The 64,575-nt window shown below is 33.1% G+C and overlaps 4 protein-coding genes and 1 pseudogene across 18 annotated transcripts; 2 read left to right on the top strand and 3 right to left on the bottom strand.

The window, feature by feature from the left end:
- The first annotated feature begins 1,189 nt into the window (after nucleotides 1-1,189).
- Nucleotides 1,190-5,937, top strand: LOC107631418 (glutamate decarboxylase). The gene is made up of 5 exons (XM_016334853.3): nucleotides 1,190-1,391; nucleotides 1,467-1,671; nucleotides 4,366-5,035; nucleotides 5,101-5,153; nucleotides 5,225-5,937. The coding sequence occupies exons 1-5, from the start codon at nucleotides 1,306-1,308 to the stop codon at nucleotides 5,711-5,713; spliced, it is 1,503 nt and encodes a 500-aa protein (XP_016190339.1). The 5' UTR covers nucleotides 1,190-1,305; the 3' UTR covers nucleotides 5,714-5,937.
- Nucleotides 5,938-6,039: 102 nt separating this feature from the next.
- On the bottom strand, nucleotides 6,040-8,465 carry LOC107631417 (L-type lectin-domain containing receptor kinase VIII.1 pseudogene; annotated as a pseudogene). The gene has a single exon (XR_015907337.1). The product of XR_015907337.1 is annotated as an L-type lectin-domain containing receptor kinase VIII.1 pseudogene (transcript).
- Nucleotides 8,466-33,573: 25,108 nt separating this feature from the next.
- On the top strand, nucleotides 33,574-34,895 carry LOC107631419 (uncharacterized). The gene is made up of 5 exons (XM_016334854.3): nucleotides 33,574-33,753; nucleotides 33,841-33,959; nucleotides 34,033-34,111; nucleotides 34,179-34,319; nucleotides 34,435-34,895. Exons 1-5 carry the CDS (start codon nucleotides 33,711-33,713, stop codon nucleotides 34,704-34,706), a joined length of 654 nt encoding a protein of 217 aa, XP_016190340.1. The 5' UTR covers nucleotides 33,574-33,710; the 3' UTR covers nucleotides 34,707-34,895.
- Nucleotides 34,896-37,423: 2,528 nt separating this feature from the next.
- On the bottom strand, nucleotides 37,424-42,204 carry LOC107631420 (TPX2 (targeting protein for Xklp2) protein family). Of its 4 annotated transcripts, none has more exons than XM_016334856.3 (7): nucleotides 42,132-42,195; nucleotides 41,885-41,953; nucleotides 38,779-38,823; nucleotides 38,591-38,704; nucleotides 38,438-38,497; nucleotides 38,129-38,223; nucleotides 37,424-37,858 (listed from the first exon to the last, which is right to left on the bottom strand). In XM_016334856.3, exons 1-7 carry the CDS (start codon nucleotides 42,162-42,164, stop codon nucleotides 37,726-37,728), a joined length of 549 nt encoding a protein of 182 aa, XP_016190342.1. In that variant the 5' UTR covers nucleotides 42,165-42,195; the 3' UTR covers nucleotides 37,424-37,725. The 4 variants fall into 4 exon arrangements, with proteins under 4 accessions (XP_016190342.1, XP_016190341.1, XP_016190343.1 ...); XM_016334855.3 differs by having other exon boundaries at nucleotides 37,424-37,861; nucleotides 42,132-42,187; XM_016334857.3 differs by lacking the exon at nucleotides 41,885-41,953 and having other exon boundaries at nucleotides 37,424-37,861; nucleotides 42,132-42,204.
- Nucleotides 42,205-54,534: 12,330 nt separating this feature from the next.
- On the bottom strand, nucleotides 54,535-60,967 carry LOC107631421 (cytochrome c oxidase assembly protein COX11, mitochondrial). Of its 11 annotated transcripts, none has more exons than XM_016334858.3 (12): nucleotides 60,712-60,967; nucleotides 59,446-59,604; nucleotides 59,162-59,214; nucleotides 58,695-58,761; nucleotides 57,978-58,122; nucleotides 57,289-57,416; nucleotides 56,600-56,960; nucleotides 56,454-56,506; nucleotides 55,937-56,009; nucleotides 55,503-55,607; nucleotides 55,174-55,254; nucleotides 54,535-55,093 (listed from the first exon to the last, which is right to left on the bottom strand). In XM_016334858.3, the coding sequence occupies exons 6-12, from the start codon at nucleotides 57,366-57,368 to the stop codon at nucleotides 54,992-54,994; spliced, it is 855 nt and encodes a 284-aa protein (XP_016190344.1). In that variant the 5' UTR covers nucleotides 57,369-57,416; nucleotides 57,978-58,122; nucleotides 58,695-58,761; nucleotides 59,162-59,214; nucleotides 59,446-59,604; nucleotides 60,712-60,967; the 3' UTR covers nucleotides 54,535-54,991. The 11 variants fall into 11 exon arrangements, with proteins under 11 accessions (XP_016190344.1, XP_088365133.1, XP_016190345.1 ...); XM_088509007.1 differs by having other exon boundaries at nucleotides 57,889-58,122; nucleotides 59,162-59,221; nucleotides 60,712-60,953; XM_016334859.3 differs by having other exon boundaries at nucleotides 59,162-59,221; nucleotides 60,712-60,953.
- Nucleotides 60,968-64,575: the final 3,608 nt, after the last annotated feature.

The raw sequence follows: 64,575 nt of genomic DNA, 5'->3' as shown, positions 1-64,575 counted from the left end.
TTTTCAATGTGTATTTATATTTCAACATATATTTTATACTGGTGGCTGACTTTGATAGCTGATTTTGGTATACACGTAGCATAACTTAAAAAAATAAATTAATAATCACGTTATAAAACAGGCCGTAAACTGAAAAAATATAAAACATATTGCAAATCCTTAATTATAAGCAGAAATTTATATAAAGAAATGTTAATAGTATTTTAGTTTTCCACAAATTTCCATATAGCGTGATTGTTTTGTTTAACGAAACGAAAACGACTCATAATCCATAGACAATAGTAGTCCAAAATGTAGTACAATTCAGGTTAACTCATGTTTTCAATAAAATGAAATACCCTTACGTTAAGAATTCATTACCGCTAAGGAATTTACATTTAAGTACATGTTCAAAATTTTTAAAATATTGCGTTGTATATACGAAAAACAAATCGCAAGGCATAAAAACTTGGTCTGTTAAAAAAAATAAACAAAAAAGATCATTTGAAGGGTGATTTTTTTTTTCTTTTTTTTTTTACTAAAGATAGGAGATTCGAACTCGTAACCTCTTAATTGAGTATGGGAAGACTATGCCATTTGAGCTATAACTCATTGGCTTGAAGGGTAATTGTTAACTCTCATCACCAATAAAGTGTTTTCAAAAGAAAATAATTGCAATATATGTAGTTATAAATTAAAAACTTCAACTAGACTAAAAAGTAAAAACCTTATTTAATACTATTATTAATGATATTAGTAAGAGAAATATAACTCATAAAGAGAGATGTGAATCGATTAATCATAAGGAATTTTGGAACACAACTTGAAAAAAAAAATGATTTAATTATTCTTAGTACTACAATTTTACTAAATTTAAAATTAAATTTTTATATATTTCTAATTGAATTTTTATACTATTTTTAATTTTATAATTAAATTTTTTATGTCAAAAATATTAAAATTAATAGAATATTTTTCTTAAAAAAGATGTAATTAAAAATTTAGTTAAAATTATAAATATCTTCAATTTATAAAAAAATATTTAAATAACTCTAATATTTTTTACATTAAAAAAGTTTAATTATAAAATTAAAAATAATATAAAAATATAATTAAAAATTTAACGACCAAGAGTAATTAAATAAAAAAAAATTATTGAATATTGATTAAAAAAATAAATTATAAAATTTTGAAGGAATTTGATTAAATTAAGAGAGCGGCCGCGGTATTTAAAAGGATGAGCGGTGTGTGTCTTGAGACACCACTCACCACTCTCAAAAACTCATCAGTCGTCACCGTTTCCTGCTCTCTCTGTCTCTCTCCACCATGGTTCTGTCGAAGACGGCATCTGAGAGCGACGTCTCCGTGCACTCAACGTTTGCGTCACGCTATGTGAGGACCTCACTTCCCAGGTACAGTAACAAGAATGAATCAAGCAGTGATCCTTATCGATGATGATTATGGATCTGATCTGATCGTACGTGCAGGTTCAAGATGCCGGAGGAGTCGATCCCCAAAGACGCCGCGTACCAGATAATAAATGACGAGCTGATGCTGGACGGAAATCCCAGACTGAACTTGGCGTCGTTCGTGACGACGTGGATGGAACCGGAGTGCGACAAGCTGATAATGGCTGCCATTAACAAGAACTACGTTGACATGGATGAATACCCTGTCACCACTGAGCTCCAGGCAAGTCAAATATTTTATTTTATTCATTTCATTTTTTGCAAACAGTGTCGTGCTTATTTTTTTTTCTAACAATTTTTAATTTCCATTGCTACTAACTACTAACTAAACGCGGGGGAGGCTTTACCTTCACCACTTCTAAGTTCTAATTAGACTAGGACTGTTGCAATTTTTTATTTTATTATATTTTATATAAATAGTAGAAATTCAAAAGTAATTTAACCATATTTATATAAATAGTTGAAAAAATATATAAGTTAATATTTATAAATAAATATAAATATATAATGATAAATTTAGTATGCATTGATTGCATTCATATAATATGTTTATTTAATTTATTTTTGAAGTATTATTATTACATTCTCTATCATCTAACAATCTAACTTAACGCATTAGCATTCACTCCAAATGAGACATAAACATTTAAATACGCAGTGGTTGAATTGGTACAGTCTTATCCAAAACAAAATTTAATTTGATATTTCTTTAAATTGACAAATAACATAATTTGAGACAAAATACTGAAAATAGTTGGGTTGCTTTGATTGCTTAAAATACGAGTGTAGATGATCAACAAAAACTACTACTCTGTCGTTCGATTATTGCAAGAATTTGTTATATGAGACATGAGAGTATATAATCTGTAGTTTTTAAATTAAAATTTTTGTTCATATAATGATATAGAAATATGATTGTGTTCTTATTGGACTACCACTGCACCACACTATAAAATAATAATGCATCGGAACTAGACTTTACTTTGTATCTAGTTATCTTTCTATATCTCCTTTGCGCAACTTGTTAATGCGACAGCGACCCCATCAATATGATACCAGATATTCCCTCTATTATACGCTACAACTACATCATATAGGGGTTCGTTAATTACTGGCCAGAGGATCCCATTATCTCAGCTAATAACTTTCTCTACTCATTCTACTCCTCACACACAAATAATTAACGTGTGTTATTAAGACGCTATTTTACTTTTCCTAATCCTACAGTTATTATTAATCTCACATTCTCACGGAACGGGCTAGCTCGTTAATCTGTTTATAAAAATATCGGTCAAACTCATGGATTGCATCGACAAGTTGGACTTTTGTATTCTTGGTAGAATCCTTCTCAGCTTGTTTTAAAATTCAACTACCAAATTATTGATAGTGGTCAAGGGTGTTAGAAAGAAAGATAACATAAAGCAAATAAAGAAATCATACGCTCTTAGTGGAAAATAAAATAAAATTCTATGATTGGTGGAAGATAGTAGTCCCGTAAGTATATTATATTTGTTTACTTTTCCTTTATGAATCCATCTTTGTTGTTTTTGAAATCTTCGAACACTCTTTCAACTTTCAAGCTGTCGGCAGAGTGGACGGAGTCCTCCAATCCAGCCACAAGTTATGCCGTAGAGGCATAGACCCATAAATTATGTTTATTTCTTTCAATTTCCATATTGATTTCCTGAGATGGGCCCATGTTTTTTTTATTAAAAGTATTATGTATTATTTTTAAAAATGTATATTTTTTCTCGCATAAAAACGAATGATGTTCGAATATTATTGTTATTAGTACTTATTATTATTACACACCGATTTGAAACCAATATGTAATGATTCAATTAGTTGAGAGGATAAATAATTTATAATTTAATTTAAAAATTTTAGATTTAAATTTTAAAATTAATATTTTTTGTAAAAAATATATAATGAAAGATATTTTAAAGAGGAAGTCAGATCCCAATTCTTTTAATGTTTAGTATATATATATATATAATATTAAAAATATTATTTACACACAAAAATTAGTTATCATATATTTATGTGTATATACATATATATATTATTTGTTTTATTTTTAATATATATTTTATATTTTAACATATATTTTATACTTAATATTAATTTTAGTAATTAATTTTAACATATATCTAGTATAATTGATATAATATAGATACAGATAAAATTTAAACTCGGGTATTCTCTTTTTTTAAAAGAAAGAAAATAATATATATTCATTTGCGTTGGATAGGTTCATTTAAATATTTCATTTTATCCAAATTAAAGTGTTGAATATTTGTTATGAGATATTTGAGAATCCTCAATTTACTAGTTGATTGGCTACTTCTATAGGGGCTCATGGAGAATGTGTGATTTGTAGGTAGAAACGTAGTTTATTCTCCAATTTTCCCTTCCTCAACCGAAACTGCGTTTTGGCCTGTATTTTTATTTTTTACAGTTTCTGTTTTTTAGATTTTATAAAAAAAATAATAAAAATAATAAAATTGTATTTTTATTTTTTTATAAAATTCTAAAAAATGAAAATATTAAAAAAAAAAACAAAAAATGAGAACATAAACCAAAGACACTTTAATGTTTTGGTACTATTGTGATATTGGTAACTAAGATTATAATCACATTCATTTTAAATATTTGTTTGAGTATCGTTAAGTTGATAATTTTTTTATTTTTTAGTGTATTTAGCAAATTTCTAATTTTAAAAGTATACAATGACTTTCCTAAATAATGTGAAGATAACTACGCTATTCACTAAACACATTGTCTGCTGTATACTTTCCCATAAAACAAATTCTAAATTGGTTCTCATATTTGTTTAGTCCTGAATCTTTGTTTATTAAGCCTTAGTCCCTTAATTTTCAAATGGGAGACATAGGAATAAATTTTAATATGGATGCAGAATCGGTGTGTAAACATGATAGCTCATCTATTCAATGCGCCACTTGGAGATTCAGAAACTGCCGTTGGTGTTGGGACGGTTGGATCATCGGAGGCCATAATGCTGGCTGGATTGGCATTCAAAAGAAAATGGCAGAACAAAAGGAAAGAAGAAGGTAAGCCTTATGACAAGCCCAACATTGTGACCGGTGCCAATGTCCAGGTTTGCTGGGAGAAATTCGCAAGGTACTTTGAGGTGGAGTTGAAGGAGGTGAAGCTCCGTGATGGATACTATGTTATGGACCCTGAAAAGGCTGTGGACTTGGTTGATGAGAACACCATTTGCGTTGCTGCTATTCTTGGTTCCACCCTCAACGGTGAGTTTGAAGATGTCAAGCGCTTAAATGATCTTCTCATTCAAAAGAACAATCAAACCGGCTGGGATACTCCTATTCATGTTGATGCTGCCAGTGGTGGATTCATTGCTCCGTTTCTATATCCCGAGCTTGAGTGGGACTTCCGGTTACCGCTGGTCAAGAGTATCAATGTCAGCGGCCACAAGTACGGTCTAGTTTACGCCGGAATTGGCTGGGTTATCTGGAGAAGCAAGGATGACCTGCCTGAGGAACTCATCTTCCACATCAACTATCTCGGAGCTGATCAACCCACATTCACTCTTAACTTCTCCAAAGGTAACATATCAATGCAGATTTTCACGTTAACATTTCTCATTCTTTGACAAAAATATGCAATGCAGGTTCCAGTCAAGTCATTGCTCAATACTACCAACTAATTCGCCTTGGTTATGAGGTACATTGGCTTACACACTAACACATACAATACCATACAATAGTCACCAATCTTGTCTGAAAATATTGCAGGGATATAAAAATGTGATGGAAAATTGTAGGGACAACATGTTAGTGCTCAAGGATGGACTTGAGAAAACAGGGCGCTTTGACATTGTTTCCAAGGACGATGGTGTTCCTTTGGTGGCCTTCACACTCAAAGACAGCAGCCGCTTCAATGAATTCCAAGTCTCTGACTTGCTCAGGCGCTTTGGCTGGATAGTGCCGGCATACACCATGCCCCCGGATGCACAGCATGTTACCGTTCTCCGCGTGGTCATCCGGGAGGACTTCTCCAGGACCCTCGCAGAGCGCCTTGTGGCTGATGTGGAGAAGGTGCTTCACGAGCTTGATATGCTTCCCCCCAAGGTAGTTGCGGTTAATGGAGAAGAGGCAGCAACAAGCTCTAATGGCAAGGTTAAGAAGACTGCTCTGGAGACACAGAGGGAGATCACTGCAGTTTGGAAGAAGTTTGTACTGGAAAGGAAGAAGCTGAATGACAAGATGAATGGGGTTTGTTGAGAGAGTGGAATCTGCCTCAAAAGATTCTTAATTTCTTAGATTATTGTTATTACTATCATAGTATCATTATGAATTGGGAAGTAATTATATTTGATTTTGGGTCAAATCATATTTCTCTTGTTCAGTTGCTAGTTGCTGATTGAAGAGAGGAAAGAAAAAGAACAAAGCATGTTTGCATCTATATAAACTGTAATCGTGCAATTGGAACTTCTAGTGTGATCAAATCTATTGTCTGATGAGTAAATTATTCTTATCTTCCCTGTAATTTTTCGAAAACTCCTCCATCATTCTTTCCATCAAGTTTACAAGATTATTGTACCAAAAAGTTTGCCAGAAATTCTTTGCTTTCTTATGGCCTATAATCGCAATGTTCATTGTGATTTACATACAAGAACAAATGAAATGAATACACACATCTCTCTATCTATCTACATTATGAACTTATGAATAAATAATTAAAACCAACCAACGTGATCCCATCCCCAATAATTTTTTTTTCTGCCATCAAACTATGTCATTGAAGCTTTCCTCTGATGAGGAGATAGATATGGTGGTGATCATGGCATTATAGTCAGAGTTACTACTATCTTGCAAGGTCTTCAAAAGGTGGGAAGTGCTATAACTAGTACATGGCTTCATTCTTGGGACAATGGGCACTTCAGCCTCACCCATTAGCATCTGAACTACACTCCTCATACTTGGCCTAGCCATCGCATCAGGGTGTGAACAAGCTAGCCCAACCAACATCACCCTCCTCATCTCCTCTTCTTCATACTCACCCTCGAGCCTTGGATCCGCTGCCGTCAGCAACTTTCCTTCTTGGTGCAAGCTCCAGACCCATTCCACCAGATTGCTGCTAACCCCAACTCTACCAACACCATTAGCATCTTTCTCTATAGGCCTTCTCCCACTAGCAACCTCAAGAACCACAGCACCGTAACTAAATACATCTGTTTTCTCAGTGGCTCTTCCCGTGAGGACATACTCCGGGGCGAGGTATCCCATTGTTCCAGCGGCCACGGTGGCATCCGGGGACTTGTCATGCTCCGTCTGCCTCGCCAATCCGAAGTCACCCAACCGGGCATTGAACCCTTCATCCAACATTATGTTGCTAGTCTTAATATCCCTGTGAATCACTTGATTCTCACATTCATGATGCAAATAGGCCAAAACAGATGCCACACCCAACAAGATTTTTTGCCGATGATCCCAAGGCAAAGGTGTTTTTGCCTCATACAAGGCCTTATCTAAACTCCCATTGGGCATCAAGTCATAAACTAACAAAATCTCCCCTTTCTCATGGCACCATCCCAGAAGGCGAACCAGGTTCCGGTGCCTCAGTGTCCCAATTATGGACAACTCAGAGAAGAACTCATCCTTGCCCTGATCACCACCATGGTTGCACCTCTTGACAGCAACAATGTCACCACTCGCAGGCAAAATTGCCTTATAGACAGTACCAAATGCACCATGGCCAATGACCCTATTAACACTGAAACAATTCGTTGCCAATTTAAGCTCCTTATAGGTAAACTCCTTAGGCATTCTGATAACCTCAGAACCAAGAGAATCGAGCTTCTTGAAAGGCTTCACCTTTTTAGAGTAAACCCAAATCAACACACCAGCAAATAGAGCAAGAACAAAAGCACCCGCAGTAACAACACCAGCAACAGCACCAACACCGACACCGTTCTTACACAACCCATTGTGGCAACCCGATTTACCGTCTTCCTTCCGTTCTTCAGCACCAGAAGGAGCCAATGAAGGTGGTGCCAGCGAGGCAGAACTACTACTGGCACTTGGGTTGGTTAAAGTAGCCGTTGGAGGAGGCGGCGCGGAATCCAACGGCCCAGAATCGAAGCTAGAAGTGAAGCTCCACCACTGGATACTGTGAACCTCGGTGCTACCTTGGGTAGACCCAGAAAACCCAACGTACATGAAATCGTTAACGTACTGAGCCATATCGAGATTCAGCTTCAAAATGGGATCTTTGGGCTTGACATTGGAGTAGGAGACCGAAACGGTGAAGTCATTGGTGGTTGCCTCGTATAGGATCCATGCGTTGACGGTGTCGCCGCTCTTGAGGTCGATATCGAGGGTTCCCAAATCGGCAGCCTGAGTTGAAACAACGCCATTGAGGTCGATGCCGACATGGTTGCCGTTAATGTCGTTGAGCTGGATATCCATGAGGGTGTCGAACTCAACGGCGACGAAGTTGGGGGCGGCGTCGGGACCGGAAAGGCCTAAGGAGGGGCCGGAATCGCCGAGGGAGTGGTCGTCGGGGGAGATGAGAAAGGCAAGGCCGGCACCAATAGAGGAAGGGTTGAGGTTGGTGATGGAGAAGGAGAAGAATGTGGAGAAGGAGGCGGGGGCGGATGTGGTGGGGTGGCGGAAAGGGAGAGGGTTGGAGTAGAGAGCTCTAGAGGCGGCGGAGTTGGGGACGGAAGGATGAGCGGTGAGGGTGATGGTGTCGTTGGTGATGTGGGCATCGCCGAGGAGGTTGAGAGTGGTGAGGGTGAGATTGTCGAAGTCGAAATGGGTGGGAGTGGCCAAAATAGTAATGAGGGTGGATAGGAAGATGGTGAAGGTGGGAAGCGGTGGTGCTGGCAGCATTGGCATTGAGGAATCAGTGTGAAGTTAGAAGTTACAAGTTAGAGCAGAGAAGAGATGAGATGAGTATGGAATGGGAACGAACAATGGCCAGAGTGGTTCCTTGGTGCCGTTCGTGTGTGGGGCCCGGGCCTCATCTCTCTCTCTCACAACGGTTATCTTTCACGAACCTAATTTCATATAATTAAACACCTCTTTTTACTTGTTATCTAACCATTTTTCTCTCTCTAATTAGTAATTAGATACACTAATATTTATAATAGAATTGTTTTCAACTGTATTAAATAAAGAAAATAGAAATGGATAAAGTTCAGAATAACTGTTTGTAAAAAGATTAGTTCATTGATGTACATTGAGAATGACACTTATTGATGGTAGGCAGTAGGCTCCTTCAAGCATTAATCATTGGCTACCCTGCACCTTGCCTTTGTCATTTACTAGCTACTTATCTACCCAACTGGAAATTCAGTTCAGTTACTTTTTTTTTTGGTCATTGCTATCCTACTTAAATAATATTCTCTAATTTGTTAAAACAATTCAAAATTAATATTTAATATTTATCTTAAAAAGTAATTTCGACAAATTTAACGCCAAATTAAAACGCACCAAATAAATTTTTTTTAACTCTACCCTTTTTAAGCTAATTAAACTCTGATTTTAAAATGAATGCTTATTTCATATTCATCACATGGCAAATAATTGCGCAACAACATTATAATCATCAGGTCAATTATGAAGAGGAGAATGAAATAATATCACAACAAAACCTAATAAACCTTGTGAATATTATTATATCATTGACATTACTAGCTAACTTCCACGTGAAGTTGATTCTACTCTATATATATATATACTCCCTTAAATACATGATTCTTCCATAAATTTACTTTCGTGATTCCTATATTAAATTAAAATAAACCAGCAATAAAAAGGAATAAAGGGCTTTACCAGGGAAAGAAAAGTTCCTCTTTTAGTTTACAAGGTTGCATCCACGAAAACGGAGTTATTCTTTTAGTTGATATTTTTCCCTTTACCTTTTTGCGGGGTGATTTTCCCGTTACCTTTTCTATTTTCCCATATATTCCCTTCGTAGGAGAATGACAATGATGTATTCTTGAGAAATAAGGATATGTTATTTTACGATAGTGCGGAAAGTTATTTAAGTGAAGCACATTGAGGAAAGCTTCAACAGTGCGTATATATGTGTTGACAAATTTTATGGAAACAAGTTGATGAGAACCAAAAACTCTACTGAAAAAGTTTATCGATCTAGCCAGAGAGACGTTAAAGATGGTTTAGTTGAACAAAAAAGTTGAGGATTGATGTGCAATACAAGCAACTTATTTTCCAAAACATATACAATGCAACATGATAATTATTGTAATTAATTATTAATTATACTAATGATCCATGATCATAGATTAAAAAAAACTCATATTGGAAGAGTCAAAACAAACAAACACAATTTTTCTAGCTGCCGATATCATTATTATGACATGTCCTATAGCCGAAGATTTTGGATCGCTATTCTTTACCAAATAGGGCATTGAAAATATTATATGGTTACGTTGCTTCTGAATCTGAAGTCTCATCGTGACTCACACCTACATCCATAAAACCTACCAATCCATAATTGACTCTGTCTTACTCGCATTCTCTGATCCACATACATAGATGTTTTGAAGCACCTTGGTTGGGAAGCACTTGCTTGCACCTTGAGAAGAGTGGAGAAAGTAATAAGGGATGTGTCCCACAGTTTGGTGATGGTTGCAGTAGTAAGTTTTGGCATTAGGCGTTGTTTTCACTTTTCAATGATCGTACATTGTAATGTTTGGATCCCACACTTCATGTAGGACCTCCTATGTGGCCAGCATCTATCATCTATAAGTGTTACAATTTTTGAAAAAAATTATAAATTCATCCCTGAAATTCGTAAAAAAATTATTTGATTTTTTTTAATTTATAAATTTATCGCAAATTTTTCTAAAGGAAAAGTTTAGGGCCAGCAACTTTATTAAATTTTGGCCAGCATGTAACCAATAAAAGAAAAATGAGTAATCTCATATCATAAGATAAAATCTCACACCATTAAAAACATCATTGATGACTACTTGATGACTATAAATCATAAAAATTGCTACCCCCTAACACTCCTCTTTCCTAAATACTGACATGATAGTTTTTTTTGACGTGTCCGGCTCGAAAAAACCGATCCAAACCAAACCCAAGTCCAGAAACAATGAGCCCGCAACCCACAACCTATTCTAACTCCAATTAAATCTCTCTTTCCTCTACTGTAGCAAAAAAATAAAGAGGTTGAAAAGAAGTAGAAACTTGTAGAGGTTATACCGCTGGAATGCCTTATCTGACTTATGAGTCGGATTGCGTCGGGTGCGGGTCGAAACCGACAAATGAGCTCATTATCTGCGATAGGAATAGACAGCATCATACTTGTTTGCGCATATTTGTTTGTAAGTGTGTTTCCTGTGATTGTGGATGTACTAAATGGCTATTTGAATTATGTGTTTTATAATTGTTGAATTGAATTGTCCCTTGTTGACTGTTATTACTGACCAAGTATATATAAAACGAACTTAACTTCTAATCCCGACCCTACTAAAAACTCCTCAGTTCTTACCCCCTATCTCCATCCCCTTTCAGGTACAGGTGCGAAGGCTTATTGCGAAGTTGCGGGAGCACAAAGGAATATGTTTACGAGTTGAGTTGTTAGAATTTATTTTTTTCCCTCGTTATTCAGAGGGGTAGGTTCTGTAACTGCTTTTGTATGTAATACTACAATGTATTATTAATATTAAGTATGTGAATATGTGTTGTTTGTTCTTGTTGGAAAAGTCATAAGGCATTCCAGCGGCATAACCTCTGCAAGTTTCTACTTCTTGCAGGCACTGATTCTCCAGCTGAAGTATGCCGAACATGACCTCTGCAAGTACTTACAGGCGCTGATTCTCCAGCTAAAGCATGTGCTCCTTTCTCCTGGAAGTCATTCCATACACATGGGTATCCCCGCACAGTCATTCACACATAAGGCCCACGGCCTTTAGTGAGCGTTACGTATCGCCGTCCTCACTGAGCCGTCTCTATTGTGTCAAGTGAGTGTTACGTATCGACGTCCTCACTAAACACTTGGCACTAAGGCCCAACAACACTCTATATCTTTTCAGTTTCTGCTCTCTGCTCTTCTGTGGCAGAGGTCCCTTTCATTGTTGTCAAACTCGCGAGTTAACTCGTAAACTCGTACGAGTTTACGAGTTTAAGTAGTGGAATCGAGTTAACTCGGACACAAACTCGTTTTTGGGTAGACTCGGATAAACTCGGTCAAACTCGTGAGTTTATTCACGAGTCAGCGAGTTTGATTTGGTTGGGCTTTTGCCAAAACAGTGCCATTATGGGCCAAAAAAAAAAGGCAGCAACGGAGCAACCCACTAACCCAGCTAACCCTAAATCCCCTTTGCTCGCAGGCACTCTCTTCTCTTCTCCAAGCTCTCTTCTTCGCGTTTCGTCGTCAACGGTCCATCCCTCGCCGCCGTCCGTCCCCGATCCCTCGCTGCCGTTCGTCGTTCCCTAAACCACCATTCTCTCACTCTTGCTCTCTCATTCAGCTCGACACACTCTCACTCTCTCGCTCCCTGTTCTGCATCGAAGAACGCAGATTCATGGAGTACAACAGTCAGCACAACACAGCAATGCCAGTGTCAGCCACGCTTTCGTCGGTCGTCGTGGAGCACAATTCCGTCGGTCGTCATGGAGCACAGCATAGCAACGCACCAACGCTAGTGTCAGCTACTCAGCTGAGCCTACTTCATTCTGCCATCTCAGCCTTCAGGTATGTTTAAAAATAAATTAGTTACTGAATTGAATCAATTGATGCATTTGGTAGTTGTTACTTGTTAATGTGAGTTTAATTTGTAATTTTGGTAGTTGAACAAAATTAAATAATTTTGATATAATGGTATGATTTCTGCCATTTTGATTCTGAAATTAACTTTTTAAATTTGTTTAAGTTTGAATTCTGGTGTGATGAATGACGAAATATGGATTAATGAGTCTGAATATTTGATAGTTACATATTTATTAATGAATGATTAAATATGGATTACTAAATAAGCTCTGGTGTTAGATACTTAGACAATTAGACTGTTAGTTACTTAGATGTCTTTTTGTTAATGAATCTGAATATCTGAAATACTGAAACTCTGAAATGTTAGTTTAGTTTATTGAAAACTGAAATCTAAATTTAGAAAATCTGAAATGTTAGTTTAGTTTAGTTTAGTTTATTGAAATCTGAAATCTGAAATCTGAAATCTGAAATCTGAATTTAGGAAATCTGAAATGTTAGTTTAGTTTAGTTTACTTTATTGAAAACTAAAATTTGAATTTAGGAAATCTGAAATGTTAGTTTAGTTTAGTTTAGTTTATTGAAATCTGAAATCTGAATTTAGGAAATCTGAAATGTTAGTTTAGTTTAGTTTATTGATTGCTGAAATATGAATTTAGGAAATCTGAAATGTTAGTTTAGTTTATTGAAATCTGAAATCTGAATTTAGAAAATCTGAAATGTCAGTTTAGTTTAGTTTATTGAAATCTGAAACTCTGGATAACTTTGCTAAATTAATTATTTGGTTTGTTGATTTGTTGATTTAGGGATAAAAATACAAAATGTCTGAAACAAATGATGTTTCTGATGAAGATGGTAAAGATGATGATGTTGATGCCATGGAAGATGAAGATATTGGATGATTTCAGTTTTAGACTTTTACTTTATTAGAACATTTAATTGTTGCTTTGTTATTTTCTTTTGTTTTTCGGTTGTGTTATATGAAGCTTTGATTGTGTGATTGTATGTTTTATGTTGAACTAGATGCATATTTGTGAAGGATTTGAATGTGTGGTCTAGAGTATTTGTTATAATTGTAGTATTATGTCAATTTATTATGTATTTTGATGTTAAAATTGTTAAGTTTGAATCCCTATATTTGAGTAAATATATATATTATACATGATATATATATATATATATATATAAATTATAACAGGTAAACTTGTACGAGTCTACGAGTCGAGTCTAGGTCAGCTCCACAAGTTTACCTAGACTCGCGAGTTTGACAACCTTGGTCCCTTTACTTAATAAACCGAATTCAAGACATAACTTGAAACAAAATCTATTCTCAGAAACTGAATGTAAAACCTTATACTTTCTTAATAAATCAAGCTAAAAATAAGACTTTCTGTAATAAATCAAAATCAAATAGTTTTCAGTAATTAAAATGTTTTCTTTGAAGCTCAGCCACTTTTTATTTTAATAAAATTTAGACCTTTCAAATCTTGTGTTATTAAGTCAGACCAATAATTATTAACAAATCAAATCAATAATTTCTCAAAATTAAGCTTATAAATCAGATTTTTAAAATGAAATCACTTTTCATATATTTTTACAAAAATTGGACAGCATTTCTCCTTAAAATTGGACTTTGTCACCCTTTTCGGGTCCTAACCGAATCATTTTCAACCTCTTTTCTGACCAAAAAAATCTCTCTTTCCTCCACTGTAGCTAGCAAAGCAATTGAAATTCCTTGTTCTTGATTCGTGAATATCATGCCCAACAAAAGACGCCAACACGGAAGACAACTTTGATGTTGGAGGAGCACAGCAGCGGTCAAAGCGGGGAAGCACGGCAAGACAGAATAGACGGTTTGAGCCTGAGCCAGTGGCAAAAAAACTAACATGCTTAGAAAAACACGACGTTGAATTCCTAAAGAAGAATTGGCTAAATTTGAGCAGCTTCAATGGCTTCTAACGATTCTTCAGCAATGGGTCGCTCCAGCAACCTGGTTCAGTGAAGTGACGATGTTATTCCCTTGCTAGGTGAGTCATATGCGACGGCTTTGAGGAAGAAAAGGTAAGCCCAACTTCTTCTTTCTGATTAATTCTACAATTTGCTTGGGTGGACAAGATGACCAGTGGTTGGCTAGTTGATCTTGTGATTTCAGAGATGCCAAGGTATTTGCTACCACATTTTCCTATCGAGGAATCCAGAAAAATCCACAGTTTGGGAGTCTTTTCTGGATAGCTTTTATGTCCCGGATTATTGATTCTGCTTCCCACAAGGTATCTCCATTTTTTGAGTGCTTGAATTAATTAGAGGCAATCATATTCAATAGTTACATTTTCGATGTTGAGATTTTCTATTAGGATGATTGCTTCTCTGATGGTTGTTGCTTCTGCTATAATGTTAAAGCTAGTTTTGATATTTGTTGTTGTCCCTCCCCTAAGATTTCCATTGTTATCTCTTATCACTACTGTCACTGTTCCTATTCTAGTTTCTTTGGAGAATGCTGCATCTGTATTCAGCTTGAGCCGATTTAGTGGGGAGCTCTCTAAATTACAGCTACTGTCTTCCTCCAGTTTGGTTCAATAGTGCTTTTATCTTTCTTTTCTATTGCATGGAAATAATCTAGTTCGAGCATTTTTGTATAATTGATAGTGGTATCCGGATTAGGATCTGTACTCTGAAAATTTTTTCGATTTCTTGCTTTTCAAATGGCCCACATAGTGATGCCAATCCGGCTCTAAGTCTGACTTACTTCTGTTTTGTTTCCTTGATTGCATTTTCTGAACATCTTTTGTAACCACACCCTGACCAAGCTGACACTTTCCTTTGATGGTGTACATTGCACTTGCGAGTCAAACCATACCGTCCTCGTCCAATTTCAAAGAAGTAAAGCATGTTCCATTGTCTATTCTTCCTGAAAACAAACAGGATATAGGTTACAGTTAGTTACCTTTTTAATTAACAATTTGGCTTTAACTGAGAGGATATTGTGGATTGTCTGCCAAAGGAACATTTTTATTTTTTGGGGAACTCTCATGTTCCAAATTTCTTGCCAAAGATCTTCTATAATTGTGCTTGTTGAAGGCCTATCTTTTGGGGATTTTTCTACTTCCTTTTTTTTTGCTATGTGATATCCTGTTTTAACAGTGTAGTCTCCATCTTATCTATACGATCAAACTAGGTTGTCCTGTTTTTCTATTTTGCTGATAGGAGTTCTGATGATTTTTTTTCGCAATAACTGGGGAAAAGGTATTATGAATCTTTGGTACGTCCCATTCTCTTGTATTTAAGATCAAATCCCTTACTCTTAGATCTTCATCGTTGTCCTTGTCAAGTGCTTTATTTGTGTCATGTATCTAGTTATCCCTCTATGCCTTTATTCTTCTTCCTTGTCCTATGCTCCATTTGGCTTTGCTCTTTAGCAATTCCCTCCCATGAAAAATGCCATTCCATATCCATGATCCTCTCTGATGGAGTTGGGCTTCCCAAAATTCATAGTTAGGATAGTACAAGGCTTTGCGAATTCTCACCCAAATGGCATCCGGATTTTTAAAAATTCTCCAAACTTGCTTGGCCAGCTGAGCTATGTTTTGGTGTTGAAAATTCTTGAAACTTAAGCCTCCCTATATTTTGCTCATGCATAGCTTTGTCCAAGCCTTCCAATGAACTCTTCTTTCTTTTCCTTGACTCCTCCACCAAAATTTAGCCACTTTCGCATTTAACTTGTTACAGAAGTCGTTAGGGAACTTTAATATACTCATGGCATACGATGGGATTGCTTGAATGACTGCCTTTATGAGCACCTCTTTTCTTGCCTGATTCAACGGCCTCTCCTTCCACCCTGCAATTTTTTCATCCACTTTTTTCATTATCTAGTCCAACACCTTATTTTTTTATCTTTTCCATGGTGCTGGTAGTCCCAAGTGCTTTTTCGGTTTGTCCCAAGCTGGAATATTAAGAATGTCCTCTATGTTGACTCTGATTTGAATCGGGATTTGATCCAAAGATGATCCCTGATTTCTCCAAGTTGATCATTTGCCTGGATGATGAGGTATATTCGTTGAGGACTTGGACTAGCTGGTACACTTCCTCCTCATTCGGTCCTGAAAATATGATGCAATCATCAGCAAATAATAAGTGGGTGATGACAGGAGCACCCGGGGCTAACTTTCCCCCGGATATTAGATTACTACTTTTCTCTTTATCCATAAGAATAGTAAACACTTCAGCAGCAATGATAAAGAGGTAAGATGAAGGATGATCTCCCTGTCTAAGTTCTCTCTGTGGGGTTATTTCATTGGATAAAATTTCATTAACTTTGAACTTATATGTCACACTTTTGATACACTCCATGGTGAGCTTGACCCAATCATGGTGGAAACCGAAGGCCTTGAGCACATCTTCAATAAAGTTTCATTCCATTCTTTCATACGCTTTATTCATATCCATCTTTATGGTTAAATCCTAAGATACTTCTTTTCCTGTACTGGTGATCCTATGAAGAGCTTCTTGTACAATGATAATTTTGTCCTGAATCATTCTTCCGCTAGCAAAGACACTCTGAATTGGAGGAACAATCTTGTCCATGATGACTTGGGGCCTAGCCACCATAACCTTTGAGATGATTTTGTACACATAGTTGCAGCAGCTTATAGGCCTCAGATGATTCAGTGTTTTCACTTGTTTAACTTTAGGAATACGCATTATTTGAGTTTCATTTATCTCCTTTGGGATATGACCCTCTTTGAAAAAAGTTTTCACCACTGCACCTACATCATTTTGGATAGTGTTCCAGTGCTTCTCGTAAAATTTGCTGCTTAGACCATCTAACCCGAGAGCTCTGGATCCATCCATACTGAAGGCTGTTTGCTTTATCTCTTCTTCCGTTACTTCCTTCAACAAATCATTGATCATCGTCTCGGTCAATCTTTTGGGAATACTTTTAAAACAATCAGGCCGACTGGTGCTTCCTTTAGATGTGAATAACCTCGAATAGTGTTGTTCTATAAGCCTCAAAATATCTTCTTTTTTGTGCACCCAATTTCCTTCATTGTTCCGCAGCTTGTCAATACGGTTCCTATCCCTTCTTTGTATAGTAGAAGCATGAAAAAGAATCCGTATTGCGATGACCTTACTTGAGCCATTTAACTCTAACCCTTTACGCCCAATATTTTTCTTCTTGCCTCCATAGCTCCTTGATTTTTTATTTTGCTTCCTTTAATTGTTCTTGCTGGTTATGAGAGTGAGAAAAGTTTTGTAGCTGCTGAATCTTGACTTGCCACTTTGCGATTTCCTTGTCTATCCTTCTAAAGCTTGTTCTATTCCACTCTTTAAGGGTCACTACAATAAAATGAAATATTTGTAACAAAAACTTTGTAACAAATTTAAAATTGTTACAAAAAATTATTTTTTTGTAACAAAAATTAGTAATTGTTACATAATAATAATATTTTGTAACAACAATATAATTTGTTACAAAATATTTTGTTATTTTGTAACGACTTAATTTTTTTTGTTATAAATTATATTAGCTTTTGTAATGAATCGGTATTTTGTTGCAAAATTTTATAATATTTTGTAACAAAAGATGAAGTTTTTGTAAAAGTTTAAAATATTTTGTAACAAAATATCCATTTGTTTCAAAAACTCTAATTATTTTGTAACAAAAAATCAGTTTGTCACAAAATACAAGAATTTTTGTCGCAAAGCAACTGTTTGGCTGATTTTTATATTAATCAAGATTCTTATGTAATTTTATTATAATTTAATATTTTGCATGATAGAGATTAAAATTCAGTAATGGAAGAATTATATAGTTTAATTTAGGGATAAGTACTTTTTTTGTCCCCAAGGTATGGGGTCAAAATCAAAATCAAAATCATCCCCGACCTTTTTTCGTTATTAAAATCATCCTCAACGTTCAAAAATGCTTTAAAATCATCCTTTCCCGAATTCTTGGACCAAAATACCCTCATCATCATCATTCTCCTCTTCACCTTCCTCACCCCACCACCTCCACTGCCACCAACATTACCACCACAACCACCACCAGCACCAACACTACCACCAACACCAACACCAACACCAACACCAACCAACACCAACACCAACACCAACCAACACCAACACCAAGAACACCAAACAACAGCAACAACACCAAACCAAGAAGCAGAAACAGAAAGTTAGAAAGCAGAAACAAAAAAGCAAAAAAGCAAGAAAGCAGAAGCAGAAAGCGAGCCGGTGAGGCGGCAAGGCGGAGGCGGCGACGCGGCGAGGCGGAGGCAGCGACACAGCGAGGCGGAGGCAGCGACGCAGCGAGGCGGAGGCAGCGACGCAGCGAGGCGGAGGCGGCGGTAGTGGCTCCCCTCCCCCTCCCCTTTCCCCTCCTCCTCCCCCACACCCCTTCCCCCCACCCCCGCGTCCTTTCCCCTTCCCCCCGCCCCCATACGCGTCCTTTTCCCTTTCCCCCTTCCCCACCGCCGTCCCCCTCCCCCTCCCCCCTTTCCCCTTCCCCCTCCTCCTCCCCCACACCCCTTCCCCCCACCCCCACCACGCGTCCTTTTTCCTTTCCCCCTTCGCCGGCGCCGTCCCCCCTGCCCCCTTCCCCTTCCCCCTTCTCCCCTGCCCCCTTCTCCTATCCATTTTCCCTTCTCCCCTGCCCCCTAGCCCTTTTCTTTTTTTTTTATGATGATGAGGGTATTTTGGTCCAAGAATTCGGGAAAGGATGACTTTAAAGCATTTTTGAACGTTGAGGATGATTTTAATAACGAAAAAAGGTCGGGGACGATTTTGATTTTGACCCCAGACCTTGGGGACAAAAAAAGTACTTATCCCTTTAATTTAAGTAATTTTTATTATGAATAAATTATGGTTTATTTTATTAATTTAAATTCTTTATTTTTATAAATTAATCTAAAGTAATTAAATTAGTTTTATGAATATTTAGAGTTAAATTAATTAATATTTTTGTAAATTTTATTATAATTAGTTATTTTATTTTTTATTTTATAATTTAAATTAAAAATAATTAATTAAACTTAGTAATATGTTGATAAATAATGTTCTTAAATATTTTTAATAAAGTATTTTTAGTTTTAAAATTACTCTACCTTCCAATTTTATCAAAATATCTATTCATATTTATCCTTATTCTTTTAGAAAATCTTTAATTTCTAACCCTAAATCCCAAAATTCCCAAATTAAACAAAAAAAAAACCCTAATTTCCCCTACCCCTAACCCAGCCCCATCAGCCACACAAACCCTCCCCATTCAACGTAACACACACACTTCACAACAAACACACCTACGCAGAGATCAATGAGGGAAGAGAAGAGAAGAGCGTCGCTGGCTTGTTGCCGCCGTGCCCAGCCCGTTCTGCCGCCGCTGAACTGTCGAGCCCAGAGGAGAGAGTCGTCGCTGTGCTGTCGAGAAGAGAGAGCTCGCGCAGAGAGGGAGAACTCGCGAAGGAGGGGTTGCTGTCCAGAGTCGCCGCCGTTCGTGCCTTGCCATCACCGTTCTGCCTTCCATCAAGCTCAAACCGTCACTGTTCATGGAGCTTGCCGCTGTCGCCGTTGAAGCCGCTGCTGCCGCCGTCACACGCGTCGCCACCGAAGTTCCCCTCACCGCAGTCGACGCCGATCTGAGCAGAGGAGAAGAGGAAGAACGACGGGAAAGGAAGGGAGTCATTCACGTCACCACCGTCGAGCCATACTAACCTCCAGTGAAGCTTCTGTTGCCGTCGTCCACAGAAAGGAAGGGAGTCATCCGCAGCCGACGCTGCTGCCTCACCACCATTTCTTCCTATCCCCTTTCCCCGGTTCTGCTTCTACATTCCCAGGTCATTTACTACATTTTTCTTTCAATTCTATTAATTTCATTTAATTATGTTAATTTTTCTTTGTTAGACTTAGTTAGATATGCATTTTGTAGTGGATTCTAGGTTGTTAGGTAGGCTGAACATAGTTTGTAGAGGAATTAGGTCTAGAAAAGTTTTGCTGTTTTGAACTAGCATTGATGGCAGCATGGAAACGCATAATGAGGGATCATTGGTTTCATTAAAGGTATGGAATCATTGTGAAAAACTTTGTGGTGATAGTTAGTCGGAGTGGATATCTGTTCCTGCAAATGAGCAGGTAGATTTTCTCATTGCTATATATTAGTCAGCATTGAACTGAAATTATTTAGTTATTATTTTTATAACCTAAATGAATGTATGAGAAATGACTCATTCATTCCTTTTTAACCTGGCCAAAATTTCTTAGGTACACCTAAATATGTGCAAGAGAAGTGTATCGTTCATTGCTTTATGTATATGTGTCTTTGTAGATATATATCTCATTTGGTTACACAAACTTTTGTCATGAACCTTGTATGAATATTTTTTGGCTTGTATGCTATTAATTTTTTGCTGTGTTGTCACTATTTTATATTACCAGGAACCCTGCTAGTAATTCAATGATGCTCCTATTTTCTAGTTTGTTGCTTTGGCCTTTTGAGGTTTCTCATTGTATGACAAGGTTCTTCTGTGATGAAAAATAGGTCTCGATGGTTTATTTTAAAGGAAGCACCACTAGGAATATTGGTAGCTTTTGTGGCTATGATGGAGCCCTTTTGTCATAGTTTAAGGAACACTAATATTCGCAATTTCTTAATTGTTTATTGAAATGTGTAGAACATGCACTTGAATTGTCAATTCTTGATAATTTGCATCCTTGATTGGTTAGTTTTGAACTTTGAGAACAGATTCTTAAAGAATTAGTTAATTTTAACTTGTAAGTTTTAACTTAATTTTTACTCTGATGAAGATAGTGTTATGTGTTATTTTTTAATTTTGATTTTCATTATTCATATTTGCAGGGATACAAAATTGATGCCAATATGTAGACTTTATATTGACCAAAATATGCTAGAAGAGTCAAGAATTATAAATTCAATATGATACAATTTTATGTTAGGAAAAAGTTGTGTTTAGTTGAATTTGTAGAACTTATTTTATTGTAAAAGAATCTAATTGACATGTAAGATATTTTAATTATCTATATGATTATATATTATATAAATGTTGAGTTAGCATGTTTAGAAAATTAATTAATAATTTGATATATCAATTATTTAATTAAATGTTTTAAAATCAACTTTCTATTTTTGTAAATAAAAGAATAAAAAATGTTACAAAAGTAAGTAGTATTTTGTAACAAAATATTATGACACAAAAATATAAATTGTTACGAAAAATATTTTAAAGGTAAAAAAGTGTTGTTACTTTCGTAACAAATTTTGGTTTTTGCATTAAAAAAATTTGTTACAAAATATTACTTTGAATTGTAACAGTTTCATTTTTTGTTACAAAAACTTTTTGTAACGGGACATACTGAAACGACCATTTTTTTGTTACAAATATTGCTTTTTCTTGTAGTGGGTCTTGATGCAATTTCTTGTTTTGTTGATTAAGCTATTCCAGTCATCTGTATTGCCATTGCCTCTGATCCATCCTTTCTTGACACTTCTTTGCATTCCACTTTGTCATCCCAGTAGGCTTCATATCTGAAGAGTCATAGAATTTTTTGGGTTGGCCTAGTGTTGAGGGGAAGAGGGCAATGATCCGAGGATATGGTTGGGAGAGCTGTGAGATTAGCATGGCTAAACAATTGTCTCTATTCCCAGTTAACCAATGCTCAGTCAATCCTTTCTCTCGTTACCACACCGTCTCTTGGGTAGCTGAACCAAGTGAACTTGCTCCCTTTCAACTCCATGTCCATGAGGTTATTTTTGTTCACCAACTCCTTGAACTTGTCTATTTGAATTGGTGGTTTCGAGTGCTTGCCAACTTTTTCTTCTTGACTTAGGACGTGATTAAAGTCACCAATAAAATAACTTGGCTCGCCTACCATATCTGTTGAATCATCTAAAGCTTGCCAAGTTCTTCTTCTATTCTTGAAAATTGAATTTCCATAAACAAAGCAACATTTCCAATCAGGGCCCTTATTACTTCTAATATTGGCGAAGATAAAGTTTTGACACCAAGAATAAACTGAAATAGCAACTTTTTCATTTCATAACAAACATAGACTACCGGATATATCTGAGATTCTACACAACAAAATATATTTTTAAACTGCAGCTTCCTAGCTATTTTTCTAATTTTCTCCTCCTTAGCTCTAGTTTTCATAAAGTATACTATGGCCAGCTTGTGCTTAACGCACAGATTGTTTAACTCGGAAGCTGTCGCAGTCACCACCACACTGCAATAGTTCCAACTTAGGATAATCATGGCTGAGGGTGGGGCATGATTAGGCCCGCCTCCTCAGCCGTGATTGTTGTTCCTTGTTCTGCCACTTCTCTGCTGTCTTTTTCTTGAATTAACAGGTTCTTGATTCTTTTGTTGTTCTTTGAAATTTGATCCTCACCCCAATTGGCTTCTTCCGTATTCCTGCCTTCTCTCTCTTCTCGCTTCCTTTTGATTTTTAGGTTGTACTGCAACCTTATGCTCAAGACTTCTTCCCAAATCTTCAAATTATTATTGACTTGATTGCTTGAATTTGACTCCTCTTCATCCTCTGATGCCAGCTCAACATAATAAATATGCCATTTTTTCGTTCTTGTAGGAATGTTTCTGCTTGTGGTTGTCAACGCTGATCCGCTTCTTTGGTTCATCTCTCATAGTCCATTTCATGTCCATGCCTATCCTTTTTCCTTCATCTTCTAAGCCCTATCTCCACGGGCCTTGGCTGTTGCTTTCCAGACATTCAACTTGATTATTTCTTTCTTAGGGAGTCAATGGTGACTTGTGGTCTCCTAAGATAGTGGCTGGAATTGCTTGTGGTCCATATGGGTGTGTTTTGGTTGAGCCCTTTTTGTTTGCTTCTTGAAGATTGACGAGTTCCTGATGGGCTTGCTCTTTTGTTTTGTTTGCTTCATTAGTGATAGTGTCATTGGGCCTATTCCAGCTAGAAGGCCCAGCAATGAAAGAGACTCCTTTTATTATTTCCTTTTCAACTCCTCTTTCTTTTTCCTTTATCATGACTTTTTTTGTCTTATCACCTCTCTTTCTTTTTGTTTCTTTTATGCTTTATAAGGTTGCTTCTAGAAGGTTAAGAGATGCACATTTCTTGATCTTCTGAGCCTCTTCCTTGTGGCAGCAGACTTACTTCTCTAATTTCTTCATCTCTTCGCCGCCAACTTTCTCCTTTTCTCCCATTCTAACCTTTTTGGATGACACCTTTATCCCTGGAATATCTAGTGACCCCTGGTCGTTTGCTCTGTCCTCTATGCTTTGACTATTCTCACCTTCCGCTTCTCTTATGTGGTGTTCACGCGCTTCTTCTTGCTCCTTGAGATGTTGCTCCCAATTTTCTTCCTATTCTTCTATGTTCAACGATCTCGCTCTTTCTGCCGCAAGCTCTTTGGTGTATCTAGGTTTTGATGGATCCCAACATGTCATGGCTGTTGGTTTGTTGCAGTACTTCTTTTCATATCCTATGATACTGCATTTGAGGCAAAAGTAGTTTTGAAGCCTCTCATACTTGAAATTGATCCAGGTCTTAGATTTATTGTCCCTGTTGAGACAAAATCCTGTTTGGAGTGGTTGAGTAACGTTGATGGCAGCTCTGCAGTGTAGATAATTTCTTTTAGGGTGTGTGTGGTTGGGGAAATTATAGAACATTTCCAAAAATTTTAAGATGGGAATATGAAATTCCTATGTGTGGTTCAAAGTTAAAAAAAAAACATTCCAAGGTAACTTTTATTCTTTGGAATTGAATTACCACTAATTCAATTTCCATCTCCCCCCTGGTTATCTTTCATTCCAATGGGAATGGAATGTAAATAATGAAACAAAAAGACTAAATTACCCCTATTATTTAATACTATATTTCACATTCTTCTTCATTTTTCTCTGAAGAACTAAACCCTAGCAGAGCAGTTTTTTTCCCAAATCAGAGAGCTTCACCAACGCCACCACCACCGGAGCCGGCACCAGCACCGACACCGCCGTTACTCTAAACAGAAGATTCGTCTCCTTCTCTTCTCCGATTCATGTTCGCACTGCTTTTCTCTGTGAATTTTCTTCGAATCTCATATTAAGGTTTGAGTTTTTTCCCAAATCAGTGGAGGCTTCACCAACGCCATCGCCATCGGAGCTACGCCGGCGCCACCGTTACCCTAAACGGAAGACTGGTTTCCTTCTCTTCTTCAAGTTCATGTTCGCATTGCTTATCTCTGCTCTTTGAATCTTTCATTAAGGTTTGGGTTCTTTTTATGCTTTCTACATCATATTACACTAATTTTCTGCAATAGACTGCTAATTTGATTAGTTATTTTTTATTTTGCTTGATTTCTTATACGCTCTTTGTGATTATGTTGCATGCAAACAACATGTTTGATGATTTGCCTCAATAAAGAGTTTAAGCTTTTGACATATTTTTACATGCTTAATTTGGCTTGAATCTGACAAAAACATATTTTTACATGCTTAATCTTGTTTTAATTTGGCTTTTTGTGCTGTGTACTTCATAAGCCATGCTACAATTCACTACTAAGCTTGCATTACTATTGCTCTGCTTCTTTATCCTGTTGTCTTGATGAATTTTACATACTAGTAACAATGTAAAGTTGTTTTGGTGGCAATCTAATTTTCAGCTACTGGATCTGTGGAATCTAGTTTTCCAGTTTTAAATTGTATTTTGGTGTGCATGTTCTGGTATACTTGTATGTTCTGGTGATATTTGTTACAGTTTCGTATGATAGTGCAAGTTTGTTCAATTATTCGATCTGCATGTTTACAGATTTTGGCATATAACAAGAAGTCCTTTAAGTTTTCCTCCGATGCTTCTTCAATTTATTTCTTCTGTTTTACTTGTTTGTTGATATATTTTAGACTGTTTGAAAATTGAATTAGCCAACTTTTTTAGTGGAACAAAGATCTGTTGTAATTGTATTTGTTGAGAACTGATATTTTCATACTGCTATTACTAAATTTGATATGTGATCACTGGTTCTTTTCTTTCTTATTAACAGCAACTCGGGAGTGGAATGACTCTTGTATGATTCCTATGTGCAATTAATGTTTTGATTCAGGTGATTTGAATAAAGTCTTGAATTAGATTGAAGGATGACTAGGTGAACGAGCATTAGTGCATTACCATTAATGTGCATGTAAAATTCTCTAAGCTACAATGAGCTTTGATTTATTTTTTCTTGATTTGATAAATCTGAATGTTAGTTTATATATAAAAAAATGAATTCTGTTAGGAATAAGTAGTATGACCACAATCCAATCAATCACGTGTCAAATAATTTGTTATTGTTATTATATTAAAATGTTAATATAATAACGTCCTTGATTAAATTTAGAGATTTATCATTGTGATAGTGATCACAATATTGAGAGATAAATCTTTTATAATTTAATCTAAATTGTTCTTGGTCATAAGATTATTAAAAAAGGACATTAATAATCCGGAAAGATCAATATATATATAATGGTCTTCATTTGATGAAGATTAATAGATCTCATTTATTAAATTATATATATATATATGGTGCATATAGAGATATGACCATTGAACTGACTCACTTTGAGAATTCCTAATGGTTATAATTACCGTATATTTGTCAATAGGATATTCTCAAGATGAACATAGTAATAGAGTTTCCTTTGACCTGCGACTGTCATAGTAATTAACAATGTATTTATTATACTTTGATTCCGGACACCTAATACCCTAGTGTGCTAGTTGAATGGATATTGGGTATGATTTAAATACTTGTAGAATTAATGATTAGTCAATAAGGAATCCGTCAACTCTCGGTAAAGAGTTTGAACTCTATGATTATAATGACTGAGATGAATAAAACCTTGGCCAAGGAGATTGAATGAATGAAGAAATGAGTTTCTTAGGTCATTCACAGTTCATTATAATAATGGTAATAAGTTAGAGTTTGACAATTAAACCATACTCTAAGGGTTAACCAAGAGCTGGAAAGATGGAAGGAATTATACTTTGTTCTTCTGAGGTTCTTAGTAAAAATATATTACTTCATACTATCGGGTCGTTGAGGAGTGTTGCTAGACGCCAACCTTGATTAGTAAATTTAGCATGACTAATTTACTATCCGCTTAGTATTGAACCTATGGGGTCACACACTAACGAGTATTCTAATCTTTGCTGTAGAATTATTTAATTATTAATTTGATTTGATCAAATAAATAATTATATTAATTCAAATGGAATATTATTATATTTTTTGCTAGCACCAAGAATATAATAATAATATGATAATTGAGAATATTAAATGAGATTTGAGAATAATTAGTTATTCTATTTCTGAATTTGAATTATAAATTTGGATGAGATCCAAATCGATTATGTTTTAAATTGTTATGATATGATTCATAAAATTTAAAGGATTCAGATTTAAAATTTCAAGATATGATTTAAATTTGAATTGAGATTCAAATTTAAAATCAGAAACAAATCTCATACTATATATATGTATGCCAAGAGTAGAGGAAAACATGAGAATGACAGAGAGAATAACAAGGGTTGTTATTCCTTTACCTCTACACACATAAATGTATGTGAGCCTAATTCTTGGAGAAGAAATTTATGGTGTGCAAAGAGTTGCAAGAGATTTCTCAATTTAGATCAGATATCCATTGGTCAAGGAGTTGACAGCAAAGGTTGGTCTCGGTGTGGATACGCATAGCGCCTTCGTACCATCGAAGGAGAAAAAGATTTTTACTAGCGTACTCAGGTATTTAGATCTGATCTATATATTGTATATTATTGGAATAAAATTTAAGCACAAAATAGATCTTTAAGGATTACTTTCTTTTCTTCCGCTGCGTGTTATGAACACATGGTAATCCTACAAATTCAAAAAGGAAAAATGTAAATTTTGGTACTACAATCAATTTCAATGCATTAATCTTTTAGTTGATTGACTTTGGATAAAAAAAAATGTAAGGTGATTCTCTTATAGTTATACTTTTCATTGAGTGACGTCTTGAAAGGGTACAAGAGTAAATAGATTAACTGATAAGTTCATTGATCCCCCCTTTTTTTGTTTAAAGTTTCTGTTTTTTCTGAAATGGGTGTCTCCCATGATTTCTCACTTCATTGGTCAATACTTTTGTGTCATTGAAATGTCTCCATTTGGTAATAATGTGTTTCTGTCTCTCTGTGTTTGTGTGTGTGCATTTTCAAGTAATGTTTGTTTTTCTTACTTTGCTTTTGGTAATTGATTTGCTTTGGTTTTAGTTCTTGATTGTCACTGTTAAAAGTGCTTCTAAATTTGATTCGTTGGTCATTTTTTGAACTCTGTCATTTGTTCAGAGAAATGAGATTGGGTTGGTTTGAGGCAAATACAGTGAATCTACACCAATGTATCAGCTTCACAAATTCGTAAGTGTTCAGATCTGAACCACAATACATTATTCCTAATATACTTTTTTTTATCTTATTCTTCTCCCTAAGTTCCTTGCTTCTAAATTTGGTTGGTAAATTTTGCTTATAATAACAGAGTTGAAAGACTTTTTTCTCTGATTTTTTGGAACAACAGTAGATACTTTATTTCTTTACCTTGTGTATTCAGTATCAAAATGTTTCTGTAAAGTTAATATTTCGTATAAGTTGACTCTGTTGCTATCTATCAGTGGTAATTGTTGTTTATGAATTGACAAAATTAAAATTCTCCTTCTCCAATTCTTCTTTTTTTTTTTTAAAGCACTCTTGCTAGAATGGTGGAATCTGAATTACATATGATCTACTCATAGCATTGGGTTTAGTAGGTATCACAAATTCACAATAATGCAGTTCATGAGTTGTGTGAAGATTTTCTTATTTCATTTTGTTAGCTTAATATATTTTTCTTAAATTCTATTGTATTTGGATTTTGGAAAATATAAAGTGGTAATTCTTACCTTTATTCTTTCTACATTTTAGCCTGCTATAGTAATCATTATATAGAATAAATAGTAAAGTCTTTTGGCTAAATATTTTAATATTTTTTTTTTACAGAATGGATCCCAAACAGAAAATGAGAGTTATTTCCTACTTAATTTTACATTTTGAATTAATGAATGACCTTATGGTTAAGTTGTTGATGATTTGTTATGTTTTGATTATATTGGAATTGAGAAAAAAAAGGAAAATGGAATAACAGTTACAGTAGGCAAGTAATAAGGGATGTTAGTGTCAATAGGATTATTTATTTTAGCGATCTAGCATGTATAAAAAATATAAGAATGGATAGGCGTGCCTTTCATGCATTGTGTAACATGCTTAAAGTGGTTGGAAAGTTAGAACCAAGTAGGAATATGAGTGTGGAAGAAATGGTTGCCATGTTTTAATATATTATAGCACATGACGTCAAAATTAGAGTAATAAAGAGATAATTTGTGAGATATGAAGAAACAATTAGTAGGCGATTTAATGATGTATTGCTTGCTATTTTGAGATGTCATAATCTCTTACTGATTAAACCTCAACCATTTAGCTAGGATAGAATGGATGAACAATGAAAATGGTTCAAGGTAATTTATCTTGCTAATGTTATTAAACTTAATATGCTTGGTGTGCTTTAGGATTGAGTTAATTGATCTCTTTTTTTGGATTTTAGAATTGCCTAGGAGCCTTAGATGGTACTCATATCAAAATCAATGTCCTTGAGGCTGACAAGCCTAGATATCGAAACAGAAAAGGTAACATAACAACCAATGTGCTTGGAGTGGTTGCTCCCGATATGCAATTTATCTATGTACTGGCGGGTTGGGAGGGTTCAGCTGCGAATTCTAGGATATTGCGAGATACATTATTTCGCAATGGGTTTAGTGTTCCCCAAGGTATTTTTATTGAGACTTTAGTATGTTATCAAAGTAACTATTTGATGTTTCATTAATTTTGTTCAATTTTATATGTCACAGTAGGTCATTACTACTTATGTGATGCTGGATATATGAATTGTGAAGGATTTTTGGCACCTTATAGAGGACAAAAATATCATTTGAGTGAGTTTAATCCACATAATCAACCCAGCACAGCTCAAGAGTTTTTTAATATGAAACACTCACAAGCTAGGAATGTTATTGAAAGGGCATTTGGAGTATTGAAAGCAAGATGGAGAATTTTAAGGGGAAGATCATTTTATCCTATTAAGACTCAAGGAAGAATTATAACTGCTTGTTGCCTTTTGCATAATCATATTAGAAGAGTGATGGTTGTGGATCCTATTGATGAGATAGAAGATCAAAATATACTTGGAGTAGATGGTAAGACGATCCACCATATTGAGACGAGTGATGCTTAGGGTAGATGGAGAGATCAACTTGTGGAACTAATGGAGGAGAAGACATCACGCTCGATAATTATAATAATTTTTCTATGTGTGAGGCTGTCTGTCGTAATATTGATTTTATTTTGTTGATGTATTTGTGTTCTTGTATAAGAGTTGTGCATGTATGCTTATTAGTGCTAGTAATTTGTTACTTTTGAGACTTCTTTGTAACTTTCATTTGGATAATAGTAATGCTTTTTTAGTAAATTTAATTGTGATAATGTTAATTTTAATTGAATATATTTGATATTAGGGGTATTTTAGTAAATTTGAAAAGATTAGAATTGATAATAATTTTAATTAAACATATTTTTATTAAGGGTATTTTTGTAAATTTTTTATTAGAAGTATTTTTGTAAATTTAAAATGTAAAAAAATAATAATTTTAATTAAACATATTGTTATTAAGTAAAATTTAGAATCAATAATAATTTAATTGAAGATATTTAATATTGGGAGTATTTTAGTAAATTTTAAAAAAATAGAATCAATAATGGAGTATTTTAGTAAATTTAAAAAAATTAGAATCAATAATAATTTTAGTTAAACATATTTGATATTGGGATATTCAAGTAAATTTTAAAAAAATTAGAATCAATAATAATTTTAGTTGAACATATTTGATATTAGGAATATTTTAGTAATTTAAAAAATTTTAAATCAATAATAATTTTAGTTAAATATATTTGATATTGGGGTATTTAAGTAAATTTAAAAAAATAGAATCAATAATAATTTTATTTGAACATATTTAATATTAAGGGTATTTTAGTAAATTTAAAAAAATTAGAATCAATAAATAATTTAACTAAAGATATTTGATATTAGGAGTATTTTAGTAAATTCTAAAAAATTAGAATCAATAATAATTTTAGCTAAACATATTTATTATTAGGGGTGTTTTAGTAAATTTATTATTAGAGATATTTTGTAAATTAGAAAAAATTAATGTACAAAAATAATAATATTTAATTAGCTTTATATTTAATTTTTAATCATTAATATTTTAATTTGAATGAGTAAGGATAATTTTAACATAATATGACTAAAAAATTTAAACTCAACCAAACAAAAATTTATTCATTCCTAGGATTATTACATAACATTCCAAAACATTAAATTTTATAAACAAACATAAATATCTTATATTTTAAGTAATCTTTTCCTAGGTATTATATTCCTAAGAACAATATTCCTGCTAATAAAATTTAATCATTGAACCACACAAATCCTCTACTTCTTCTACTATTCGGATGAGTTCTCCAATTGTCTTTACCGTTCCTTTATTAAAAAGCTCAACTGGTATGCCATGAACTTGGATCCAGAACTCCACGTGGTCACGTCTTACATCAAGAACAGATTCATCGTACAACCATCTTTGAAGGTTCAACATATTCCCTCTTACATTCCATGGGCCATTTCTATGGAATCTCATCCCTAATTTGCTGTGCTTAAAGCTTATAAGCATTTTGTTTTTCTCCACTTCGGATATTGAGACATCTTTGGGATTGCCCCACATGCCAAGTATAGAGTTTTTGATGGCTCTAAACTTGAGTTCTTTGTCTGTAATGATTCGGCCAATCAGATTGAAGCAATTTTGGCTTGAAGTCAGGACTGGGTTGCAGGTTCAGGGTGATGGTGGTGCCTTCTATGGGTTCGATTTCCATATTTGGTCTGGCCATAATAAGAGGTAGTTTAGGAAAAGGTAGAGTTTAGCTGAGAGTACAGGGATATATGGGATTTAAGGCTAGGTAATGTGTATCTGGACCGTATAGTTACTTATATCTATATTGGCTAGCGCGATAATATATATAATATATATAAGATACCAAGGATGATCGGCACTCTAAATGCTGGATGAGGGAGAGGATTAAGTTGAAAGAAGAAAGATTAGCCGATATGAATGTTTACTGCCCATACAAGCTTGTAGCATAAACAGATGTGAAGCTATGGCTAGAAAGGGGTTAAAGATAATGGCAGTGTAATGGTTGGAGATGAAATGATGTAGGAAGTAGATGTTGGGGTAAGGTGTTTGAATTTGGTTAAGGTACAAAAGTTTGAAAAAAAGATGGTTCGGATAAGAAAATATTGAAGGAGTCAAGGTTTCAGGAAGCAGAACCTGGTGTTCTGAGGAGCTCTCCTAGTAAGAGAGAGTTCTCTCCATCGTGAGAGACGAGTCAGTTCTCTATACTCCTCTTAAGAAAAGATCTAAGACCTGATAGTTGATACTTTCTTTGGAATGTAGCAAAATTCATTCATGAATATCTCTAAATTTTAGTATCAGAGTCTCAAAGAACTTGTTGTTGGGCCTTATTTTTTTGCAGATACATCTGGAGGGGGTTTATTTGGAGATGGGCTTGAATAGTATTACTAATTATATGCTCAGTACCATCAAAATAAGCCCATGAAATTGGTGTAAGGGCCCAGATTAGTTGTTCTTTTGCTCGGACTTAAATATTTTGGTTCCTTCTACGAAAAAAAAAAAATTTATTTTGGTCCCTATATTTTTCTAAACATATAAACTTCCATGACCAAAAAGCCTTGAAAAAAAGCCTATTACACAAAACCACAAGAAAGAAAAAACTTTCTACTTATTAGTTTTGGGGGTAGTAGTAGTATAAATTTTAAGGATGTACGGCTTGGTGCACCAGCATAAACAATGATGCAATTACAAAATTAACTTTAATTTTGACTATATATTGTAAACATAAGGGTTATGTAATCTTTCCCTTGAGTTGCATATTTTCCTGTTCATACAGATTTGTGATAATTTAAAGAATGATGAGAAAAAGGGAAATCAAGTATATATTTCCTATTGCAAATTTCTTTTGTTCCTTTTTGCGGTGTCTAATGAGTCCAGGTTTCATTTAATTTTCTCTACTTTTCTTTTTCTTTTTCTTTTACTTTTTCCTCTTTTCACATTTCCCATACATTTATATTACTGCAAATCAACCACCAATTCTGATCTACTCTTACACTAGTAAATACTAAACAGTATAACCACCTACCTTACCCACTTAAATTATAAAATTAAACTAATAAATAAAGCAAAAATATCAAAGAAAACAATAAGGCTAAAATGATGAGAGCTACACAAAAAACAAAGAATTTGGTGACTAATGTAACATGCATTTCTTTCCTTGACTTGTCTTTATTTTATTTTTTACTGCACCCTTCTTGTCTTTCAAAAACAGGAATTAAAAGAAAACTGCAATCAATGCATGCTTTGGATCTTTATAACAAAGAGAAAAAGATCTGTACATAGCAGGTATAGTATTGAATCTTATTCTTCACAAAAAAAAGGTGTTATATCAAAATAAAGAACTTCTTGTATGATTTAATACTTTCTTTTTAATATATATTTTTTTTGTTGGCTGGCATTCAGTAAATATGTATTATTCTCAATAACAATTTATAACTTTAGTAATATTGTTAATTCAAGCTTTATGGGTGGGGCTTAACTTGTTTTCAATTTGGATAAAACATCTCTTTTTTTTTTTCCTTTTATTTCCAAAAAAAAAAAAAGAAGATAAGTTAAATTTAGAAAAAGAAAAAAGGGAAAAGAAAGAAGGCACATATACATCCATAGGGTGCTTCTTCATGTGTTTGTTTAGTCAACACATGGAATGAAGTAGACAAAGAATTAAAGAAGGAAGATGCTGCCATCAAAGTTGCCTTGAGATCAAGTTAAGATAGTACCTTTTTTTAGTCTTATCATCATGTTTCACTGTTTCTCTTGTTCTAGCATCCACCATACATAAAGCTGAATAATTTAGAGGAGACCAAAAAGCTTGTCTTCATTTTTTTGTGAATTAATAATTAAAAGGCCTAGCTTCATCCGTATCATGTAATCCAGACCAAAAACTAATTAATCAATTAATTAAAATTGTAGCACATTGCGTGATCGAAAAAATTAAACTTTATTTAGTGTGGTCCATTTATTATGTTGATTTGCATTGACTAATGTTAAGGTTAGGTAGGTGGGTATTTTCAGAGCTATAAAAGTGGACCCATTACAATAATTTAATTTTCTTAAAGCTTAAAGTGTAACACAGTAGTCTTTTTGTTCACATATATGAATGTTTTACACTAACCTGCATTCACTACTTATTAGTACTTATATATTATATACCACATATTAATTTCCTGTGCTCTGTTCTCACTTGTCACTTGTGACTTGTCACTGCATTGCCCTCAATTCCATGGAATTGGACATTGGAGTAACTCACTCAGATCTCTCTCTTGGTATGACATAATTACATACATGATGATACATGTTCCTTTTCTAATTTGTGATGTTAATTTTGCTTATTATGTTGTTGTTTGGTGCAGCTGAAGCTGATTCATGGTTTTCATCAGATACATCAAGTGGGTACCTTGAAGATGCTATTGCAGGCTGGGGAATTTGGTGCAACCACAACAATTTACCATCCTACTCCCAAAATCAAAAGGTTATAACTTATTTAGTGATATATGCATGCCTTTGTTGTTTTCTCCATTCTCTAAGTCATTCAATTATGACAGATGATGGACCATTATTTGGTTGATGAGGAAGATCTATTTCCAACATTTTGTTCATCCACAACACCACAAATCCTTCATGGTATGAACTTTGGTATTAGTCATTGTAATTGTAACTGAAACATATACTTATCCATGAAACACTGCAGGTAATTTCCACAAAGAGAGTAAAGAATTCAGCAATAGGAACCTGCCATCATCATCACCAGCATCTTTACAAAATGAACCTGCTCAGAGGAGCCTTTCACCTAGAGAATCAGATGCAAATAATGCTTCAGCTTCAAATTCAAGTACCAAACCTTTCACACTTGTGCAAACTTTCTTTCTTGCTTTGCTTTTCAACCTATTAGTTAGGTCTTTATGGCCTTATTATTTTTTGTTTCATGTGATATGTATCCATCAAAGAGGGTCATTGGAAGAAAATAGCATACCCATTTGAGCTAGTAAAGGCAGGAGGAGTAGAAGGGGAAACAACACTGAAAGACATAAACAACCAAATGCTAATGAGTCCATCAAAGCCAATTCCACATCCTGTTGCTAACTTATCAAGCACTCATCCATATGCATGCATTTCAGCTCGTAGTGGTTATGGCATTTCAGGAAAAGTTGTTACAGCACTTACTAGGATTCACACCCAGGGTAGAGGCTCCATTACCATTATCAGAACCAAGGGTTGAAAATTCCAATTAGGATTTTGTATATTACTTACACTTATTATGATATACCTTCATAATAAAATGTTGTTTGGCAGAGGTGTACGTATTGTGTTGCATTATAAGGTTAAATTTGAAATTTTGAATGGTGAGTTGTTATATTGATATGATAAGAATAATAATGCTGCTCTGCCTCTGCCAATGACTCTTGAATTGGTCTAAGGGAAACATTGTACAAGTTAGAATAGGAAACTATACACTATACTATTATTGGCTACATTATATTTTGCTTTTTAGACTTTAGATCAGCCAAATAATTAGGTAACGTGGTCGCTCACAGGCCCAAGAACAACATTAATTTATATTATAAAATTTAAATTGACAAGCACAATCGGAAAAATGCCATTATAATCGCTATAAAGACGGGACATTGTGGTTTATTGTCAAAAGAAATTAATCGCTATTATTGCTAGAGCGTGGCACATATCCCATAATTTCAACTTTTATCAATGCTTACATTTTGATTTTATGGCATGAGTGTTGAGATGTGAGTACCTAAAGTCTTATACTTACATAATTTGTCAAATGATCGGTAGCTTCAACCTATAGCTACTTTTGAATACAGACATAATCATAGCATTATTTACATACAAAATAGTTAGTTTGACTTTGAACTTCTTCAACTGCTGTTTGAAAATAGTACCATAACCAGCTCCAGTTGCACAAGAATAGATTTCCTTAGTTAAAGAATGTTGATGGCAATATGGCATATTTTGTCACCTTTTTTTTTTCCGTCAAAACCATTGCTTTTGAAAATAATAGATAAGAACTAATTTGCTGTTTATTTTGATATTGAAATGTGACGTATGAATACATTAACATAAGATATACCTAACGGCACGCTCCACCCTTTGGCTGGATTGATTCGCCAAAATAAACCAAACAAGATAGGTAATTTCTTATTAATAAAAAAAATAAATATTACGTTTGAAATATGTTTATTCTTTTTAAGTATTTATCTGCTACGGCCTTGCGCTATTAAATTACATTCATTTAAAATTTAAGCAAGCTTGATTTGTGTTTTGGCAATGAGAATGTAATATGATGAGAATCTTTGAGAGGTATCCTATGGAAGTAGTGAGAGAGTTATAGGGTGTAGGGCTAAGAAAACATGATCCTGAAATGCAATTGCATATTTATAGGTGAAGAGTCACTATCACTCATATATTTCTGGTGACACAAATCACCATGCACCACCACATTCATTTAAAGCTGTAAGCTGAGGCTGAATGCATGCCACTTTCGGCAAAGTACATCCATTCAGTACAGAAAATGAAACACTACTCTTGTTCTCTCTATATCTATCCATCTCAATCAAATGTGTGTAGCAAACACAAACAAACTCAAATACGTTAAAGCACTTCCATTCCACGCACAATATATAATAATATTAAAAATGTTATCAAAACATAGATTAACTATTTCTTTCATTTTTTTACCAAAGATACTCTTAGGTAAATATGGAAAAATGATATATGTCATTTGAGTTATAGCTCGTTGACTAAATAATTTACCAAAGATAGGAAAACTTGAACCTGGTACGTCTTAAGTGAGTATAAGGAGACTATGTCATTTGAGCTATAACTCGTTACCGTAGATTAACTATTTCACACACTAAAAAGTTGTAGTCTTAATGGATATATAGATAGATCAAATATACTGAGTATATACTAACATCAATCATCAAAATTAGTTACATATTTACACACATTACACACTCACATCTAAGAATTTTATTTATTACTTTATCATCTTTAAAATTTAAAATCTGGTGCAATTTATTAAGAGACAATATATATATATATATATATATATATATATATATATATATATATATATATATATATATTTTGGTAAACAAGAGACAATATATTTTTAGTCACTCAATCAAACTTGTAGTTGCAAACTCATCGTACAAAGGCAAAACCTGTGTCGCAGGCTGCAGCTCATTTGTCATAAATGAATGTAAAGTAGTAGCCCATCTCATTTCAAAGTAGCCCATTTGGCTAAGCCCATGCTCCAGACGCATTGGAGCATAACCAATGCCAAAAAATAATAAAAAAGGAACACACACACACACACTCTAAAATGGATATTGTATATTAAAAAAATACTAGTGCCGAAATAATATAATTGATAGCATTATACTTTAGATTAATAATAATTGATATAGTTGTAACAATTTCGATATATATATATATATATATATATATATAGTAGACATTATTTTGATATTGTTATTTTTTTAACAAGTAATACAACTTTTTTTTTGTTAGTTGATAATAATTGAAATACATAATTGATTAATAATAATTATATTTTTATACTAATGTAAATAATATTTAATGTATTAATAATATTATTGTATTATAATTAAAATTTAATTTTAATATAAAACAAATTTACATGTACAATCAATTATTCAATTATGTATAGTCACATTAACAAAAATTATTATTAATTACGTAAATAACTATTTAAAAATTAGATAATTACATACTGAAAATTAAACTCTTATAATTATCCCAAATGCTTTCAAGCATATATACGTCTCAAATAATAGTGGAGTCAAATGTTTCGTACACAGTAACTCTGAAGGAGAGCAATGGTTTAGAGCAAAGGAATTGCTTAAAATCAAGATTAGTAGGAAGGAAGTAAATTAAACTGTACAAGAAGATACAAGACATCAAAATAGCTGTAATGATTCTATTCATCATCATCATCATCATCACTTGTTTTCCAATTGGTACAATACAAGGCATGGTAATTAATCTGAAGAACCAATATCATCCAATTAAATGACACAATCAAAACATGATTCGTCTTTATTTAAAAAAAAAAAGAAAGAAAATAAAAAACATTGCGGGGCCTAATTAAGTGGAACAACTAGGTTATGGTGGCATGCATGGTATAGTACAAAAATCTGAAGGTTGGTTTCTATAGTGTACAACATTGATGCATGGAATAAGGGCAATTGAAGGTGTTAGTTGACGGGCTTTAGAGAGTGGTGCAAGTTGTGGAATTCGTTACCCAAGGTGCAGCACCTCAAGCACTTGCTACTCATCATGTGCAAGCATGAATATGATTCTTTACTTCCCACTGTCTTATTATTTGACCTGCTATATTATTATTATTAACAATTCAGATTATTGATTACATTTTAACATAGAGTTATGCTATGTGTACAGCAAAATCAGCCACTAAAATTAGTCATAATATAAAATATATGCTGGAATATAAATACACATTAAAAATAAATTAAACCATACATGTATTTATACACAAATATATTGATACCTGATTTTAATAGCTGATTTTAGTGTATAAATAATATTTTTGTTTAAGATAATATATAAATGCCGTTCACTTGTTCTTTTTAAGTATACCTTTGTGGGGAAAAAGGCTTATCAAAATAAGGCATCAATTGAGCTCTTGGAACCATTTCCTTCCTTAGCATCCGAATCTCTTCTTCTTCAATCATCTGCTCCATCATATTTTTATATATATTGGAACGGATTATTTCTTTAATATAATCTTTAATTTATGTAAATTTTAATAACGGCTTTGACTTTTTTTTTATATATTGAAAAACTAATGTATTTAGATGTAAAATAAGTTTAAGCACTACATTAACTTTTTCATATAAAAAAAAGTCAAAATGTTAATTATTTTAAAATGAAGGGAGTATTAAATACTTTCTGCAACTTCTCTGCTTGTCTCTTTTGTATCTCCATGAGATAAAATTTTGTAGTGACCTGTATGTGGTGTGCATGCAAAGTTATTAGGCACAAAAAAAAGCACTATTATATTGATTTTGAGCAAAGGTTAGATATTTGAATGAATCTTACTGCATAGTTGAACATTGCGCGCTTCACAGCTCTTTCTTGGGTGTGGAGTTTGAATTCTTGTGGTTTTGTATTTTCTTTTGGAGGAGATGACTTCCTTGACTGTGATGATGAGCTCTATACATCATCAACACACATAATTATTAATTAATCACACACCCAGAAATTGGTATAATGAAGTAGGAACTAACCTTGTTATTCTTGTCTTGGAACCTATCTTTGACTTCATCTCTTGCCTGTCAAACATATATATATATCCAATAATAACAATCATGTCTACTTTTAGATGTCACAATACCGTTACTTTATATTAAAAGAAAACAATCATGTACAGGACAATGGACAAAGAATGGTAAGTCATCATCGTAAATAACTAATAATAATGAAATTAGGTAATTATTATTAGGTTTAATTACTCTATTGGTCCCTATGGTTTCGTAAAATTTTCAATTAGGTCTCTATACTTTTTTTTTTTCTTTTTAATTGGGTCTCTACACTATTTTTTTTTTCAATTAAGTCCCTCTTAGTAGTAATTGACTTAATTTTATAGGGACCCAACTAAAAAAAGGAATTGATATAGAGATCTAAATAAAAGAAAAAAAAGTATAGGGACCAATTAAAAAAAAATTTGGTGCAAAGACTCAATTAAAAAGAAAAAAAGTATAGAGATCTAATTGAAAATTTTGCAAAACTATAGGGACGAACAGAATAATTAAACCTTATTATTAAGTGAAAACTTATATATAATTGTCTTTATGTAAAGTTGATAATTGAAAACTGTTAAATGATTTGATAAATTTGACTAAATTATCATATAGTTATCATACAGCTCTCAACTGTCAACTTTACATAAAGATAAATATATGTGAGTTTTTATATTATTATTATTATTATTATTATTATTATTATTATTATTATTATGGGATCCATATTGTGGTGATGCATGTACTTGATCTAAGTCATGGAAAAGGACTGCATGGTTCACAATTCTATCAGTGAGAAATGAAAGTTGAAGTGATCACACATGTCTAATGTTAACAAACTAATTATATATATTCCGGTGAGAAGAGTAAATTTATATAAGCCCTGTTCCATGTGTGCATGCACTCATCAATTCAGGGTCGGAGCTAGCCCCATCCAAAAAGGGACCAACATTAATTTTATGCAAAGTTTATAGTATAATTAGTTGATCATTTAGGGGGGCCAAATGAAGATTATACACCTGGGGGCCCACTTTATATACACTGCTAGCACAAGTCACAATTATGTGGAAATGGATTTTTTACGGTGGAAAAAATACTTGAGATAATAAAATGTGATTTTTTTTTTTAATTTTTTAAATAAGACCAAAATTAAATAAAAGAGAAAAAGTAATAAAAAGTTAGATTAAACATTGGATAATATCCAATTTTTTTCACCGAAAAAAATCCACTATCTAAGACGAGGAAAATTGATAACGCCATATATATTTTCTTAAACTTTACTTAGAAATATGAATTCCGTTCTATTTATAGAAGTGAACCAAAACTACTAGAATCTATAAAATAAAATTATAAAAAAAAGAATCAAATGAGAAGGACAAAAATGCATGGATAAATTTGTTTGGTGCACTGCGTGAATGAAGTAAGAGACAACTAATACTTTGATATATATTGGAAAGGTAGAATAATGGGATACTAATTAGTAACCAATATAATAAGATGCGGTTGCATGCATGAGAACGGGCTTTTATTTTAGAGAAATTCCACTCTCCTCTCCTGCGAGATGCTAAAATGACACTTTCCTCTTCTCTATTTTATAAATATATATTCTCTTCTCTTTTAACTTTTAAAAAATTTCCTCTTTAATCAATTTTAAATTTGTGTTAACTAATATTAACTTTATCCATTTTTTAAGAAAAAATAAATTATTTTTTAAAAAAATACTCATTAACAAAAATTTTATTTTTTATTATTAAATTTTGCTTATCAAAATACCTTTTTAATAAATTATTTTTTTATTAATTAAATTATATTTTTATTAAAATATTTTTAAAAAATTTAATAATTAAATTATTTTTTCTAAGATACCTATCCTTCAATAATTTTTTGATATCAATATGTATTATTTTAACATTAAATAAAAAAATCTTACCACCATTAATATATATTAATATTGAAAAATAATTTTACTAAAATTTTTATTTAATGTTAAAATAATATATATAGATATCGAAAAATTAATAGTAAAATATAAAAAAATTATTAACAAAAATTTTGGTAAAATTATAATTTAATAATTAAAAAATTATTGAAGGGTATTTTAGAAAAAAAAATTATATAATTATTAAATTTTTTAAAAAATAAAATTTAATCAATAAAAGAATAATTTATTAAAAGATATTTTGGTAAGCAAAATTTAATGATAAAAAATAATTTTTTTATTAATAGGTATTTTTTTAAAAAATAATTTATTTTTTCTTAAAAATGGATAAAGTTAACATTAGTTAACACAAAAAGTTTAAAATGAATTAAAGAGGAGGTTTTTTAAAAGTTAGAAGGAAGGAAATGTACATTTATAAAATAGAGGAGAAGAGAGTATCATTTTAGCATCTCGCAAGGGAGGGGAGTGTAATTTTCTCTTTATTTTATCTATCTAAATAATAATTTCCTGCACGCGAGTGTGATAAAACAGTGATTCAGTGAATAGTTAGTTTATTTGTGCCACAAGCTAATAAGGTGGTAATTAATTGAAATTAAAATTGTTGCATCATGACCATCTAGTAAAGTCAAGTAACATATATATTCTCTTATAAGAATTTCTTTCAGTGTTGTTAAGATGTGACATAGTTGACACTTTACACTCTCATAACTTCAACCTTAAGAACTAAGATGATGGGCTGGGACATACAAGTGCAGAAGAAGTATCTTAATACATAAATCATCAATAACTTAGCTAGCTTCTCTTAATTAAAAATTGGAGTTGCAAATTATATATATGAGTTATTTTAATATGACTATGTTACGATGATTATAGTATTTTAAAAAATATTGTTAAAATTAAAGTAATATTTTTTTTATTGTTAAACAACATTTTTTTAAAATTGTTGCTTAAAAAAAATTATCAAAATATAAAAAAAATTTAATTTTAACAACACTTACATAGTTAATGTAATCATTATAATGTAGTTATACTAGATTTACGTGTATATATACATTATTATTATTATTATTATATATTCCATGGAAGATCAATTTTATTATTTTATGATGAAACTAAAAATATAACAATAATGATGAACCAATATATATGTCTCACCATTCCTCTAGCATTATTATTAGTAATGCTCCATTGAGCTGCAGTAGACTGTGAAGTGTTCTTCACAAACTAATTTAGCCATGCATGGAAAACAAGTAATAACAGTTAGCTAGAATTGAATTTCATAATATATACACTACTGTTAGGCTTAAGAATATAAGAGGGAGGGTAAAGAAAACATAACATAACATAACATAAATTAAAGAATGAAAATACTATTATTATATTCATTAATTTAATTCCCAACCTTCAAAGAAGATTTAGTGCTAGCTTTCTCCATAAATAATACGTGTGTGTGTGGCAGCTACTGAGGAGAGGAGAGGAGATAGGAGAGCATATAAATAGTGGGAAAAAGGGAACAAGTTTGGAGGTTGGTAATTTTCTGAATAATAATAATTTTCTTTTTCATTATTCTGTTGCCACATCACCAGCATGCTCTAGGATTTTCATGCTCTCTTTTGCACCAAACTTTCTGATTAAACCTCCCTCTCAAGTCTCAACCCCCTCATAAATTCCTCGTTTCTCAAATGAAATCCTATTATATACCTATAGTATTATGTTATTATGTGAGGAATTAACATATACTTGCTGCCCCAATTCACATTAATTAATAAATAATGTAGCACCTTGGATTTCATAATAAATTATTTGGAGAAGAGAGACTCTTATGTGTCTGATCTGTTGTTTGATTAATAACAACAATATTTGTCTGTTTCACTTTAAGTATTAATGAGTAAAACTAATAATAATGTTTCTGAAGACACATTCAAACACAGTTTTGAATACTACTACTGTTACAAATTGATCTCTCAGTCAGATAACAAATTAAAAATTGCTATAAATTTGTTTTTTATATATATATATCAGAGAATAACATCTTTAAATTAAGAATGACATTATCAATTTTAAAATATTAATATTTACTTTCTACTTGTATAGGGCAAAAGTACATAATAATATATACGAGTTTCTATCCTTTAATATGTTTCAAAGATTTATCTACAAAAAATTCGATGCTCTTAGGATTAAATAGTTGCATAATAAAATATATTTTTTAAAATTTTCTAATAACTGTTAAATAATCTTTTTTAATTTTAATTATAAATTAATTTTTTATATATTATTTAATTATAAAATTTATTTTTTATTTTATAAATTATTATTTTATTATTTATTTATCATAATAAAAAAAATAACGAATTAAATCTTCCATTAATTGTAATAATTTTTTGGCAATTCTAATCGATTAAAATTTTATTTTTGATCCGTTACATTCGTATAGGGTTGTGAAATCGTGTTTCTTATAAAATCAATCGATTGGATTAATAAAACAATCGATTGAATTTCAGATTTTTCATAATTCAATCAATTGAAATTCAGGTTTCCACAAAACAATCGATTGAATGTTGAACAATAGTATGATTTTCTCAAAAATTAATCAATTGTAATTTTTATACAATTGATTGAACGATGATTAGAATGTGGGTTTTTTCTAATTCAATCGATTGTTCATGTTACCCAATCGATTGAAGGCTTCAAAGCAATATAAGGTCTCACAATTTAATTATTGGTTGTGTTACACAATCGATTTAAGTCTTCAAAGTAATATGAATTTTCACAATTCAATCGATTGGTTATGTTATCCAATCGATTGAATTGTGCACTACATTATATGTTACGCCGTTCTCAATTTTGCAACTCATGTTTATAAATTATTATTTTATTATCCATCTATCTTATCTTTAAAATTTTATCTTCAATTTTTAAGATTTTATTTTGATTTAGATACTCTAATCTTATCTTTTCTTTAATATTAAGGTTATAAATTAGTGAATGCAGAACTTTCACCTCAATTCTAACTCTGTTTGCGTTTTTAATTCTGGCCATTTTGAGAATATTGGTTTGGAGGGTTTTGTAAGGATTTGGATGAGGATTAATAATATGTATGTAGTTTGGAGTGAATGTTGATGAGATTGGAGAAGAAGAAGAGATAAGTTTTGTGGATTTAGAGAGAGAAGAAAGGTTATGCAGAAATAAAGTTGTAAAATTTAAAAAGGGGAGGGAGGCTGAACACGGATAGTTATCAGGCTTAATATATAGTGCATATCAAAATTCAATCGATTGTATTATTATACCAATTGATTGAATGTAGGAAAAACCCTTATTCACGTCACATTTAAATCGATTGAATGCTCATACCAATCGACTGAACTGGAAAATACTATTAGTCGCGTACAAACTTCAATCAATTAAACTTTCATATATCATTTTAATAGCGTAAGTCAATCGATTGAGTAATAGAACCAATCGATTGAATTAACTAAACCCAGATTGTTTTGGTGATTTCAATCGATTGAATTAACTAACCCCACATGCCGGAGATGACAACGGATTCTATCCCAGAGTTATGTCTCTTTATTTTGTTTTCTGTTTTGTTATCCTTTCATGTTTACTCCACTCTAATGTGTGAGCTCACTTTCTTCAAAAAAAAAAATTAATCCCACATGCTTTGCAAAATTCAATTGATTGTGTATCAATTCTAATGGGTTGAATTTCTAACACTATTTTTCCAATCTAATATGTATATAACGGATCAATGATAAAATCATCATCGATTAAGATTGCAAAATATTTATTACGATTAATAAAAGATCGAATTTGTTATTATTTTAGTTTTTAATTATTAATAAACATGATAGATGAATGATAAAATAATAATTTATAAAATAAAAAATAGATTTTATAATTATCTAATTTTATAAGAGATTAATTTATAATTAAAATTAGATAAAAATTATTTAATAATTATAAAAAAACTTAAAAAATATGTTTTGTTATAAAACCATTTAATGGTCTAAACGTTATAAGACCATCGAATTAAGTGTCTACTCTGTTATATTTTAACAAACAAATGTAATCATCATCGTTGGTTGCTTGACAGTTTTCACACACAAAAGAAAAGTATTTTAAATTTGCAAAAGAAGTAGCAAATCGGATACAAATGAAGATAAAGATCTACTGTATTATATTATTAGCAACTAGAAATAATCTATTTCCCACTAATTTCAATGTTGTTCATCATTGGAAGACTCTTCCACGTTTCTTTTTTTTTTTTCCCATAAGAACCAACTTTATTTCTTGATACAACAATCACATATATACACAATAAGTGTCCTGTCATAAATTTTAGTATATCCACTCAATCATCTAAATATCCTCATATTCACAGTATTAAACTTACATTCATGTTTTTTTTTTTTTATCAACTATTAAAGTCGTACATCATTAAAAAAGATAAGACCTCGAAAGATTTTAAAAGTCTTAGACAACCCTTCCATTTTAATTTGAGTTAGCTATAGCTTTTGAAGTTAAATAATTCGAGCCACATTCATACATATATAACACACATTGTTTCAGGCTAGCAGGAACAATAATGAGTTAAAGTTAATTTGAAGGGATATCTGTGACAATTGATAGGAGTCACATTCATTACTTTTGAAAGAGCAAATAAAGAGTGATGAAGAAGAGGTTGTTAATAGCCCGTTTTCAAATGTTTCTTGCTGAAGCCGTCAATCCAACCAAAGAGACGCTTTCAACCTCTCTATATTATAATAATAATAATCCTACCAATGCCGCATGCCTCAGCTTCTTCACATACACATCTATATATGCTGTTATTGTATTTCTTTTTTTTTTTTTTTTTTTTTTTTTTTTGCATTCTTGTATATTATGATTGATTGAGAAATTAAAATCCCTGTTTCTCGATCGATTGGAATCTCATAATTAAATTACAAATTTCTTACCTGCTAAACAACATCTATAATAACAATAATATAATTATGTTGTTAATAGCTCTTTTAATCTTGCTGAGTTTTTTCTTTTCTAATAGTATATGCCCTTGGTGCAATATATATTGTTAAGAGTAGGAGTGTTCGTGTGCAGGGTGAAAATGAGTTTATCCTGATCTAGATTCGATCTTAAATATACACCGAGTCTATTATTTAGATTTTAACCCGGTCCTAAACCCGATAAAATTTAAATATTTTTTGTCACAACTATACCGGGTCTAAACCGGGTAAAAATCGAGTCTTTAAAATTTTAACAATAATTTATAAAAAACTTATTTATAAAGAAACTTATTTATAATGCACTTATTTATAAAGAAGAAATTTTTTACCGAAAAGTTGATATTCATATTTAAACTTGAATTTGTCCATAAATTCTAATTTGATGCTTCTTTAATTTATTTTTTAATTCAACAAGTATGATTAAAAATAAAACAATAAACTTATGATTAATATAACATAATATTGAAATTAATTTAAAACATATATATCTTTTTTAGTTCTCTTAGGGTGCACATGGGCCAAGAAAATCGAGTTCACCTTGACTCAGACTCGGCTTGAAATAATGATCGGGTCTATTTTTGAAATCCTTACCTGGATCCTAAATCCGGTAAAATTACACAAAATCAACTCCTAAAATATTCGAGACCGGACCGGATCTTAAGACCGAACCAGGCCATGTGCACCCCTAGCTAAGAAATGTTATTTTTATATTTATTTTGTATTTGGGTCAACATTAACTAATTTTTTTAAATAAAATATTAGTGTTTTAATATATCTCTAATAATATTTATCTTTCTAATAAGACCGATAGTAATTTGGGTTGTTATAGATAATTTCTGGGAATAAATTTTTAGATGCTAAATTCTCTAGTTAAGATATTAAAAATTTATTTTTGACTTGCTTAAAATTATAAAAATATTTGAGACAATAAAAAATTAATTTAAAATAATTTAGGATTATCTTATTTTATATTTTTTAATTATCATTTATTTTCTTTTACATTTTTTGTAATTATTATTGCTAGAGTATTTAAATAATATTAAATATAATAAATATATAATTATACATATTATATAAATAAAATTATAAATATTAAAATAAATTGATTTTAAATTATTATCTCCTAATATTCTCGTAAAATAAACCGCAACAATAATGATTTATCCTACTACTAAGATAAGCATTTCTTGTCATCCTTAATATGAATAAATGACCATTTGTATTCATGAGAGTTCAGAACGCTGACATTTGTACTCATTGTAGATGGAAACTGACTTTGTAACCATGAGAGATGGGCTCCGTGTAACAAAAATAGTCTGGCTTGGGTTGGCACTTGCTTCGGATTTGTAGGACCCTACGTGGCTCTCCGAACCTCCCAAAGCCCTGTCTACGTGGATCTGAACGTTTCTATATGAAGGTAATGCTTGAAATGAAAACCCTAGCTCATCTTCTTCCCCAATTCGAATCATACCCCCAAAATGAAATATTGGTGAAATTCAAGCGCACCCAGAAATAACTCATAACCCCAGCAATGTCACCACGCAGATTTAACTCTGATGCAAATTTTGGAAGTCGCAGCAGTTCTTCAAGTTGGAAGAAGATGAAGGAGAAGAACAAATCACAAAAAGGAGCTGCTTTCTCATCTTTCATACTCTAAATCCCTCAATGGCTGCTGCTTTTTCTACCTCCCTCTTCCACGCATCTTTTCCTTTTCCCCTCAAAACCCACCAACCCCCCAGGCCCAGGCCCACCCACTTCCCTATCAAGGCCCAATCCCAGCCCACCACTTTTCTCACCTCCCCCAAGCAGCGCCGCCCTGCCGACGAGAACATCCGTGACGAAGCCCGTCGCAACAACATCACCCACAACAACCTCTTCTCAGCCTGCTACGTCCCCATCAACGCCGACCCTTCCTCCACCGAATCCTACTCCCTCGATGAGATCGTTTACCGCTCTTAATCCGGCGGCCTCCTCGACGTCCAACACGACATGACCGCCCTCAAGAAGTTTGACGGCGAGTACTGGCGCAACCTCTTCGATTCCTGCGTCGGCCGCACCACCTGGCCCTACGGCTCCGACGTCTGGTCCAAGAAGGAGTGGGTGCTCCCCGAGATCGACAGCGTTGACATCATCAGTGCCTTTGAGGGAAACTCCAATCTCTTCTTTGTTCTTTCTCTCTCTTCTGTACAAAGATGGGTGCTTCGTTTGCTTAACTTAATTGAAGAATTGTATTCAGAGAAAGAGAGAGATGTTGTTAAAAATTAGAACGTTTATTTGGTAAATAAATATTACCAACACGTTCATATCTGCGTTCCTCAATCGCAGGTCTTTTTCTTCTTCATTTTGATTTTTTGTGTTACTGATTTGTGGAGTGCCTGATTTTTTTTCAAAGTTTGAATTTTTTTTTCCATAATTGATGAAGAGGAGAATGAGTCTGGGGAAGAGATAGATGAAGACGAGGGAAACGATGATGATGTTGTTTTCCTTGAGAATTCTTACTACTTACTGGGCTGGCTTGGTTGACCGGTATGAAGAGATGGTTGAGAAGTACCATCCCGGATTTGGAGTGCGAAAGAGGAAGGGGAGGTGGAGAAGGTGAGGATGAAGAAAGAGTGGTTGGAAAGTATGAGAGTGAGGAGGGTGTCCTTGATGGGGTCAGAGGTGGTGGGGAGGGAGAAGAGGATGGCTTTGTCGGCGTGAAGGACGGAGTGGATGGTGAGGGAGTGAGTGTTGAGGAAGAAGGGGCCAGAGTGGGGTTTGAAGAGTGATGAGTGGGGTTTGGAGAGAGAGAGTGTGTGAGTAAGAGAGACAGAGGGGTTGAAGATAAGGGAGGAAGTGCCACGTAGGATCGGAAACTCACGAACCAAGCTCAGAACCAAGTCAGGGTACTTTTGTCACACGGAAGGTATCTATCATAGGTACAAGATTAGTTTCGAGCCTTCATGGGTACAAATGTCAGCGTTTTCATCTCTCATGGGTACAAATGGTTATTTATTCTCCTTAGTATTATTAATCACAAGAAAGTTGTTATTTGGATTTTATTTTCAATAATTAAATAGTGTACGTATATGACTTTCAAAGGAGAGAAGTAAAGAAATCAAAATAACCAAAAAGAAAAACAATAATGATGAAAAATAAAAAAAAAAAGGTTCACACTTACTTTATTTAATATTTATTAATTTTAATAATAATTAATAAATATTAAATAAAATAAATTCTAATTATTTTTTATTAATTTTTTTTGTCGCTAAATATTTTCAAAAGAAAAAATACTGTTAGTCTTGTCAAGTTCAAACAAAATCAAGCTAGCCTAAGAGGAAGAGACACTATTCTAAAGAGTATATTTAATGACAGAACAACCTCTTGATAAAATTAAGTGATTAATCATACTATCAAAATTCAAAAACAACATTCATTCAAGAGGAAAGTTAGAGGTTAATAGATTTTGTGATTTGTAGTCATTAATTAATTATTATTAATATTTTTAATAGTGTGAAATTATATTTAATGATATAAAATTACTTTCTTTTTTTATTGGTTAAGTGCTGACCAAACTTTAATAAAAGTGTTGGCCTTTTAAATTTTTTCTTCATTCAAATCATAAAATAAGGATCTAAAATTTAACATTACTCCTAATCAATCAAGACCACAAATTCAACACCACTCACGAGTCACCAAACATTCCCGCATTGGATACATTTTATGTTTAAAGGATATTGAATTCATTTAATGTTTTAAGAGATTTAGAATATAACTAAAAAATAAGTTTAGAATAATTGGTTTCCAATGTTTTCTTAAAGGGCCAATTCTGTTTCTGATATTTATGAATTTTTTAAATTTCTTATCTAAGCTTACAAACTGCAAGACAAATAAAAATTTATCCAAAAAGTGAGAGAGTAATTTGAAATGGGAAAAATTAAATACTTCAAATCCACCAAAAGATTATACTCTTGTACAGAATGCATGTCCACTTATAATTTACCATGCTGATATATAACTTGCGTTACACACTTACACTCTGTATTTTCACTTATTAATCAATGAGTTAATCTTCACATTCCTCAAGTGCAATGAACATTAACTATATGACGCCAATTCAAATGCATTTCATTTATCTTTTTACTCTGAAAAATTCTTTCTTTCTCCAATTCCCATTAAAAAGACAATAATAAAAATGATGATGATGATCACTTGGGTCGACACACAGATTATTATATTGAAATTGCATCATATTCTAAGTTTTGTTTTCAATACTTACAAACATATACTCACATATGTGAAATTGAAGTTTTATGTGATTGACTCAAGCACATGGTTGGAGCTATTAGTCACTTTCATTTCCACAGCATGAGACACACCTAACAAGAATTAAGAAAGCTCAAAAAAAGTAATTAAGGACCAAGAGGTTGTTAACAACCAGCTTTCAAATGTTTCTTCTTGAAGCCGTTAAGTAAAAAGGCTAAAAGGATTAAATTGATTTTGGCTTTGTTAAGGGTAAGCAAAATGTCGTCCAATTCGTTAGGTTGAAAAATGGAAAATCAACCTAATAAATACAAAGGTAACATTATAAATTTATAATGCTTGCACTTGAAGTTGTGGGGTGTCTATATATATAAATGATAAAGCCTTCAATAAGACTTTAACAAATTAGTGCACCTCTCTCTTTTCAAGTTTGACAATGGATTTGACCCCATTTTAACAGAATCTGACCATTATATCTCAACTAACCACCATTCTTATCAACACTGCATTAGTAAGCAAATTCAGTTCACTACCGCCATTAATTAGTGAGTGCCAATGCTTTTGTTTTCTTGTAATTCAATCTTTAGCGGAATACATATTTTAACTAGTGATGACAATGGATATCTGTGGATATATCCGAAGATAAAGATGAAAATGAAAAAAATGATCGTTGAAAATAGGATAGAAATAAAGATCTTTTTATGGCAAATTTTAAAGTGGAAACATAATTCTATTTTCGATCTGGTAAAATATAAAGGATTGTCACACAATAAAGTCTTAATAACAGCCACAATATTTTATGATAAAGATACTAATGCTTGAATATAGCAAAGCACTTTAAATGGAACCACTTTTTAGTTTTTACTAAGGTTGTGAAAATCGGATTGGTCAATAAACCGGTGAAGTTACTGGTTCAATAATTCATTGGTTCGACCGGAATTCAATCGGAGTTCAACCGATTTAATTAAATATTAAATAAAATTATTAAAAAATTTAAAAATAATTTTAAATATATAAATTCAATAATTTCTAACTTAATAAAATTTAAAATTTCACATAATAAATTATCCATAACTTAATATTAGCAGCAATAACTCTTCTCTTTCTTTTGTCTCCCATTGTTGCAGGAGCCGAAGGTTGTACAGGATTAGGCGCTTCACACTCTTCTTCCGCTTGTGTTTCCACATCATAACAATCACTTGTAAATTTTCTTTTTTCTGCCTTATTTTTTTTGTTTTCCTCCAAAAGCCTTTTGAATTGAAGTTCAACATCTTCAATTACTTTGTTACAAACTTTAATTTGTCCAGATATTTTTGCAAGATGATATTTCATTCTATATATCCCCCCTCCATTGTAAGTATTCAAGCAGAAAATACATGTATATTGAGCCTTGTTATTTTTGTCATACTTCACTGTAAAATATTGCCAAGTTGGATCAGATTTACCTCTAGATGAACCAGTTTGAGAATCTTGAACAGCATTATCTTGTGGTTGTGGGTTACTTTGTGATTGTTCCATCTGTAACAATCAGAAAATCAAAAACAAAAAATAACCTCAGAAAACCGTGAACAAATAAATAATTCAGCAACCAAAATCATGAAGCAACAAACAAATAAATCATAATCAAATAACCTCAGAAAATCAAAAATCAAAATCATGAATCCAGCAAACAAATAAATCATGAACAGATAACAAATAAATCAAAATATTGAATCCAGCAAACAAATAAATCAGAAAATCATGCACAGAAAATCAGAAGACAGCGACGAGGAATAAGTGAATAACAGAGTATTACTTATCGGCGGCGAGTAACGGCAACGAAAGAGGAGGCGAGCTCGGCGACGAAAGAGGACGCGGTGGTGGCTGCGGTGGTCAAACCCGTCGCTGCTGTGACTGCGGGATGCGTTGGCGATGGCGGTGGGCTGCTCGATTAGTGGTGGTGGCTATGCAACTGCGAAGAGAGGAGAGATGAGTTGCTGTGGCCTGTGGGTGCTGATTCCTCTTCTGGGTGATTAGGGTTCAGCTTCGTTTATGTTTAGCTTTAGCCTTTCTCTTTTTTTTTTAAGAGACAAAACGACGCCGTTTAAAGGTGTTACTTTCAAACCAAAAACCCGCTAAAAAATCGGACGATTTTACCGGTTCATCGGTTAACCGCCGATTCGACCGGTTTTTCACCGATTTTTTGCCAAGCAGTTTCTGGCCTTACCCAGATCGGTTAGGTGACCAGTTTTCGATTAATCCGGTTAAACCGACCGATCCGGTTCAATTTTCAGAACCATACTTTTTACTCCCCTATAATGGTTGATGATACAAAATATATTCTAAAAGTAGAGTCGTTAAAATGAGCTATATTTTGTGGGTTCGTCGGTTCGCTTGTAAAAAGAAACGACTTGTTTAAAAACGGGTCAATTCGGCTTGGTTTAAATAACTTATGAGACGAAACAGTCTTGGATCAAGTAGGCACGGGTTGTTTCGTCCGACTCCTTTTTTAATTTTTGATATATAAAATTTGCTGTGTTTATATTATACACTATTTTTGTTATAGATTTGTTAATTAATTTTTTAGATTTTAAATAACTTACTATGAAAATATATGAATGTATGATAATGTTTTATTTGTATGGATATTAAATAAAAAAAATCCTAAAATTATGTAGTATTATTTGTTTTTTTTTTTTTTGGTAAAAGTCAAACGATTAAACTCCTTTAACTTGTTAGCTCAGGCAAGTCGAGTCGAACTAATATTTTTTTGACTTATTTAAAATATGGGTCAATTTGCTTTTTGATTAGGCATATCTCTATCTAAAAGTTGTATTGTATCATGTATTTATTCATTTTTTTCATACATTAAATTATTAACTCTTTTTTTTCTTTTTTACAATATCTCCAAACCCGACAAGTTAAGGGATAATCTATTACGACTAATTTAAGTTGGTTCAACTCTCTCTTTTCTTTTATTACGCTTTATTTAATGTTGTTTGCTATATTATCTAAAAGTTGTTCTCTAATTGTCAAAAAAGTAAAATAATTAATATTTAGGGTAAAAAACCCAAATAAACCAAGCTGAAAAGTTTATTACCCAAATCAGCCAAAACAAAAATTATTTCAGCAATCCACCAATGGCCATTTATATATAATTCGAATCAATATGATTCGAACTACAAATACATGTAATTCGAAACAACTTGCTTCGAATTACGTTTGAATGAATATGCATGTAATTCGAATCAAGTAGATTCGAATTAGAGAAGGGTAAATCGAATTGACTCGATTCGAATTAGTAGGCTCATGTGACTCTATGGAGTTCGAATCATATTGATTCGAATTATTCAATGTTGGTAACACTAGGTAGTTCGAATTAAGTTGATTCGAATTACTAGTGAGTTGCCTATATAATGCTACGTTAGTTGGATATATATCAAATTTTTTTTTCACATTCTTACTTGGATAGTTGGATATATATCTTATAGTTGATACAAAAGATATTTACTGTATAATTTTTATTTTTCTAAAAATATTATATATATATATATATATATATATATATATATATATATTTTGATGATTACACAATTTTAGAAATATTTAAAAAGTATTATTAAAATTAAAATTATATTTTTTATTATTTGACAATAAAATTAAAAATTAGGGATTAATATTGCTAGGTAGCCAGTAGTTGTGGTGGCAAATTTGTACCCTAACAAAAATATTAGGGATTAATATTGTTAGGTAGACAAAAAAAACAGTCAGAACTTGCCTTATTTAGCATTAATTATATAAACTAACGTAGCATTATATAGGCAACTCACTAGTAATTCGAATCAACTTAATTCGAACTACCTAGTGTCACCAACATTGAATAATTCGAATCAATTTGATTCGAACTCCATAAAGTCACGTGAGCCTACTAATTCGAATCGAGTCAATTCGATTTAGCCTTCTCTAATTCGAATCTACTTGATTCGAATTACATGCATATCCATTCAAACGTAATTCGAAGCAAGTTGTTTCGAATTACATGCATTTGTAGTTCGAATCAATATGATTCGAATTATATTTAAATGGTCATTGGTGGATTGCTAAAAAAATTTTTGTTTTGGCTGATTTGGGTAATAAACTTCTCAGCTTGGTTTATTTGAGTTTTTTACCCTAATATTTAATTTAAAAATTTAAAATTTATTATAAAAAACAAATTAGACAAAAATTAAACACCAAATAAAAAATACTATAAGATTTTCCTTATTTAATAGTAAATTGGGACGAAGCCAAGAGTAAATCTATTACAATAAAACTAGAAAAATTGTTTAGAATTATATGAATTTTGTATATTTTGACACTTAATGCCTTTGATCTTTACCCAATGAAGGTTTAAAGGGAAAAAGTGTTCAAACCTGAAGCATCATTAAATGTTTGGACTGTTGTGCGACAAAGATAATATACCCACTTACCTGGATACTTTGCTGTTAGAAGATATGAATGTGCAATTCAACTATTTTACCATGTCATAAAGTGAAGGACTAATCGGCATTTGAGTCGATGTGCCCACTTATAATAAAGTTATTTGATCAAAAGGTTTTTACTACTTCACTTTATCATTTCACATTGTAATGTCAAGACACTGAAGTAACACTGATTCAGCAAGATATTGAACTATCTTAACTGTTCTACAAGTGACTAATAATGCAAAGTGATACTGAATGATACAAATACAATTTAGACAATAGATTCAGTGTAATTCACAACCTCATGCCCTGGTAACTCAAATGTTCAAAACTTGATCGGAAAAGTTTTCTAACAGCCCTTCTGGAAACGATCAAGAACTTCGCAAACTTATGGGAGAAAAGGTAATTTCATCTTTATTTTGAATTTGAATTACAAACGAAGTTCAGTCCTTCACAAATCACCAGAAATATGTAATCATATCTTGAGCTTCATGGATGTGCTAAGCATCGTTTGCCTTTAGTCGTAGCAAGTAGCAAGCTTGTTATTTGAATCTCATGTAAACATTCAAGAGATCTCACTCCTCAGAAACCTTGAAGAAAGTGTATGATAATATTATGTTATTGACACCATCCATTCTAGGGTCGGTCTCAATTTCTGGGTCAATGTAAAAGAATACCTACAATACAAGTAATACACTGTTTAGATTTTAGATGCATGTAAATCTGTTCCCCAGGAACTATTTTTGAAACCACTTACAGGCATGTCAATCTGCTCCCCAGGAAGAAGCCGCTGCTCCTCAAAACAGAAGCATTGTATTTTATTGAAGTACACTGCAGCCTGTATAAGAGAGTTTATGATTTATACGTTTTCCCTCCCTAAAATTGCTACTTTGGGTAGCTCTATGAAAGAAATCAAAGTTAATCTCCGAAGGCAACTATATGAGTTCAGCAGAAAAGGGAAACACAAAAGACTTCCAACGGCAGGAAAAGCAAAAAATGCCATTATGCTCTCATCATATAGTAGAAAGACCATGAAGAATTTGTCTCCATATACAACATAACAGAAAATTCATCGCAAGTCATTACCTTCATAGGAGTGACATTATATGTAGAAACACCGGTTATTGGAGTGGAACTTTTGTTTTCAGCCGTATAAAATGCGAGGGCACTTTCTCCAGGTTTGACTCTTACCTATTAGAATAACCAAATAATGCTACATTACCAATCTAGCAAGTGTTAACCGTAAATGCAACTAGAACCAGATCAGAAAATACTATATCAGTCTCTATAGAAATTAAATTGTGACAACCAAACTTTTTTATTTAATATGATAATCAACAGTTCTCTCCAAGCTAGCAGAATGGAACTTTAAAAGAATAATATAATATAAGTAAACTTAATGATTCCAAGAAATTATAAGTAAAAGTTCCTCAATGAATACTTGCACAAGTTATAATTCTATTTCCTGATGGAAATACAGCAACAGCATACATGCAGTAAGGTGTTAAGTAAAGAAAAACCTCTCTTTGAGTAGGAATAAACTTCCATGGCATGCCATCAGCAATATCAGCATTGAACTGCACTACAATTTCCCTGATAAAAATATAGTAACTCATCAAACTAGCAGTCTATTACAACCGTATCAAAGTTAACTTCTAAAACGGAGAGCCTAATTGAGGTTTATTGACTAATGCCTTGTAAGCATATCACTTATTGAATCATTATTCACTTGTCCCTTGACAAAATCAAATGTGAAGTCCCAAGGATGATATAGCAAGTTTAGTGCAATGTACCCAAATATATCATAGGGCTTAAGAAATAAAGTAGAACAGTAGTCTTGCATAAATTCCCAATATTACAAAAAGTGGCACAGAATTCGAACCAGTGAAAACATTTTTTTTAAATAAGATACTTGGAAATTGATCAACTATTGCTAATAAACATATATTCTTCAACCTGAGGAAATAGAAATCACAAAAAAGGTCCTGCAAACATCTACTAGTAAAAAGGTAGAATATAAGAAGTAGAAAGTAACACCTTGTGGCAACTGTTTTCTCTTTATCATGTCGTGCAATCTTTTCTTCAACAGTCTGAAGAAAATGTAAGAAATTGTCAAACAAAATTGAAGTTGCCAATCAATTTGGTGAGGAAAAGAAAAGCCTTGAAATCAAACTCGACCAAACCTCACGCCTTTGAACAGTTCCCCCATAGCCAGTTGCTTGACAAAATCTCCTGTACAAGGGAACAGCAGCATAGGTGACTCCGACCATTCCAAAAACCAAGCCAGTCAAATATAAGAGCATCTTTTGTGATTTCTTTTCTTTGGACGCATGAGACGAAAAATGTCTAACACCGGATGTAGCACCTGAACTTCTAACATTCTGTGAAGCAGAGGCCAATGAGTGAAAACACTGATGGAATGACTTTATACTCAATTCCTGGTCAAGCTTTGACAATTGTCTTGTAGAAGTGAAAAAATGTTGGAACCCAATATTACAACTAATGGACTTGTAACTTGATACTTCAGAAACAATAGATAGGCACCTGAATCAAAAACAAAATTATACACCACTGACAACTTGCTGGAATTGAAACTATTACTTTCACTATTATCTATTATTATTATTTTTTCTCTGGAAGTCAAACTTTAGAGAGGCAAAAACGGTACCCAGCACATACGTGAATCTTTATATTTAGAAAAATCACTAAAACTTTGAGAGCATATATGGTTTTAGAAATCTGATGTAGTTTTATTTATTTTGTTACCGATATGTTTCATAACATTACCTACTACCTATAAGAATCATCAGTATTTAGCATTTAACAAAGATCGTAACAGCAAAACTTTAGGAGTGAAATAACATGGCATTACCTGGATTCAGGAGAGGCATTTTGCAAAGTCCTAAAGTATGGTGAGAGATGGATTCTCCTACCTAGCCTCGACCATATCATGGTTAGACCAACTGCTTTCCAAACGATAACAGGATATTCAGTGCTATCCTGGCAAGCAACAAAAATTTAGTGCAAACTTAAGTGAAACGGTGTTTACAAATGCTTGAGTACTGAGAAATTGAATGGTAATAGATGAAATTCTTTTTTATACAAATACATACGCAAGGACCAAATACATTATGACTAATTTTTATTAATTTTAGCAGCAGGGAAGCAATAAAAGTGTTGGAACTCTAATCTTGTTAGACAGTGCGCAATAAACAACCAACCAAGCAGCAATACGGAACAAATCTCAACCTTGAAATGGAAGAAATAATTAAATTTTAGCTTTACACAGTGAAGGACCCATCTAGTACAAATGTATCACTTCGTTGAGGCATTTCATCAAACAACATAAGGACATGCGCCACAATGGGGCTCCCCATGTCGCAATTCACAAACGCAAGAAGACAGAAGGAAAAAAAAAAAAAAAAAAGAGAAATTATATACAAACGTAATGTTCCGATTCCATCATACTAACCCAAAATCACAATGGTGCATAGAGTCGGCATATAACGGTGAAAATGTAGTAAAGATTTGCAAGAGCAAGTGCGAAAGAAAGGGATTCACCAAGATCGTTGAAGTTGAAGGGAAGAACGGAAGTGAAGGTTTCTTCTCGAGAGGAATTACGGTGGCCCTAGCTAGTGGGCGCCATTAAGCCACGGAGGAGCTCGATGCTCTGCACACACAGCAAACAAAGCAAAGCAGAACTTTGCTGTCGAAATTTTGGACTGGATTAAAACAAGGTTGCGAGAACCGGACCGGTCAATAAACCGGTGAGGTCACTGGTTCAATGGTTCATTGGTTCGACCGAGATTCAACCGGGGTTCAACCGGTTTAATTAAATATTAAATAAAATTATTAAAAAACCTAAAAATAATTTTAAATATATAAATTCAATAATTTCTAACTTAATAAAATTTAAAATTTCACATAATAAATTAACCATAACTTAATATTAGAGATTCACAAACATCTTCAAACATCAAAGTTTATAACTAAACAACTTTATAGATCATTAAGGAAGAGAAATATAGTGATACTAAGAAACCCAAAAGAATATTTAAATTGGCATGACTTGTGTACATATCATCTAGCAACACTTAAATTGTGGCTGTAAAGTATAAATAGATTGAATGATACTATTCAAAACAAAGGTATATTTGGAGAAAAAGAATTGTATGTGCAATCAATTAGGCAAATTAAGTTTAGAATTCATATTAAAATAAAATTATAACAAAAACAATTACATGTATGCATCAGGTGGAAAAGATTTGTTAGACCAACCTCTTGGTGTGCTGTATGTTTGAACTTCTCAGTTTGCTTTGCCAAGCGAATCTTTTTCAGCACATATCTACCAGCCATTGAAGAAACCATGAAAAAAAATGAATAACAAATTGGACTTCACAGCCTAACTGCTACTGAATTGGTACAGTTTCTCACATAATTCTAACAATTAAAAACACCAAAATCTAAAAACAGAAACAAGGAGTTAAAAAAAATGAAACTTTATTTGTTGGGTTGTCCATTACATAAATAAAAATCAATCTCCTTCCCTTCATGTTGCATGGTTTGGCAGTTCACATCATAGCTACAGGAATAAAACAACCGAACTCGAAGAAAAGATTGAATTTTTGTTCATGGGGTTGTCCAATTTTTCACTGAGAAAACGATCTTCATCCTTCTCTAAGTGTTCATACTGCATTGTTTGAAGAAAAACAAAAAGATAAACAGTGGCTTTTGTGTGTTCTCACCTCTTCTTCTCAGACCAGAAAAGCAGAACCAAACGCTCCTCTTCCAATTTGCTCTATCACCTCATAAAACCATGAACAAATAAATAATTCAGCAACCAAAATCATGAAGCAGCAAACAAATAAATCATGAACAAATAACCTCAGAAAATCAAAAATCAAAATCATGAATCCAGCAAACAAATAAATCAAAATCTTGAATCCAGCAAACAAATAAATCAGAAAATCATGCACAGAAAATCAGAAGGCAGCGAGGAGGAATAAGTGAATAACAGAGTATTACTTACCGCGGCGAGTAACGGCGACGAAAGAGGAGGCGAGCTCGGCGACGAAAGAGGACGCGGTGGTGGTTGCGGTGGTCAAAGTCGTCGCTGCTGTGGCTGCAGGATGCGGTGGCGATGGCGGTGAACTGCTCGATTGGTGGTGGTGGGCTGGTGGCTATGCGACTGCGAAGAGAGAAGATATAGTTGCTGTGGGTGCTGATCATAGTTGTAAGAATCGAACCGGTGATCAAACCGGTCAGATTATTGGTTTACTGGTTTATTGGTTCAACCGATAAATTACTGGTTGAACCGGTAAAACCGGTTTCACGTAAATAAAAACTATAATAGCAAAGGTATAAAACAACAGCTATTACAAAATACAAATTCACATCAATTGTTCAATGTTGGAAGCATAGCCTATTTCCAACAGTTCAATTCAAAGGGTTCCTGTTAGACAAGACAAAAGCAACCATATATGCATTCACTAAAATCTGTTTTGGACATAAAACCAGTTTTGCCGACATGTTTTCAAGCCTCAATTTGCCGAATGATTTAAATTATGAGCAACATTGGTACCTAACTAAGACAAATAGCCATGAGAAATTGATGAATGGATAACAAGCACTTAACTCACAAGTAAAATGGTTGCATTCAAGTTGAAAATATCCATTCAATTCAACACACATTTAAAAGCAACACCATAGTAGTTCAACAGCAAATAATTCGACAAAAAGACACATAGTCACTACACTAAACAGATACACAGTGGCATAATAGTTCAACAGCAAATAATTCGATAAAAATTGCTAGAAAATCCAGCAATCCTTCTTCTAAAGCAAACAGTCATAATGGCATAATCAAAAATTAATAAAAAAATCCAGCAATCCAGCAATCACTACACTAAACAGATCCACAATAAAAAATTCAACAAATTCAGTAATTTCATAATCAAGAATCAACAAATTCATAATAAAAAATCAACAAATTCAACATAACCAGAAAATCTATTCAGCTATTCAATATTTCCATATCCAGCAATATAAATTCACAGCAATGTTACATCAACAAAAACAACCATAACCACTACAAATCAGAAAAAAAATCAACAATCTGCCATTAACTAGTTCAACAATATAACAAGTTATAACTCAACAATATATACATAAATACATAATCAACAATCTGCCATTAACCAATCAGTTATTCACTCCCTTAATCAAATTAAAATCCAACTAAATAACTAAAAAAAAAAAAAAAACAGAGAACAGATTTCACAGTTTGGAGACCAACTTGGATGAGGCAGATTCTGGTGACGGAGAGGCAGCACCGCAGCAGCGACGGAGGAGACGCGACGGAGACGAAGCAGAGGAAGAGAGTCTTCTAGACTGAGAGGGACTGCGAGGAAGAGAGTGTTGGTGTGATGAGGTGAGGAAGAAAGGCTTCGAGAGCTCCAGCCTCTAGCCTCTAGGTCCAGGGGTCAGGGGAAGGGTATTGGGGATTGGGGTAGCCGTTTAGGGTTAGGGCTTTTTCTTATTTTTTATTTTTTGTTAAAATTTAAAAAAACAAAATGACATCGTTTTTCGGTAAGGAAAAACAAAAAAGTTCTGAATCGCCTGGGTTTCACAAAACCGCCGGTTCGCCGGTTTTAATCCAAAACCGACCGGTTCAAACGGTTCTATTCGGTTTTATTCCTATGCAGTCAACTTATTCAACCGGACCGATCAAGTGACTAGTTCACTGGTTTTTAGTCGGACCGGTCGGTCTGGTCCGATTCTTACAACTATGGTGCTAATTCTTCTTCTGGATGATTAGGGTTCAGCTTCGTTTACGTTTAGGTTTAGCCTTTCTCTTTTTTTTTTAAGAGACAAAACGACGCCGTTTAGGGGTTTTACTTTCAAACCAAAAATCCGCTAAAAAATCAGACACTTCTGTCGGTTTACCGGTTAATCAACGATTCGACTGATTTTTTTACCGGTTTTTTGTCAAACGATTTCTGACCTTATCCGGACCGACTAGGTAACCGATTCCTAGTTATTCCGGTTGAACCGGTCAGTCCGGTTCGATTTTCAGAACCAGATTTTTCCCGCGTTGTCTTGTATTTTTTTTTTTTTTTTCTTTTGGTCATGGTCTTGTATATTTTACTTTGCTTTCTTCAGCAAGTTTTTTGGATCCAAAAATTCAAACCTGTGTTTGGGTTAGTAAGGTAGCCCAATCCTTTTTTGCTATGTGGTGTTGCAGCTATGTGTTCATATGTTTGAAGTTGGTTTGGGTTGGCCAAATTAAATGGGGGCTTTTGAGGCTAGGCCTTGCTAATTTTGGGGTGATGTGGTTTCTTTTATTCTATTTCAGCTTGGAGGCCCAAGTGTTAGTTTACCTTTGTTATTGGAAATGTGAAAATTTTACTGTCCAAAAAAAAAAAAAAAAAGAAATGTGAATATTTTGCTGACCCAAAAATATATATATAAAAAAGACAAAAACAACTTATGTAAACAATTTCTAGCATAATTATTTTTATAATTAACCAAAAAAATATATTTTCATAATTTCATTTATCTGGGTAAAAAAGGGATTTGTACAAAGCCCCTCTAAAATCCTTCATCCCACCTATTTATTGATGTTGATGGAATAATCAACACATTCTTTTATAATGGAAATTGATTTCTTTAGTTTGTGGAGAAAAGTGGTAGTTCATATTCCATATTCTTTATTTGAATTTACCATTATTAGATTAAGTAAAGGAAAAGGAGAAAGAATAATTATGAGGTTGAGAAGGACTGTACATGGTTACAGATTATTGGCAAAACCCTAAGCCAGATATAGGCTCCAATGGAGGACCATGTTGTTTTGGTAGACCCTTGTCCCTAAATCCCCATATAAATTAGAACAAATATGTTAGAGACAGAATCAATTTGCTTTATGCCTTATTCTATTCCCTCTGATCTGATCTGTTTGATGCACGCACTAGTCCCTTCCCTTGACCTAATGTATGTGGTAAACACTGTTCATTGTTGATCTTAAATTCTCCAACAACCTGAGGTTCACCACACTAAGTAATAGGTATACCCTTAATTGGTATATACCATTATACATCAAGGACAAATCTCTCTACTCTATTTAACATGGCCCCTGCAAGATAGATAGAAAGTAATTGGGACTGAAGCAACTTTTGGGGGAAGCTCTAAGTCCGTTTTAATTGTTGGGTTGGGTCCAGCAAAAATTTGGACCACCCTCCATTAGTTATCTTACCTTTCTTGGTCCCCATTGTTATTTTTATGTAAGTTTGGTTTAAGCTAAGATCAAGTTGTGAACTTAAAGCATATAAATATCCCTTTTAATTTTTTTTATAGCATAAGACTCTCATATCCCTTTGATTTAGAAAATGTTGAGCTTTTCTGGGTAGTATATATTAATGTAACATGAGAAAGGACCACAATGTCATGGAAAATATTTGAAATTTGGAGCAGCTCTCATGATATAGGAGGAATCCGATGAGGAACGGAATTGATGAGAAGCAATAAATTAAGGAAATAAAAGGACAAACATTTTGGGTGATAAACCAAAGCTAGAGTTCCAAGAGAGGACTATTCCCAAGGGCCAAGCTCTCAACCTTAATGCCACATCTAAACTTAGTAACATTTTGTTTCATCTTGTAACCCTTTCCCCACCTATCAATTTTCATTTTTCCTATTCTGGTACCCAACACAAAAGAGAAATAAAAAGTAGACTTTGAGTTTTTGACTCTACTTATAATAATATATATAATGAACAATCTAGCTAATTGCATGGGAATTTTATGAAGATATGGATGGAATACGCACTGACATGTATAAATTAAAAGGGAAAATTGGTTGAAGGTAGGATGAGGATGAGGGGAGAAACAAAATGCATGGTAATTAAAGGGAAGTAGAATAATGATAGCAGTAATAAATTAAATTGAGAGAGAGAGGGAGGTTAAAAAAAGAAGAGAAAGGGAACAGAGCGCGCTTTAAATGCGGGGCAGACAATAGAGTCAGCGACTTTCGTGAAGGACATTGTCAGCCTCGCTTCTCAGGGCCCTTTACAAGCTCCTTGATGTGAAACCTCATTCACTTTCTCTCTCACACCCATGCACATCCGCACATGCACATGCATCATGTCAACTCAATTATATATTAAAGAAAAATATCTGTTAATCTACTAGTAAAATATATGGTTATTTAGCAAGATTATTACAAATAATATGTATATGTATAATTGTATATCATGGATCTAGTTTTGCTTTTCACTATACCTAGTTGTTATCGGGTGAAGAAATGTAGTAATTATTAGTAAAGAGACCTCAAAATGCGTGTTTTAGAAGAATAATAATGATAATAGTAGAAAGAGTAGGGGCATTAATCAAGGCAACTACACCATGCATGCCCATCATATAGTCATCATAACCTCATAATTATATAGCTCCCCTCTCTCTTCACTTTTCTTCATGTGTCAGAGTTTGACAAAGTAAAAATAAAAAACCCCTCTTTTGGTCCACTTTCTCTCTCATACTCATCCTCACTCACTGTCAATTGCATATACTTTTTTAATGTTCATCAATCATAAAGCAATCGATTACAAAATCATTTCCTGACCTCTCACATCAGGGCTTACATTTCTGTTCTGCCAAACAAATACTGTATCCTTCTGCTCCCTTGCATTTATTATTCTCCTTTCGAGGAATGCCCCATTACGACTACATCTAGGGTTCTCACTTCTTCTCTACTCTCCTTCTTAACAAATCACTCATTAATTAATTAATTTAATTAGTTAATCTTAATAAACTCTGATACATGTTTATTAACAAATTTATATGTCAAATAACCATGCTTTTGACTATAGTTAATTCAAGGTACGAGCTACGTTTAAACAGAATTTACCATTTCAAACAAACATTCAGGGTACAAATATTATTATATATAAATTTAGGTGAAAACTTATGTGCAGTCGATTTCATGTGAAGTTGATAGCTGAGATTCGTGAAGTCAACTACCTGAGTTTTCACCATAAATTTATTCACAGATTATATATTTTTGTTTTGAATATAAATTTTGTCTGTATTTCTTGTTTGCCGCCTAAAGATAAAACGACAATAAGGACGGAGTTTCTTTGATTTTGTTGTCTCGAGATTTTGTATTT

This window comes from Arachis ipaensis, chromosome B3 (genome assembly GCF_059453495.1).
Source record: "Arachis ipaensis isolate K30076 ecotype BB chromosome B3, ASM5945349v1, whole genome shotgun sequence".
NCBI classification, from domain to species: Eukaryota; Viridiplantae; Streptophyta; class Magnoliopsida; order Fabales; family Fabaceae; genus Arachis; species Arachis ipaensis.
This window is presented reverse-complemented; position numbering and strand designations above follow the sequence as displayed.

Coding starts and splice junctions, on each gene's coding strand:
- LOC107631418 (XM_016334853.3), top strand. CDS start 1,306: ATGGTTCTGTCGAAGACGGCATCTGAGAGCGACGTCTCCGTGCACTCA. Junction 1,672..4,365: donor CTGTCACCACTGAGCTCCAG/GCAAGTCAAATA, acceptor ATATGGATGCAG/AATCGGTGTGTAAACATGAT. Junction 5,154..5,224: donor TAATTCGCCTTGGTTATGAG/GTACATTGGCTT, acceptor AAAATATTGCAG/GGATATAAAAATGTGATGGA.
- LOC107631419 (XM_016334854.3), top strand. CDS start 33,711: ATGGAATTGGACATTGGAGTAACTCACTCAGATCTCTCTCTTG. Junction 33,960..34,032: donor CCTACTCCCAAAATCAAAAG/GTTATAACTTAT, acceptor CAATTATGACAG/ATGATGGACCATTATTTGGT. Junction 34,112..34,178: donor AACACCACAAATCCTTCATG/GTATGAACTTTG, acceptor GAAACACTGCAG/GTAATTTCCACAAAGAGAGT.
- LOC107631420 (XM_016334855.3), bottom strand. CDS start 42,164: ATGGAGAAAGCTAGCACTAAATCTTCTTTGAAG. Junction 38,824..41,884: donor ATAATAATGCTAGAGGAATG/GTGAGACATATA, acceptor TATGTTTGACAG/GCAAGAGATGAAGTCAAAGA. Junction 38,705..38,778: donor TCCAAGACAAGAATAACAAG/GTTAGTTCCTAC, acceptor GATGATGTATAG/AGCTCATCATCACAGTCAAG.
- LOC107631421 (XM_016334858.3), bottom strand. CDS start 57,368: ATGATATGGTCGAGGCTAGGTAGGAGAATCCATCTCTCACCATACTTT. Junction 56,507..56,599: donor GAACTGTTCAAAGGCGTGAG/GTTTGGTCGAGT, acceptor CATTTTCTTCAG/ACTGTTGAAGAAAAGATTGC. Junction 55,255..55,502: donor ATAATGTCACTCCTATGAAG/GTAATGACTTGC, acceptor TCTCTTATACAG/GCTGCAGTGTACTTCAATAA.